This window comes from Manihot esculenta, chromosome 16 (assembly GCF_001659605.2).
Source record: "Manihot esculenta cultivar AM560-2 chromosome 16, M.esculenta_v8, whole genome shotgun sequence".
Taxonomy (NCBI): Eukaryota; Viridiplantae; Streptophyta; class Magnoliopsida; order Malpighiales; family Euphorbiaceae; genus Manihot; species Manihot esculenta.
Genome location: NC_035176.2, coordinates 17,205,262 through 17,277,350, shown reverse-complemented (window position 1 = coordinate 17,277,350; position 72,089 = coordinate 17,205,262). Strand labels below are relative to the sequence as shown.

The window sequence follows — 72,089 nt, the reverse complement described above, 5'->3', positions numbered from 1 at the left end:
TTGTATTAACCCAATTAAATAATTACGTATTTACTTGGGTTAATTAGCAATATATTGTCTTTCTAAGAGATTCAATAGACCTTTTGAATTCCTAAGAGGACAACAATGAAGGTGGTATTCCTCAAAAACAGAAATTAATTGAAAACAGAAATAAGATGAACAAAAATTAAGAACAAAACCTCACAACTTTAAATAAACCTCAATTTGATTAACCTTCAACTGAATAAAAGAGTTTAGCCTCTAAAAATTATAATAAAATTGCAAAAAATAAAAAAAGGAGAAAAAGAATTCGACCAAGGAGGAACCAAAAAAGAGAGAGGAGATTATGAGAAGAGATGATGAATTCTACTTCTAGGGCAGCCTTTATATAGCCTTTTCCCAAGCTAAAAGATAATTATTCACAATTTAAAAGAAAAAATAGAATAAATCTACTACTCCTATGATGACTCTTATCCTAATCCTAATCTGATCATGTTTGCATCTATCTGAAACAATTTTGAACTCTGTATAGCTGGTAAAACAGTAATTCTGAAATCTATATGTCGGGCTTGAGTCACATTTTCAGCTTAGAGTCTGTCCAAAATCAAATTCCAAGTAAAAATCAATTATTTATATCAAAATCATAGCAAAATCATGAAATTTAATATGGAAACAAATGGTGAATTTTGCAACTCATCAAATCACTAAGATCTTCTTGCTTGGAATCCACATTTGCCTCTGGCCATTGTCCCAATTTTACATCTTCAGCATTCTTGAATTTATCATTTGAAGAGATGTCCTTCTCTTTAGATCCTGATGAATTCTTGATGGTTCTCTAAGGAACTCTACCTTGATCTTTAGTCCTTTTACTGTTCTTGATCTTCAATATGGGAACCTGAAGAGTAATAGTCTCATTACGTGAGATTTGCCCTATAATCTCTTCCTCTTTCTTTTCCTGTAGATCTTTGAACACTTGTTCTTTATTGAATTTGACATCTCTACTAATGACACACTTCTTCTCCTCCAGCAACCAGATCCTGTACTTAGATTCCTTGAGGATATCCAATAAATATTTCCTTTCTTGCTCTTGGCAACAGTTTACCCTGATCTGTATGAATGTAAGCCACACAACCAAACCTCCTCAAGTGTGAATAGCAAGCTCAGTCCCTAACCACATTTGTTCTGGAATGTTCAACTCTATTCCAGTAGATGGGAACTTATTAATCAGCTACACACAGGTAGATGCAGTGCTGTATAAGCACAGTTTTGTGCCTCTAGATTCCCTGCTTCCTGCAAAAAGAGTCAAACCTTTGATTACAAAATTCAAGACCATTGTTTGCTCTTAATGTCTTGATCTTCTTTCATGTCTGATTCTCCACTAAGCATTTTCATTCCACAAACTTTTCAAAAGGTTCATCCTTTGATTTCAAAAAAAGAATCCAAACCTTTCTCGAGTAATCATCAATAAAGGAGATGAAATACTGACACTTTGACAGAGAGAAAGGAACATTTTGTGATCCCATAGGTCTTAGTGAATGTAGTCAAGAGTTCCCTTTATTGTATGCTTTCCGATCTCAAAGGATAACTATGCTTTCCGATCTCAAAGGATAACTAGGGAGATTTACCAAAGACACAATTTCACAGAAAATTAGAGATGATAGATTGGTACCTTGAAGCAGACCCTTTTTTACTAGAGTCTCAATTCTCTTATGACTCATGTGTCTAAGCCTACTGTGCCAAAGGCAGGTTTGACCCTAAGTTGCCTATGATGAATTTGCTTCACCAGAAATAGTTTTGCCTTGCAAAACGTATAGATCTTTTATTAGCTCTCCTTTCATGATAACTCTATAGTCTTTAACAATCTTCATTATGTCTTTCTGAGCCTTGTACCAGCAATACTGCAATTCTAGTGCACCAAGAGATATAAAATTTCTTTTGAGTTCAGAAATGTACCTCATTTGAGTTAACATCACAGTTGAGCCATCATGAATCATGATCCGGACTGTTTGAACTCCTTTGATGTTGCAGGTTATGTTGTTTTCCATCTTGCTCTGCCTCCATCCCTTTCTTCAAATGTGGCAAATCATTCTTTTCTCGGGGTCATGTGGAATATGCAGCCTGAATCCAATATCCATTATTCTTTAATCTCTGAATCAGTGATGGACAATACCTCTAAAGTTTCTACAGTCAAAACTTCAGAATCTTGCATATTCCTGTTTGCAATTGCTGCTTCACCCTTTTCATTTTGAGAACCCTTCTAATTGTTTTTTCTCGAGTAGCAGTCCTTCTTAAAATGATATTTCTTGCCACAATACTAGCATTCTACTTTGCTCTTAGACTTCGATCTTGCCCTCAATTTTTTCTTGCCCCTGTTCTTGTTGTCTTTATACTCAAATCTTCCCCTTACTATTAGACCTTCACCCTGATTTCTTGTACCCTTATGAGCATTGAGTTCTGCTTCTTTGGACCTTAATGCAGTCTTCACCTCTTCATTCGTGATATTGGTTCTTGAATACTTCACAACCTCCCTCAATAGTTCACAAGGTCGGGGTAAAGAATTTAATAGATACACTCATTGGAATTCTTCCCCCACCTTAACCTACAGATTCTGCAAATCGAACAACATCTTCTGGAAAACGTCCAAGTTCTCCTCAATGGTCTTGCCCTCATCTATCTTGAAGCTTGAAACTCTTTGCATCAGGTACATTCTGCTAGGTAAAGATTGCTCCAAGTAGAGTTTTTCCAGAAGTCTTCAAATTCGAAAAGCAGTCTTATCATGGATCAATTTTTTGAAAATTTGATCCAAGAGACATAGAACTATCAAGTTTCTGGCCTTTCTACAATCTCTTTCTCTTTGGATTTTGCTTCTTGATTTGAGGTGATGATTGAAGCAGCCCCAGAAGATTTTGAGGTTTTAGGAATTAAAGAAAGAATTATTTTCTAGACTGGAGTTCTGGGTTTCTTTGATTCATTTTCTGCCTCAAAATTCCATGTTTCTAGATCATCATTAAGAGAATCTTGCAGCCCTATGATCTCGAGACTTATCTCGATCTTTTCTTTCCAAAGCATGAAATCTCCTCTCCCATCAAACTTCTTAACATTAAGTTTCTGAATTGTTGACGCCATTTTTTTCTCAACCAGGCTTCAAGAAAATTGACCGGCTACAAACCTCCACGCTCATAAATCATGCTCTGATACCACTTGTTGTTACTGGAGGCTTAAACTCTAATCTCTAGTGAGCGACATAACAAAAAAAAGAAAAGAAAGAAAACTAGAGAAGAAGAAAAATGCAGAGAGTTTTACGAGTTTGGATCGATCTTTGAGGATCATCCTACTTCTCAAAAGAGGGAACCCTTTATTCACTATGAGTTACAGAGAAAGAACAACCACACAAGAGCACAAGCTTGATTACAGATCAACAATGGCAAAGAAAAACAATCACAACGCTTTTTTATCACCTTGCGCACTTTTTCACACCCTAAAAATAGAGGGGCGTCTACTCCTTAAATAACAGACATAATGACCTTTGCCCCTCCATGAAAAGACTGAAAAACCCCTTAGAACTTTTAAATGAAGGTAGAAAAACAAAATGATGTGATTTCTTTTAATGCTTTAAGACATTTCGAGCACTTTAAAGAAACCACACGCCAGACCTTTCGAGCACTTTGAAGAATCTGTACATTATGAGCTTTTGGGCATTCTTGCCCAGTGTGAGTCTTCAGGCTTCCGAGCTACTCTTGCCCTCTAGCTTCCGGGCTTCCAAGCTCTCAAGCCTTAGCAAGTCTTCGAGCCTCTGGGCTTTCCTTCCTGCCTTGCATGCTTCCACATATCCCAACTCTCCTGGACAACTGGCCTGCCTTGATGAGCATCCGGGCTCCACTAGCCCTACAAGCATCTTGGACACTCCAGCCCTTCTTTCATCAGGCCTACCTTACACAGCCTTACTTCCATCAGGCATGTTGGCCTTTGTTTTTAGCAGGTTGGCCCTTCAACAAATCACCCTGTCAATAGGTCGTCACACCTCGTTACCTTGTTTGATCATCTACTAGCCATCTAGTAGTTGTCTTACCTCACTCTCTTTTATCTAGAAGTTTCGAGTTCTTTTGAAGAATTCTAGCAGAAGTCCTTCAAATGTCATATGATTTATTAGTTAATCAAACATTACAAAATAACATCATTTCTTTTTCTCTCAAGATTACCACTATATGTATATATGTAGTGTAAGGAAACCCATAGAGTACTGCAACTCAGAATTACGCAGTGAAAAAAAAAATATATTTCTTCTTTCAGGATCCGAGTGCTTTGCTTAATTCGAAAGGAAGGATAAGAGACTAACCTTTTAGACTAGACAAAAAGAGACTGTTCCGGACTGATGGTACTGCTTCTGAAACGAACACCCTCAATGGTATTCACACGAACGTTTTTGTCTAGAGTGCTAGCTCTCTTAACAAATGGATTAGCTATGTGCTCCCCAATCTGCAACCCAGAAAAACAATCACTAAAAAACCTTGCTCCCACAATTCAAAGAAAGTCTTTTATTCGTTTTTCTCAGTCTTTTCGTTTTTCCATACTTCTTTTTGTAAAAGAGTTGTGTTCATAACAAACTATCACAGTATCGCAGATACTAATATATTTATGTGATAAGTCCTTTTCAAAAGAAAATAAAAAATTATTTATCTGTAACAGTTATAGATAGACTGCAAACCTTTTAAATATTATTATCTTATAATAACAAATAATTAATATTAATAATAATGACATCTTTATTATTATTAATTATACTAATGGGCTCTTATCCCACTAATATGACATAGCACATCAATGACATTCTTTTTGTGTGTGACCCAAACAGACTCACATTAATTGGCAATAAGCCCAGTCCCATAAGACCCATAAATCATAAGCGGTCTCTAGCAAGACATTATGACTACCCAATTAATATGAAGATTGATAGTACGATAAAGCCTAATAAATAGAACATATATTAATCCCTTTATCACACGATATCTAGTTTGAATATAAGTCATGATCAATATCAAACTTATAATATTTAAACTTATGATTTCTCGATCTCTAAGTAGACTAATAAAACCAAATGATATTGATCATATTATTAATTCATTTGAGCATGGCCATGCATTTCTCAGTCTTACTTATCGAGAGTTCTATAACATATCTGTAACGACTCGGGAACCGGACCGCTATCGACGCTAGGGTTCAGATCGACTTAAGGTCGCCGGAACCCGTAGCAAGCCTATTTACATCCTGTTACACCTGATAAAATCCCATACATGATCACAAGATATAATAAAAACATAAACATTCCATGAACCATGGCTCGACCTGTGCATGTATCAAAACTGTAAATATAAAATCCATACTAGAGCCCTCATCAAATACTCTAGTAGGGTAAACATTACATGCCTCAAGCTTGTTTCAAACATAACTCATAATTAAAACTTTTACATAAGGATCATATTAACAGGGATTACAATGATAAAATTAGGGCCAAGCACAATTCTAATCCATTAAGATTTACATGTCCACACTATACTATTACAAAAACTATACCAGTAACTATGCCGACTTTCCCGAGCTGTCTTTGACCCTGCAAACCTGGGGTTAGGGGAAAGGGATAAGCTACAAGAGCCTAGTGAGCAGAACATAAAAACAGTTTAATAAACATATGCTCGCATGAAATGCGTCACAACACAAACAATTCACATTAAGATGGATTTGTCACCAGTAACCCTCTACATATTCCAATAGTGTCCGGCCCTCGATGGAGCTCCTCAGGACTTCCTCTTAAACATAACATAGCATATCCATAATGCTAAGGGCGTAGAATGGGCAGCCCTGGTCTTTCCCTTACATAGTGTCAGGGGAGTAGAATGGGCAGCCCTGGTCTTTCCATATCTATCATAACATATCATACTCGAGGGCTAGTGGGTCATCCAATATCCATCCACATCAATAGTAAAATATGCAATGCGTCATATTCGTGAATTCTAATGCAACACAACCTAATATATATACATGACATTCATGATGCATGAGCATGCTTAAAAGGTTTAATTTCTTAAAATAATGATTCAGTTTAGTTCTACTCACCTCTGACTGACGCTCGCCTAACACAGACGCAAATATCTCACTGTAGGCCTCTATGGTCTCCTAGGTTTGATCCTATACAGATGGACTCAAATGAGGAACCAAACATAACAATTACATGACTCTAAACAACTCTCTAAAAACTCCCTAAAATATACCAAAGCATACATATAAAGCAAGCAGAAGAAGGTTGGACAGAGGACTTTCGGCGGCAAGTTCGGCGGTCGAAAGTCCTTCATAGATCCGAAAGTCAAGGACTTTCGAGGGCAGGTTCGGCGGCCTAAACTCCTTCACAAATCCGAAAGTCCATGCTTTCGGGGGAAGGTTAGGTGGCCAAAAAGCTGCCTCCACAAGCAGGTTCGGCGGCCGAACCTGGGTGCTCCAGCAAGGCAGAACCCAATTCTGCCCTATGCACATAGCCACCAAACACTCTCCTCACATCCAACACCTCAAAAACCTTCATACTCACTCAACATGCATAAAGGACATAAAAACTAGCCTAATCCTCAACAAGCAACAACAAAAATAATACAAGAGCAAACATTCATTAATAACCCAACTCAAATCCTAAAACTTTAGATCTAACTATTTCATACATTATTAACCCTTAACCCCCTTCTTAAAACTTATTTAAAACATAGGAAAAGCAAAGATATAAACTTACCTCTTGGAGATCTAGAGGTCACAGCAACCCCAATCTTGGAGATGAGGTAAAACGGTCTCCGGAGGACTCCAAGATTTAAAAACTCAGATTCAAGCTCAAATTTTCAAAAACAAAAGAAAACTCATGAATTTTCTAAGGAGATTAAAGGAAAAATAGCAAGAACATCAAAGGGAGGGCATGGACCTACCTCTGCCCGAAAATGGAGAGAAATTTCTCTCATTTTTGAGCTGAAGGCCTCTTCTAGATGGCTGGATAAACTATTTTCAGGGGCCGAAAGGGAAGGTCCCATGGCGGCACCACCGTCAGCGGCCGAACCTGGGCTGTGCTCGAAAAAAATTTTTCCTTTAAAATTCTTTTCTTTCTTTTAATACAAAACCAAAAATTTTCAAATTTATTTCATAAAAACCTTATTTTACCCATTCTAAGGAGATTCCAGCTTCGGGAATTTCGGACTCCAATGGGGATTCTGTCGAAAGGTTGGAATTCCAACGCTGGAGTTTAGTCAGGTATTACAATATCTCTCTCAAAGAGAGGGATAAATTCTATCTTGATTATTCAATATCCTCAACATAATTTCTATTATGTTCAATCATAACCTTTATGATTATCCGATTAAAGACAATATTTGGTTATGTCAAAACATAATAGTCCTTATGTTGAAAACTATGACAATCTCAAGTCAAATGATTAAAATATAACTATCTTGATATTCACTTATGACAATAATCTATGTAGTGATCTCAATATGGGTCCATCCAATACTTTGTTCTCTAATAAGTATCTATGATTACTGATTTATATCAACATATACATAATCATCTCATGATTATCAATCAATAATCATACTAGTCATATTTTATTATTATCATCATAATAATAAGTAACCAGGGATGTTAATCATTATTATGTAACATACAAACAAATAATAATGATAATAAAATCTATTTTATTAATAAATAAAATGACATACAAAAATGTCCAAGATAATGGCCTAGGGCAAATACACTAATATTTAGCCCCTTTTGGATGCATGCATAATTCTAGCTTTTTAACCTACTTAATTTTTACAACAATCTATACTTATTATGTACATGCTAAAATATAATTGTACAATAACTTAGAGACTCAAAACAACTAGCTATGATAAGGGCCTCGATGTCTAATGTTGATCTCTGGTAAACTCTACAGTGATTAATTTATCTACAACCTGTGCAAGGTAAAAACCAATATGCTAAGCTTATGTTCAGTGGTTAATTGCAAACAAGTAGTTGTAATTATAGTTAGATATTATTTTTCATGTATTTTAAGTATTAAAATACATTTTATAAAGCTTTTATTTATCTTTAGTGTTAATTTAGTTGAATCTTGAATAAATATAAAGTCCATAAGACTATATTACTGTGCAAAGGAAATTATAATGTGGTTATAATTGTAAGATTTCTATTACATTTAATTATTATCTCTAAATATTCCTAGTTGATGTTCTTATCATGATTGGACAATAATTAGAGCTGTTGAGATTGGTGCATATTATGTTCTTTCCTTTTAGAGGAAGCAACTGATCTCATAGGTTGAGATATGTGAGATATCTATAACTAATATGTAGGTGCTTATTTTATAAATAGTGCATTGAACTGACCCACTTGAGAAATCCATATGGAAAATAACCTGTGTCTATGGATTACTCAAGTGATTATTGTGTAAGTGATCCTTTGACTTGAAATCAATAAATAATCTTATATAGAGACTTCTATATTTTGATTCATCTTACACGTTACTTGGTTTATGAGTAACAAATGGGGATGAATTAGATATATTAGGAAATGTATGAAGGTGTTTATGTAATTGAGATAGGATTTATTACTTTAAGTTAAATTAGGGAATGCCCTATTTGTTCTCTCCTAGCATTGATAATAAAATCCTTACACAAGATGGAATGAAATTACAAATGATATTTGAGATTTTATTCAATCGGTCAATGGCTAAAAGATGAGATCTAATATGATTTAATATTGCAAATACGTTCCATGTATTAAATGCTAAATCAGGACATTTATGATAAAGGAATATTAATTACACTAACTAACCATGTACTGAAAGGTTAAGTCAAACCACTTTTGACATTTTGAATATTTGGGCAGTCTTGACATGTTGCTAGACAATGTTATTAACTTTCAAATTAATTAATGAGTTAATTATATTTGTTGCCAATATATTTGGAATCTAATGGGTTACATACATAAAGAATTGCATGAGAAAATAAAATGAGAAGTTAAATCAAGTAGGACTTGATTGCATATAAATTGACATTTGGATAAAATTGTAATTTGAAAGAATTATGATTTTGATCTAATTAATTAAGTAGAGACTTAATTAAAATTTTATTAAAATTCTGGACTATAGTTGTAATTTATTTATTTAGTTAGTTAAATAAATAAATATTATTATATTAAAACCCTAGGGTTTGAATATAAAAGGATCTCTTATAAGTCCCTAGTAGAGACTTTTAGAGAGCCTCTAGAACTTGTAGGAAATATAGAGAGCTAGCATTCAAAACCTTTTTAAACCTTTAGAACGGTTCTAAGATTTTTTGATCGCCATTATGTGTGGATATCGTTAGAGATATGATACTTGGACGGTTTGTGATTTGCGACAATCCAACCAAGATGAATGATCTCAAGTTTTTGCTACAAAGAAAATAAAAAATATTTATTTTATCTTCAATATTACTGCTCTCTTTGTTTAAATGTAATCCATGTTGGTGAAAAGTTTTATTTTTCTATTTCTTCCGTTGTGTTCAATCCGATTGAAACCCAATAGTGGTATTAGAGCTCCGATCGAAGTAGTGAATACTTGAATCAAGAGTTTCATGATTATCTAATAGAGAATGAGATTCTCTCATAATGGACTCCACTTAGAACACCACAACATAATGGAGTTTCAGAAAGGAGAAATCGTATTTTATTAGATGTGGTACAGTCCATGATGAGTCTTATAGACTTGCCTTTATCTTTTCAGGGTTATTCCTTGCAAACTGTGATATACGTTCTTAATAGAGTTCTATCCAAATCTATTGAGAAGACTCCATATGAGATGTGGACTAACAAAAACTAGTCTTATCACACATAAAAATTTAGGGATGTGACGCTTATGTGAAGCATTTAATATCTGATAAGCTAGTAGTTAAATCAGATAAATGTAAGTTTGTGGGATATCCAAAAGAATCTATTAGATATTATCCCATTAAAAGAAAAGTGTTTGTCTCGAAACATGCTACCTTTTTAGAAAAGAGTTTTTCCTTAAAGAAACCAGTGGGAGTCAAATAGAACTTGAATAAGTTCAATAACTACAAACTGACATACAAATGGAATAAGAACCAGAGATTGTAATATCTACTATAGATACATAAGCTGAAATACCACCGTGAAAATCTGTTAGGACAAGTCATGCTCTAAAAAGGTTAAACCTTCCTGTGGAGACTCATAAACGATGTTTCACTCATACCTGATGAGCCTAACAGCTATGAAGAAGTAATATCTAACATTGATTCAAATTGGCTTGAAGTAATGAAATCTGAAATGGATTCCATGTACATTAACCAAGTATAGACTTTGGTTGATGCATCTAAAGGAATAAAACCTATTGGATGCAAGTGGGTGTTTAAGAGAAAAAATGACATAGAAGGCAATGTGCAAATATACAAAGGCAGGCTAGTTGCTAAAGGTTACAGACAAAGAAAATGTGTTGACTTTGATGAAACCTTTCACCAATAGTTATGCTTAACTCCATAATGATTTTACTTGCAATAGCAGCATACCATGATTATGAAATTTAACAAATGGATGTCAAAATATCATTCCTGAATGAAACTTTTCTTGAGGATGTGTACATATCACAACCTAAAGGTTTTGTGTAATACCCGGCTAGACTCCGGTATCGGAATTCCTACCGTCCGGTGGAATCTCGGATGTCGGAGACCTCTAGAAGGGTAAAACCATGTTTTCATGAAATGTTTTAAGGTTTTTGATGATTTTAAGTAAAGAGGAAATGAGTTTTTGAATGAAAACAACCTTGGAGGAAAACTCAGGTTCAGCCGCCGAAACTCAAAGTTCGGCCGCCGAACATGCATGCATTTCGGATGAGCCTTAGGCCCCCGAAGGCATAAGTGAGGGAAGTCCAGATTCGGCCGCCGAACCTCAAGTTAGGCCGCCGAACATGGCATGCATGCGGAGGCACGTTCGGCTCCCGAATGTGGCCTGGCTAGCCACTATAAAAGAGCCCCTTAGCCGAAATGGGCGAGCTTTCTCCCCATTTTCAGCCAAGGTGAGCCCTTCCATCATTCCTCACCAACTTTGAGTTCTTTCCTTCAAATCTTTCACCATTTTCACTAGTTTTCACTTTATTTTGAAGATTTTTGAGTTTAAAGTAAGTTTTGGAGCTTTGAGGTTCAAGAACTCAAAAATCTCCCACCTTCGAGTTTAGGACGTCTCTCCCTCGATCTTCAAGAGGTAAGAGCCGATCTTAAGCTCATTTCATGTTTAAAGTAAGTTTTATGCAAGATCTATGGGGTAGAATGCATGTTTAGCTCATAGTTAGGTTTTTGAGTTTATGTTGTATTTATGAGCAATGTGTTGTTGTTGTGTGTTGTAGTTGGGGTTTAAGTTAGTTTGAAGCCCCTAGGAGCCAATGTATGTATATTTGCATGATTTGGATGAGTTATATGCATGTTGGAAGTTTTAGAAGCAATTATGCATGGAAGAGCTGAGTTTCTGCCATTCTGGGAGAAACCAGGTTCGGCAGCCGAAGGAACTTTTAACCGCCTAACCCTCTTGTGGAGGCAGCATTCGGCTGCCGAAGCTTGCCCCCGAAAGGAGACTTTCCTCTCTGTCTGGGAGTTTCAGCCGTCGAAAGTGCCGCCAAACATGCATGAGTTTCGTCTCTGTCTGGGAGTTTCGGCCGCTGAAGGTGCCTGACTTTCGGCTCTGGAAGGACTTTCGGCCGCCGAACCTGCCGCCGAAAGTGCCCTGTCCAGCCTTCCTTTGCATGTTCTTGCATGGATGTTTTGAGATGTTTTAGGGGGTTTTTGGGGGATGTTTTTAGAGTTATGTTATAGTATGTTGGTCCCTCATTTGAGTCCACCTGTGTAGGTTCGGACCCGAGGAACCGAGGACCTCAGCAGTGAGTCAGCTACTTCAGTCAGTGTCAGAGCTAGCCAGAGGTGAGTGGAATAACTCTTATGCTTTTAAATAAATAAATCAGTTTTGAGCATGTTCGTGCATCACGGATGCCATGTGATATTTTAGGTTGTTTGCATTAGAAATCACGAATATGTTGCATTGCATAATATGTTGTTGATGTGGATGAATGTTGAATGATCCATTAGCCCTCATATGTTATGACATGATGATATAATATGGAAGTCCAGATGTGGCCTGCACTACGCCCCTGGCATTATGTAAGAGAAAGACCGGACGTGGCCTGCACTACGCCCCCGGCACCATGGATTATGTATGTTATGTTATGTATAAGAGAAAGACCAGGTGTGGCCTGCACTACGCCCCTGGCATGATTGGAATATGTAGAGGGCTAAATGGTGACAAGTTCATCCTTGATATGATTAGTTGTGATGTGATGCATTCCATGATAGCATGTGTTTTAAATGCTTTATGATTCTGCTCACTGGGCTCTAGTAGCTCACCCCTCTCCCAAATTCCCCAGGTTTGCAGGTACGGGTTAGACAGAGAAGTCAAGAAGAGTGATGAAGTCCTATGTATGTAATAGTTAGAATGTGGACATGACAAATTGTATAATGATGTATAGATATGTAATGTATTGATATTAAGGTTAGAAGTGTGCTTGACCATAGTATATTGTAATCCCTTGTTGATACATGATCTTAAGGCTTATGGATGATCATGTTTAACCGACTCAATACATGTTGTGCCACCCTTTTGGGGGCATTGATGAGATCCCATAGAGGGGTCAATGTTTATGATTATGGCTATGTTCAGTGCATGCACCGGTTGAGTCTGGAGTATGATAGAATGTTTAAAGAAAAAGTTTTAATTTTTATGTATGTTGTTGATCATGTATGGGATTAAACAGGTTTACAGGTACATGTCAGGCTTGCTACGGGTCCCGGCGGTCTTAAGCCGATCTGGATCCTAGCGCCGGTAGCGGTCCGATTTTCGGGTCGTTACATTTTGAATCTAAGAAATTTTCTAATAAGGTATGCAAATTGTAAAAGTCCATTTATAGACTTAAGCAAGCTTCATGGAGTTAGAACATCTGTTTTGACGAAATAGTCAAATAGTTTGATTTTATCAAAAATATGGATGAACCTTATGTATACAAAAAAGTTGGCGGGAGTGGAGTTGTATTTCTTATTTTATATATAGATGACATATTAATAATAGGAAATGATATTTCATCCATAAAAATTTGGTTCTCCAAGAATTTCTCCATGAAGGATTTGGGAGAAGCCGTTAATATTCTAGGAATTAAGATTTATAGAAATAGATCCAAAAGGTTGCTAGGATTATTGATATGGATCCAATAGGACAAATTTCCAACAATAGTATGGAGTAACCTTATATCATTCAAATGGGTCTAAAAGGAGTTCAAAATCATATTCATATGATCCAAATACACTTGGAGCATACTTGAATTCATATGGGGTAGATTTGGTGCAACACTTGCAATTATAGGCTTAAGTAGCCTAATCAAGCCTATAGGCCAAAGTTACACAAAGGGAAGCCCAAAGTGAAGATCAAGAAAGGCTTTTATAAAGATTCAGCTTTGTCATGATGGGCTTGCTATATTTTATTATTTAAACACTTGCTTTGTTTTGACATTGTTTGGGCTTGAATTCTGGTCATATTTTATCTTTTTAGTTTTATAGTGTTGGCTCATATTTTAGACTTATGTTTTAATACTTATGAGTTTGATGTATTATTTTAGTATGTGATTAGGTTTGGACCTTGTGTGTGGTTTGGCCAAACTTAAGAAGAGTGTATTAGGGTTTTAATTTTCTCCTTACTATATAAGGATAAGGAACACTTGTAAGAGGAACTTTTGAATCAAAATTTTCAGAATTCTTCTTCATGCTTTTGGCGTGTATTGCTTTGAGTGAGAGTGAGGATTTGCTTTCATCAATTGCATCAAGAATCTTGTTTAACTTATTAACTATTTGTTGTGGCCTTTGTCAGATTCTCATCTAAATCCTTCTATCATTAGTATTTCAGCTTCTCTAAGTGTGGGGTGCCATAGGAAGTGGGTTTATCAAATCTTTGGATTCCGTATCTACTTGTGCATGTGGGTTTGAGGTTTGTGCCACTGAGTTTCGCATCAGTTGGTATCAAAGCACGGTGATAGATAAATTTCTATTTATTTATTTTTATTTGTTTCATAATTTTTCTTTTTCAGTTTATTTTATTATTTTGTTATTTCAGTTTATCTTATAGTTTCTCTTAAAAAAATTCATTTCTAAAAAAAAAAAAGAAAAAAAAAAGAAGAGTAAAGAAAAAAAAGAAAAAAAAAAGAAGAGTAAAGAAAAAAATCGTTTTAGTTATTTGATTTTTTTAAAAAAAAAAAGAAAGAGGAGAGATATCAAAGTTTAGTGCTTCATTCGCGAAATTTCATTTTAAATTCAAATTTGATCCTTTTCTTGTCATTATGGTTAAAGATTCGAGCATGAATCTTTTTCGAGAAAAAAGAGAATAATACGAGTACGAAATTGACACGATTCTTCAACAACAAGTTATGGATTGATGTATTCACACTCTTCAAAAATTTAATATGGAAAGTTCCAAACAATTCAAATTACTATTGCTTAATTCAAGACTTACGAGATGAGAACTATATTTGAAAAGTATGGGAGAATAATAAAAAAGCAACACACTCTTCAGTATATATATATATATACGTGCAACACAATTTCAAATCACGTAATGCATGTTTGGTCGAATTGCGCTTAGGCCAATTTTGTTATTTTAGTATTTTAGTATTTTGTGAGATTTGTTTGAAATTAATTTAGTCTATATTAGAACCCAAATCCATACAACTCATTTAGGAATGAGATTTCTCCAAGACAATTTAGGAAAATTATATTTAATATAATCTAGATTTGACTATTTGAATAGATATCCTTTTTATATTGTAATTACACTTTCCTACACTAGAATTAGGGTTTAGAGGCTATAAAAATACCCTTAAGGTGACAGCCACAATTAGACAAGGAATAAAGATAATATTATGAACAATATTTGATTCTTCTCTATTATTTAGCAACTTATCAAGATTTAACCTTGTGGCATTTTAATATGGATCTCCTCTATGCTTAATTAACTTATTAAGAATTTCTTGTAATATTCTCAAAGCCGGAATCACTTGATTATCTATGTTTCTAATCACATTGGTTGGTTAGGGGTGTAGTAGAGTAGACTTTGCTCCATAATCTTTATTTCTAATCACATTAGTTAGTTAGGGGTGTAGTAGAGTAACCTTTGAAAGATATCTTTGGCTCGTCATTTATCAAGTGTGTGTTTGGAGTTTTTGATAACATGTTGATTTTGGGTTCCACATCAATTATTTCAATCCTCTTACATTGTCAAAATGCTAAAATGGTTTAGCATAAAGGAATTTAAGAAATGATTCCTGACTATGTCACTTGAAAAGACTAAAAAACTTAAAGTTCATGGATATTCGAATGTGAATTTCCAATCAGATTTTGATGAATAGTGGGATAGTAAGTGGAAAAGGTTTTAAACTAGAGACCAGTGTAGATTCTATAACAAAAGCCAAGTACACTTTTGTGTCCTAGGCAGCAATGGAGGTAGTTTTGGATCAAGAAGTTCATTTATGAACTTGGTGTGTTTTCTAGCATTGTCGATCCAGTTACATTAAACTATGATAACAATGGAGTCATTGCATAAGCAAAGGAACTCAGGTCTCATTAAAGATCCAAGTATATACTTGGACGATTCCAATTGATTAGAGAGATCATTGAAAAGAAAGATGTGGAGATAAAGCGAGTTTCACTAATGAGAATCTTAAAAATTCTCTTACTAAGGCATTATTCCAATAGAAGCATAATTATTGTGTTTATACTTATGGAATAAGTCACATGGGTGATTGGCTTTAGTGCAAGTGGGAGATTGTTAGTAATATGCCTTACAGTCAATCTGTTGGTTGTAGTTGGATATCATTTTTCATGTATTTTAAGTATTTAAATACATTTTATAAAGGCTGTTATTTATCTTTAGTATTAATTTAATTGAACCTCGAGTAGAGATCAAGTCCATAAGCCTATATTACTATACAAAGAAAATTATAATGTGGTTATAATTGTGAGATTCTTATTGCATTTAAGTAATGTCTCTAAATGTTTCTGGCCGATGTTCTTATTATGATTAGACAATGATTAGAACTGTTGAAACTGATACATATTATGTTTTTTCCTTTTAGAATAAACAACTGATATTATAAGTTGAGATATGTGAGATATCTAGAAATAATATATATGTGATTATTTTATAAATAAGTACACTGAACTGACCCATCTGAGAAATTCATATGGAAAATAACTTGTGTCTATGGATTACTCAAGTGATGGCTGTGTAAATAATCCTTTAACTTGAAATCAATAAATAATCTTATATAGGGATTTCTTTGTTTTGATTCATCTTATATGTTACTTGGTTCGTGAGTAATAAATTGGGATGAATTGGATATATTAAAAACTATATAAAGGTATTTATGTGAATCATCATCCTAGGTTAAATTAGGAAATGTCCAATTTGTTCCTTGCTAGCATTAATTATGAAATTAACCAATGAGATTTAGAATTTCATTTAATCGGTCATTGATAATAGATAAGATCTAATATAATTTAATGTTACATACACGTTCCATATATTAAATGTTATATCGAGATATTTGTGATAAAAATATATTAATTACACTGATAAACCATGTACTGAAATGTTAAGTTAAACCACTTTTGACATTCTGAATATTTAAGTAATCTTGATATGTTGCTAGACAATATTCTTGACTTTCAAATTAATAGCTAATTAATTATATTTATTACTAATATATTTAGAATCTAATGGGTCACACACATAGAAAATTGCATGAGAAAATAAAATTAGAGGTTAAATAATTTAGGACTTGATTGCATATAAATTGACATTGAAATAATATTGTAATTCGAAAAAATTATGATTTTGATCTAAGTAATTAAGTATATACTTAATTAAAATTGTCTAAAATTTATATGATCTATTTATTAAAATTTTGGATCATAATTATAATTTATTTACTTAATTAGTTAAATAAATAAATAAATATTATTATACTAAAATTCTAGAATTTTAGTATAAAAAAAATCTCTTATGAGACTCTACTAGAGACTTTCAGAGAGCCTTCAAAATTTATATTTTGAAGGAAAGACAGAGTGTTAACATTTAAAATCTTTCCCCTTGTCAAACTCTTAGAATGGTTCTAAGGTTTTTTCTATGTGGACATAGTTAGAAACCGGATACTTGGATGATTTTTGGTTTGCAACAATTCAACTAAAACGAACAATGTCGTGTGTTTGCTGAAAAAAAAATAAAAATGATTTATTTTCTCTTTAATATTATTACTATTATTTTTATTATTTTTTTTCATTTAAACGTGTTTTATATTGATACAATATTTTATTTTTTTTAATTTTTTTTCACGGTATTTAATTCGATTAAAACCCAATTGTAATAACCAACAAGGATATGTGGAGAGGAGATGTAATTAATGTGTGTTGAAGCACATCCCATGTTTGAGTACCATATAATCATTTGATCCATAAAAAAGATTTTGCCATTAGCAACTAACTATATGTGACTGTACCATTAATATTATTTATTCTTTTCTTTATTGATTTTATTTAGACACTTGAATTTTCCTTCTCTTTAAAGCTTAATTTAAAGGGCTTTGCAATCAATTCCCTGTTGCTAATTATGAACAATGGTGGATTAATTTGTAAGTTTGTTTTATGCCCAACTAAATAAGAGAATGCCATTGTTTGTTACATATAATTTAAGTAAAAAATAATAACTTGATTTCTCCTTAATTTTTAGAAACACTTTAATTTGTTTTTATCTTTTCAAACCATGTAATCTATATCTTTTTAAATTATCAATTGTTTGTACTCTCCATGTTAGTGAATTGTAAAATGACTAAGATGCATTTTCTTAATTAGAATAAAAATTTCAAAATATAAATTTTTAGTTTGAGCAATATTCAAATATAAAAATTAAGCCCTATAATTTTAAAATCAGTACAAATGTATTCTAAATATTTGATAAGTGTGTTTATCTATTACTATTGACATATGTAAATAACGAGCAATGGAATATTTACCATATTTTTTATTTTGTTACATAATATATATACAATCAAAACTATAATTTCAATAAAAAATACCATTATTTTTTTTATATTATACATATTTTATATATTACATAGTAATAAAACATTATAGTTAATTTATATTATGTACAATATTTTTTTACATTTATTTTTCTATATTCATAAATAATGTATTGATAATATACAATTTTGTGTACACAATTTTCATAGTTAATAAACATTAAAAGAATAAAAAAAAAATCCCATAAGCTATTTACTAATAAGAAAAATTTTTAAAGTAGTCCCAAAAAATATAATTAATATGTTATTTTAAGGATTAATTCACCAAATAAATAAAAATAAAATATTTATGCTTATAGCTAGGGGCTAATGCAATAAGTAAATAAATATTAAGGACTACCAATATTTGATTTTAAAAAAATTAATTTAATTAAATTAACTAGAAAATTTAAATTAATTTTTTATTTTTTTAATTCATTTTAATTTCATTTATTTCGGTTTGATTTGGTTTTAGTAAATAAAAATTAATAAAATCAAATCGAATCAACTATTGAGTAATAATATATTATTTTTTATAATTTAAAAAGATTATGTCATAATTAAAATTAAAATATTTTAATTGAATTTTAAAATAAAAAAATAAAGTATAAAAATAAAAAGTCTATTAGAAAATTTATCTAATAAAATTAAATTGAATTAAATCAGATCGATTTGATTTAAATCAGTTTATATTCAAAATCAATATAATTTAATTTTTACAAATAATAAAATTTAATTTTTTTATTCGGTTTAATTTTAAATCCAACCGCGACCCAACTCCTAAGATGCTCACTTATAATCTTAAACACATTTTCAAGTCAGTTGAAAGTGGCATTAGTGTGATTTTAGATTTGAATTGATGATTCCTAAACTCAGAGTCCTGAGATCATAGCACAGAATCCCATCTATTTTATTCCATGCTATTTCGGTTTAGTTTAGATTTAGTTTAATGATTAAATTTTTTAAATTATTTAAAAATAATCATTTGAGCTATATTGATTTCAGTTTTGATAAATTAGGTCAATTTTTCAATTTTTTTTATATAAATTTTATCTAATTTTTAAAATAAATTTAGACAGGCTAGCTAACATGACAATTTAGGCGTATGGATCCAAATAACACATGATAAAGAAAAAAAAAAAATCGATAACCACAAATTTCACATATTTGCATTTCAATTCAAATATTTTAATTTTATCAAATCTAGATCTTTTTATCTAAAAATTGATTGTTTTCATATCAGAGATGTGAAGTTTTCAATTAAAATAAAAACATCAAATAAAATTAAGATGAATTGGTTTTACGTTTAATTTTGTTTGTTCAATTGTTAATGTTTTAGAAAATTAATTTTAATTTGATTCAATTAATTTAATTAAAGTAATTGAACCTAATATATATCTTAATACATATCATACCATAATTAAGGTAAGCAATATTTTATTTACATTAAAAAAATCGATCGAATTAAATTAATTTTAAAATTAAAAAAATTTTAATAATTTCAGTTTAATTCAATTTTGATAAAAAAATCGATAAAATCAAACTAATTATTGAATAATAGTATATTATTTTTTATAATATAGGAATATTAGACTTTAACTAAAATTAAAATACTTTAATTTAATTTTAAAATACTAAAAATAAGATAAAAAAATAAAAAATCTATTGAAAAATTCAATTGATAAAATCGAATCGAATTGAATCAGATCGATTCGATTCAATTGATTTCTATTCAAAATCAATTTGATTTTCACATATACTAAAACTTTAATTTTCAAATTATTGAGTTCCATTTGATTTTAAATAGAACTCATGGAGTATTCATCTCCACAAACAACTTCCATTATTTATTTTTTAAAAAAAAATATAATAAATTATTTATTTACTTTTTAAAATACATATTAAATAATTTATTTTAATTTTTTTAAAATTAATAATGATAAAATTTAGAAATTAAATAATGATTTACTTAAAATTTGACTAATAAAACATACTCTAATATATTTAGAAATGGATGCAATAATTAAAGTGTTCAACATAATTAAAATTTATAAACATTTTAACAAATTTTCTAAAATACAACAATTAGTTTGTTAGTAATGACAGTAACAGAGACAATTTTTTAAATCACCCTTTGTTTTTTAAAAAGTCAACGGTATTGGGATGTGCTACATATAATTATTGTAATAATTAGAATCTACGATAATAATATATCTTTCCATTTAAGAATAACTTGATTGATTAAAGTATAAAGAGTAAGAAGTCTTGATACAGGATGAGTATCTCTTTATTTAATTTATTTGAAAAAGTAAAAACTAAATAAATAGACATTTTTTAGAAAAACACATAAATTAGTTTAAAAAAAAACTAAATTAAACAAATTAAAACTTTATTGGAAAATTAAACTGAATTTGTTTAGTGTTGTTTGGTGAGGTTTGAAATTTTATTTATTTATTCGGATTCGTTTTATATTTGATTTTAATTATATTTTTTATTTTTAATTCTATATGAGGTATATATTTATTAATAAATATAATTTATTTAGTTTGATTTAATTTTTTTAATAAAAATTAAACCAAGTTGAATAGAATTTATAGATAAAATTTTTAAAATATAAAATAAAACTGAATTAGTTTACTATAAAATTAACTAAATTTTAAAATTTAAATCTATTTTATTTGAATAGTGAATGGTGACTATTGTAAAAAAAAATGTAGTCGATTCAGATCTTTAATTAGTAGATATGCTATTGTTTAGACAAATTCTATCAAAATGGATTTGGTTAAGTAAATTATATAATCCTCTCTCTCTAAATTCATTATAGAGAGATTTTCTCTAAATTGTAGAGATCCTTTTAGGCCTTGTCTCCCTTTTTTGGACATCCGTGCGACTCTTTTTGCTCCTTCGGGTAGGGAGAGCTTCTCCTTTCCCTACTCAACCGTGAGTTGCTCTCCCCTTTGCTAGTTGGGCTATCTTTTTTTTTTTTTTTTTTATCTTTGAATTGATTTGGTACTAAGATTTTGAGAGAGTTGTTGTAAATCTGTTTGGTCTCCTTCGTCTTCTGGTTTTTTTCTTTGATTTTCAGGTTGTGGGGCAACAGCTTTCCGTTCTCCAACTTATCATGACTCGACAATAGAGTAGTTGTCTCATAGAGGTCCCGAAAAAGGATTCTTACCTCTGCTCTTGTTGTTGCTTTTTAGATCTACTACCTCTCTCTTGGCCTGTGCTTCTTCGGTGGGTAGATATCTCTTTTTTTTTCCAAGTTCTGCATGCGGTGTTGTTTTTTTGCACCAGAAAGGGAAGAAAGATCTTTGATTTATTTTGGCAAAGTCTTTAATATAGACAAAAGAATAAGGCTACCATTATGACCAAGAAAGACAAAACGATAGAAATAGTCAATTTGTGCCATGTGGTCAAAAAAACAAAACGTTACCTTTGAATCTGAAGAATCAAATACCAGCGGGGAGATCTCTGATGATACATAACAATTACCAAAGGAAAGTCATGAGCTGTCATCACGAGATAGGGCCACATGCAAGGATCGGATAAGTAGGAAAAGCGGTCTATCCCAAAAAATGAAGATCTGGATACCCTAATGCTCGGATCATTATCGAGACTCACCCATCCTCCAAAACAGGAGAGTCTCAGCGTTAAAGTTACTATTAATAATCACAATATTCTCATTACATCTACAATCACGGGATCACCAACCTGTTAGTCGGCAACATCTCTTACCAAAGTGACCAGCCACATTATCATCAGATTATTGGAAAAAATCTATATTCATCTTCACTTTCTTATGGTATAAAAGAATAAGGATCACAGAGATAAAGGAACGCTATTATTTAACACTAAAAACTCTAAGCAATTTCTTGCATTCTCTATACTCGTCGATACTGACTTGAGCGTCGGAGTGACTGCCATGGACATTCATCACCACCTCACATTTTCCTCCTTATAGGTTATAGCCAATTACAGCACAGCTTCGCTTTGGCTATATCATTAATCTAATCTCTGAAATATCACTAATTTTAGTCTTATGTAAGTCTCTTCTTCTTTTAGCCTTTTAAATAATGTAAATAATCTCTTAGCGCATAAAATAAATAGAAAAAAAAAGTTACCTTTATTTCAGGCCTTTGTGAGAAATAATAGGAACAAATTTTGCACCACTAAGAATTATAAAATATTTCACATAAATAACACACAACATTTGTAAAAAAAAGTAACACACAACATTTGTAAAAAAAAGTCACCCACATGTAAACTTTTTATTTAGAGAAGATAAAACAATAGCATTAATTTTTTTATTTAACGATTCATAAAAAAAAAAAACTACTCCATGATTTCATAACAGAATTTTAAACTGGCAAATAAAATTTATTTATTTTAAATATTTTTATTTTATAATTCAATAAAAAATTTAATTTCATAAATTTTTTAAAAATATGTATTTAATTAAAAATATAATAAAATAAATAAAAATTTAAGTTAAAAATGAAAATTATAAATAAAGTTATTAAAAATGTTAATATATTATTATTAATAATTTATTTCAACTCATCAGTGCTACAATCATCTTAGACCGCAAGCGGTCAGATTCCTAACCTCTTTCCCTTAGAATTGCCGCAGATACGTAGCTGCTAGAGAAAAGTGAGAGGATTTATTATAGAGAGAAAAAGATAATTAGTGCATACACCATAATTAATATTATTTGATATTTTATTTTTAAATAAAAAATTTAATTTGTTTTATATTTATGCGGTTTATTATAAGATTTTTGGATATTGCGTGATTAAATTAACCATTGACATTTTGACATGTATCATTTTGTACGCATTCCACAAAGAGAAGGCCCACCAAATTTAACCATTATTGCTCATTTTTAAGGCGAACCCCAATAAAATCATTCCTTTAACAATTTTCATATTTTTCCTGTTTTATTATTTTGATTTGTTAATAACTACTCATATAATATTATCAAGGTCTTCTTTAAATTTACAGATCTCGAAGTTAAATATCAATTAAAATTATAAAATAAATAATTTTAAATATAAATATAATTTTATAAGAAAAAAAAATTAAAATATTTAAAAAATTTAAGAGTTGAATCACTATCGTAGGATTTTTTCTTTTACATTAAAATTATGAGATTATTACTAGAATAATATAATATTTAGTGTGAAATTTTAAATTATTTATAAACAGTGCATTAGAAAATATGAATTATATATATTTAAACGGTGATATTCTGATATTCAGAATAATCAGATTTAAAGTGCGTTTGTAAGTTTAGATATAAGTTTAGATATAGAGAAAAATATTTTTTCATTTTATTTATTTTCTTTTGTTTGTTAGTAACGCCTAACGGTTTTTTTGTTACAGTACTATCTATTTCTGTCATTTAGATCCGTATGTACAGACGAGTCAGATTCTCTTTCAATGTCAGGCGACCATTTAATCTTCTCAGTGCGTATGCAGATGGAGCTGTGAAGTAACTGAACCTATTATCCTTTTTCATATCATGTCACCATACTGGACTTATTTTTTATGGGACCTGAGCTCACGGACGATCCGATCTGTCCCATATATTTAAATTAGGATCGAAAATGCTGAACCAACCAAATGAAGCAGATTTTTAAAATCTTAAATTTGTTTCGTTTTTTTTGGTTTAGTCTCCCTCAGTGTAAATGATATTTGACCATCATCAAATGATATTTTTTGAAAAAGAAAATCATAACACGTTAGCAGAAATAGCGTTTTATAATTATGTCATTTGGAATAAACTTTTTTCTTTTTTTAATTGTATTTGTCATTTATTGAAATGACAACTTATTAAAATATTATCATTTCAATTCCACTTTTATAAATAATTTAAATAGCAGTTTTTTTTTCTCATCATTCTAATAATAAAATCAAAATTCTCAGCCATCTGACCTACAAGGATCTTCATGTTAAACATTTTCCTTAGAAGAAATGGCGCGCCAAAGGTGTCATTTCACAAGAGATGTTTATGTCGACCAAAATCTAAAGGCTTCTTATTGTGGGACCCATCTCAGATGTATTTGCTTATATATAATCACCTCCTCCTCCCTTCTTCATGCCTCCACCCCTCACTCTCTTTACCCTATCAATACTCACACTTCTCTCTCCTCCTTTTTCTGCTGCTTCTGCACCTACACTACCACAGTAACTAGCTATTTCTTTGTCGTTTCTTTTGTTTTTCAATTGCCCCAAAGATTTAAGGGCAAAGGGTATAGTTGTTTTGGTTGGGGGGGTGGGGGGGGGGGACACGTGGCAATAGAAAATGAAAGAGAGTGGGAGAAAACAAGGTGCAGCATCACCTTGCGCAGCTTGCAAGCTATTGAGGAGAAGGTGTGCCCAAGATTGTGTATTTGCTCCTTATTTCCCAGCAGATGAGCCCCAGAAGTTTGCTAATGTCCACAAGGTCTTTGGTGCTAGTAATGTGAATAAGATGTTACAGGTTCCTCTCTCTCTCTCTCTCTCTCTCTCTCTCCACTAAAGTCTTCCCTTTTCACTATATATCTTACTTAAAGACATGCGGGTGTTTTATTATTTCTCTTAGCTTTTTTTCACTTTAGAAAATCGTAATTATTAAAATATAGCCTTAATATTATAAATTTTTGAGATTTAATACAATAATTTTATAGTTCTTTCCAAAATGTCTAATGTAATTAAATTATAGTTAATTGATTTATGAATATTTTGAAGTCAATAAATTACTGCAATTGCTTTCAATTATCATGAAAATGATGCAACGAAACTATATATTCTCTATAAATATAACTTTTTTTAATAAGCATATAGCATTTAAAATTTTATTAAATATAAATTACGAAACATATTCTAAAACTTCAAGCACTCACAGGTTTAATATGATAATAAGTATATATAAATAAATCTAAGAGATTTTAAGTTTTACTCTCTCAATTTTCAATCTCTATTTTTTTTTTTAAAAAAAACTTCAATAGGTTATATGTTAAAATTTAACATTAGATAGCTAATTTATGTAAGTGAGAGTTGTATGAGGGTCCACATCTTTTGTCCTAGTTATTTTATTATATTTTGTGCATATAATAAATATATTTCAATTTTTTTTATTGCTGCATTGCATTATTCATCCTTTGCTTCTCCTCAGCTCTCTCTTTGTACATGCAAAATTCTTCAAGAGATTTCCATTGTTTTTTAAATATATGTTAAATATTTTAGAAATATAACTTCATTTCTATCTTTTATTTAAAATAAACAAATATTCAATTTTTATTATTTATTTTTCTTGAATATATCCCGTACGTAATGAAATGAGAGTTAAATCTCAAATGGCTAATGTCATCCAACTACTAAGTTGAAAAAAAAAATCAATATATATAATATATTGTTTTTGTTCTTACTAAATTTTGTGTAATTAAGTTGAATCTCTGTTGGCCGGTTGATCACTTCAATTTCAAAATTTAAATGAATCCTTCTTATAAATTTTACTAAGATTTAATTAATTTAGTGCTTGATCTACATCAAAACACGTGAGAAATTAATTAATTTTTTTTTAAAAAAAAAAAACAAAATCACAAATAATTATTGAATACAATCATAAAACACATCATATTGTTAAGTGAAAATTCAGAATCAGAATCAGAATCAATTCTTAAAAATATATTATATTATATTATTCAAAGAGTTAGTTAGTTATAAAAATCAATCTTTGGTGAATTACAAAATAAAGAGTTAGCCGTAAAGATTGAAAAAAGAAGAAGAAAAAAACCTAAGCATTTTAACAACCATATACTCATCTTTGACATGGATAGTGAAATCAACATTTTTCTAACATTTCTTCATGGGCCTCATCTATAATGTTTTCATCATGTTTATTAACTCTTTGATCAATTTTAAGTAATTTTTTCCAAAACATTTTAATTTAAAATAACAACACCCAAATATATATGTTTGTTTCATTTGCAGTACATTGTAATAAAATGAATTAGACTGATAAATTAAAAATTAGACGCACTCACAGATTTAATCATATGGTAAATGCATCTAAGTAAATATGAAAAATTCCAATTTATACTTTCACAATCCCTAATTTTTAATTAAAAAAAATAAAAAATTAAACCAATATCATTATATTTTAGTGTTTTTTTCTTTAAATAATCCAATTTATCTGATCCATATGTGATTGGGGGAGAGAAAAATTTCAAAAGGACGTTATCTCTTATTCTTTTAGAAAAAAAAATTATGATATGTATGAAGAAAAAGACAGCCACAGGTGTATTCGGTGCAAAAGAAATGGCAGCACACCAAAAGGTATCCTAAAAAGTTAGAAGAAGCTAGAACCATGAAATTGACTTTATTCATATTTTATCATATATATTAATTAATAATGTAATTCATTTAAAACCCTAAAAACTAAAAATTAATTTCTGCAAAATTGGCAGGAACTACCAGAGTATCAGAGAGGAGATGCAGTGAGCAGCATGGTGTATGAAGCGAATGCGAGAGTGCGAGACCCTGTGTACGGCTGCGTCGGTGCTATATCATCTCTACAGCAACAGATTGATGCACTCCAAACCCAGCTGGCGCTGGCTCAGGCGGAGGTGGTGCACCTTCGGGTCCGGCAGACTACCATATCACATCATCAATTTCAATCTGTGCTGAGCCCTACTAGTCCGCCGAGTAACAGCGGCTCTCCGTCGTCTAGACTCGTGGGATCACAGATCAGGCCCATGTTTGACATGGATATGGTGGACCATGCAAGCTTGGGAGAATCAATGTGGTCGTGCTAAATGCTTTTTCCTTTTTCTTTTTTCAAATCCTAATTAATTTCTTGCTTTGGACTATCTAATGATTTGATGTTTTTGCACGGGTTTTGTTTCCACTTGGGTACTTAGAGAGGTATAGCACTGCTAGTAGCGGTGGGGATGATTCACCTACTTTATTTTGGATTAACTATATTGTATATATATATTAATTTGAAGATTATATACAGTAAGTAATTATATAGTTTATTATTGATTTGCTTGTCTGTGGGGCAACCATATATTAGGCTTAATTCTTTGGTGGATTGCACATCATTTTCGCAAGTTTGAGCCATCTGCGGTTGCTTGGAGTGGACAATTAAGCCTCAATTCATGCTTTTACTAATATGCATTCATTGTAGTATTTAGATTTATGAGTTTTTTCATTAATTTTATCTGTTAAATATTATAAAAAATTTTAGTGAATAAATTTTTTATAAGTTTAGAAATTAATTAATAATTTTTTTTTAAATTAGTAAAATATTTAATGGTCAAAATTAATAAAAAAAATTAATTAGTAAATTTTTTAAAATATCAATAACGTTTTAGTTTTTTTTTTTTTTAAATTGATAGAACAACTATACTAATAGGCCATTTTAGATGCAGTGATTAAAGCTTATAAATAAATAATTACCACATAAGTTTTATGATTGTTTATAGTATAGTAGAGGTGATTAGGATATCCATGCATTCATAAAATTCTATTTATATATAGCGTGTATGTTTATTAGTATATTTCCTATAAATAAACTTGAGACCATCACTCTCTAAAGGAGTTTAAAAAAAAAGTTATATAAGGTGTATTTGGAGCAAGAGTTGATTTGAGTAGAGATGCAAAGGCCCATTATCTATATTTTATCCAACACGTGAGATTATTAAAATTTATAAGATAATGAGAAGATTAGTCATTAATTTAGGAATTTTTAATTCTTAAAATTTAATAGAGATTTTCTTAAAATTTGATTGGTCTAATGAATCAACACTTAAAGAGAAATTCAAATAACATGAAAACGCTTTTGAGTTAGATTAAATCAATAACATGCATTTGCATAAACTTTCAATTTATTTGGTGGGATGAAACATGTTAATTGAGAAGTGCAGTTAATTTTGCTATCCTAAGAGAAGACACACGGCAAATTAAATTTAAGTATTGTTAAATTAATTATAATAGTCAATTTATTTATCAAAATTTTTTTCCTTTAACTTGAAAAACGTTCATGAAAATACAAGTCACTATGATAATAATAATAAATAAATTAATTACAATAATAAATTTAGTAATTTATGGTTCAATTTAAACCATACACAATAAAACTGTATGAACTACTTAATCTGATAAGTGTACTTTTTTTTTTTATAGTAAAGCTTTTAATAATAAAAAATAATCACAATATGTCTCAATCTTAAATTTAAACATTATCTTAATTATTGTGATTTGATGATCTGACATCCATAAAAAGATAGAGTTTTAGTATGTGTGAGTAAGCTTAACTTGAATGGTTCACGCCTTTTTCCTTAATTCCTTTTTTCCTTTTATCCTCTAGTGATATATAACCGCCACCCTGTTATAATGCCACCTGTCTCTATCATATAAGGCCGTACGTATAGACGTACTCTCCCTTTCTCTCCATCGTCATGTGGCTATTTAATTCTCCTCCGGCGCTTGTGCTGACAGGGTTATGGTGTAGTTGGGTCCATTTCCCCACTGACCCATCATGTCAAGTGAACTGGATCCCTTTCAATGAGACCGAGCCCCGGCCTGTTCGGATGTGGTTTGAGTTGTGCGCTAATGGATCACTTGCATAGTGGGCTTTAATGGGTTTTAGGCTTGACTTTCCTACGAGGGTTCGACTATGGCCTGAGTGCCGAGGCCCAACGATGATCAAATGCCCCTTTACCTACTCATTAGTTATTCTATGATTAATGAGGGGGTAAATCCCAAAGCCTCAATTATGACCGCGCGGCTCTAGGAAGGGTTTTATCAAAATGTCTTTTCTCTGCCTTTACCCATTTTAAATTCGTATTCTCGATTTTGCTCTCGACTCTTCTTCTTGCTTTACTCTCGATAACCCGTTCTCTTTCGCCTTCGCAATCTTTGCTTCGAGGTACGTCCCTCTCTTCCCATGGCTTCCATTAGGATTTCCGATGTTGTGGATTTGATATTCCCTATCACTCCTTCTTCCCTTTTCAATTTCTTCTCCAAGGAGTATATCAATATCTCCATCTATAGAATTAGGGCTCCTCTTCACAATGAGAGGATTGTCCTCCACAACCCAGCTCTGATGGGCTTGATAGACCCCAGCAGGGTCATAACTTGATTTTCTTTGTTAAGCAACGTGATTTTGAGCTGACTTTTCCTTTCATCCCTTTTTTCATTGAGGTTTTTACTCATTTCTGTGTGACCCTTCGCATGTTATCGCCAAATTCTATCCTTTTCATGTGCTCCTTTGAATCTGTCTGTTTGTGCTGGGGTTTTACCCTTCTGTTACTCTGTTCTCCATCTTCTTCCGCCTTATTTGAGCTAATCATGGTTTTTATTACTTTGCTCCCCGGGGAAGTTTGTCTATCTTTGATGGGTACAAAGATTCAATAAAAGACTGGGCTGAGGCCTTCATGGTAGTCAAGCTAAAGGAGAGCTCAGGGATCAGCAGGGATGTTGATCTCTCTTGGAAGGAGGTCTTTTAGGGTTGCAATGACCTTTCTTGGCTGTCCTTAATGGACCAGATCTGACTTCTTCGACTAACCTCTGCGCGAAAGAAGTATGACGTCGAGAAGTGCATGTTCATGTCTAACCTCCGGGACTGCCAGGAAGCTCATATTGTTAATGATGGTTTTCCTATTTTTTCTCTTTTAGTTGTATTATATTTTTTTTTCAGTTATTCTGAGTTCTAACTTGTGTGGCTTTCTCTTTTTCAGCTTCTACCTTGCCCATGGAGAACCTTAAGTTGCCGAAAAATTTCACCCTATCTAGGGAGAGCATAAAGGCCACACTAGAGGCCTTCAAGGCTGGAAGGTCTATGGCTGACGTGACTCGCGAAGTCTTCCAAGATATTGCCCTCGCTTGTGTGAGTCGGACTCCTGCTTCTGCCTCTGCCCGAGCATTGACACCTGCTGCCGGTGGCTCTCGTTCTGCAGTCTCAAAGGCCTTCTGCTCTTGGTAAGGCACCGGCTTCGGCCAAGTCCTCGGCAGCCCCTAAGCGGACCTCTAAAGAGCCCATCGCCATTAGCGAATCTTCCTAGGCCAGTTCCCAAGGAGGTGTGGAGATTGCTCCTCTAGACATCCAACCCTTCAAATCGTAGTTGCTGTCGTGATTGAAGGGGCCACCGGTAGGCGACTGCAGACCTCTGAGCCTACTTTTGAAGTTAGAGCTGCTAAAAGGGCTTAGGCCATAGATCCTGCTAAGACTGCACCTCCCCCTCCCGCTGCTAAAGGGAAAAGGGTTGTGGAGCTTCTATCTTTTGCCCCTGACAACGAGTCCCTCAACACTGCCGAGGTGACTCCCGAGTTTATGGCGGCTTTTGTGGCTGAGATGCTGCGTGAGAAGATGTTTGGGGGAGGGTCTCCGATGTCTCTGATCCCCACTTCCTTACTCTCGCCAACCATCTAGTCTGCTCTACTAAATAGTAGGCGGCCTTCCATTCGCAATCTCGAGAGGACCTAGGAGATAGCTTGAGAGAAATGCTCCTCATGGTAAGTCATCTGCTTTCCTTAAACGTGTTTCTATTTTTTAGTCTCTTCGTAACTTTGTTTGCTGCCTTTCCTTGATAGGCGTTGGGTGTGTTCATGGAGATCGATGCTCAAGATCAGTCCCTCCAGAGCTCGATGGATCAATGCATCGCCGAAGAGCGTCGTGAGGAGAACATTATGGCTATTGGTGAGGCCCGCGGGAATATCATTGAGCTTCAAAATCAGATCGAGGACCTCACCAAATGGCTAGGAGATATGAGGGACGAGATCGGTAGGGCTTTTGAATGGGCTTCTGTGGTGGAGTCTCAGTGAGACGAAGCCTTGGCGCAGTTGTCTGCTTTGGAGGAGTCCTACCTCCAGCATGATGAGGCTAGGGCTTAGTGCAATGAGGCTTTAGCTCATGCTGCTATCCTCCAACAAGAGCTTAATAAACGTGTCGAGGACCTGAAAGGCATGGCCTTGGCAATGGAGGAGTCTCGCCTTCAGCAACAACAACTCCGCCAAGAGGTCAGTGCTCTGGAGGAGAGATGTTCTGCTTTGTTGAAGGATGCCCGAGCCACAAAGGATAGGGTCTAGCAGGCCTGAGAGGAGCACCTTCAGGAGTATAAAGACTCTTCCGAGCTTAAAGATATAATTCATCGAGGTTGTGAGGCGCGACTGTAGGAGTATAAGGCCTCTATAGAGATGAAGGAAGCTATATATAAGGAGGCCTTCCAAATGTTCGCCTCAGGCTACAACTAGGGCTTAAAGTCGGCTAGGGATGCCCCCTCCACTCCGTTGGCAGACCTACGAGCTCCAAAAGTGGATTCTAATGGTGAGAAGGTGCGCTATAGAGAGGACGATAACCCTTTGCCCAAAGGTGCTCCTCGCTTGCCCCCTGGACCTGAGGGAGAGGATACCGTAGATAAACCCTTAAATGACTTAGTTAGTTCAGGTTCCCCCTCCCCAGCTACTTTTATAACCCAATCGAATAATTAATAAAGTTTATATTTTCTTTGATTTACTCGTGTCTGTTTTCTTTATCACTCTATATTTAAATTGTTTTGTATGTATTGCTTGTGAATCTAGCTGGACCAAATTCTCGTAAATCTTAACTTTAATATGTATTCTGCTCACCTACTTAAACAATTTCGGGATGTGTAGTTCCTGCATTTTTTCTGAGCTAGCGGCCTCTTCGATCTTGGTTTATTTACGTTTGTGCCCCTTTGGGATTTAAGCAATTTTCATCCTATGAGTTCGGCCAAGCCTCTTAGCTTGCTTAATCCCATTTACTTATGTTATTTCTGTACATACGGCCAGCGAGTCCTGCCAACTCATTGGCTTACTCATTTTAACATACTTAGGATATTTTTATGTATTTAGATTGTGAGCCTTACTTAGGTTGAGAGCTCATTTGCACTATACTTAGTCTTTTTTGTATGTTTAGCCTATGAACTCGTTTCGGCTGTGAGCTCGGCTATATTATATTTAGGTTATTTTTTGCGTGTTCAGCCTGTGCGCTTGTTCGGGCTGTGAGCTCGGTTACATTATACTTAGGCTATCTTTCGCATGTTCAGCCTGTGAGCTCATTTAGGCAGGTTTTCTTGTTTTACTCCACATTTGCCCAAGGCCTTTAAGTGGGCTGAGCTCGTTTTTATGGTATTGGGACCTCTTTTTCCTCTAGGTCTAGCCTTTTAATTAATTTCGATTTAGGTCTTTCTGATTTTGTTGAGATTCATATCCTTTAATGAGGTCAGATTTGAGCTCACGATGTGTAGTTCTTCGTTCTGATCCTTTAAGTGATGTCAGGATCGAGTTTTTACCCATTGTTCATGGGCATTCCGAACTCTTTTTTTTTGGATTTGGTTTTTGTTTTTTGCTGCGTCGTACTTGAGCCGAGGTCTTGTTTTAGGTCGGCTGTTTATTGCTCAATTTTCCCTTGAGAGGCTCGTGGCCTTTGTTTAATGTCATTTTTCTTGTGCTGATTTTCTTTTTCCCCAGCCGGTTTTATGGTGCCGACGGTCATGTTTCAAGATCGGTCACCCACCTCACTGGGGTCTTCTTTCCTTCAGCCGGTTTTTTAGTATCAGCGGTCATATTTCGAGTCCGATCACCCACCTCATTGAGGTCTTCTTCCCCTCAGCCGATTTTTTGGTGCTGGTGGTCATATTCCGAGACCGGTCACCCACCTCACTGGGGTATTCTTCCCCTCAGCCGGTTTTTTGGTGCCGGTGGTCATATTCCGAGACCGGTCACCCACCTCACTGGGGTCTTCTTCTCCTCAGCCAGTTTTTTGGTGTCGGTGGTCATATTCTGAGACCGATCACCCACCTCACTAGGGTCTTCTCCCTCTCAGCCGATTTTGGAGTGCCGGTGGTCATTTTTCGAGACCGTTCACCTACCTCACTAAGGGTTTCTCCATTTCAGCTGGTTTTTAGTACCGGTGGTCATTTTCCGAGACCGGTCATTGACTGTGCGGTTGTCAAGGCTGGTCAAAAATAGCCTTTTTGATTATCCACAATTTTACAATTGTAGATAGTGGTAAAAGGATCATATCCACTAGGAATTGATACTTACCTATTCTTCTATCAATGACCAAGTAAATAAACTGAAAATAAAAGTAAAATGGGGGTTTTGAAGTTTAATGAACTAAAATAGAATTAAAAGTAATAACGTAAAGCAAATAATAAAGTAAATGAAATTCAATAATTAGGAGAGTCTAGTTGAAGTATTGGATCCATTTCAGTTGTTGGGTTTGATCATTGACACTTAGGTTCTTTTATTTGGCTCAATAAATTAGTTATAGGGGTGGAAGACGCTCCTCACCTCCATATCCCTCCTTAAGCATAGATTAATTAGGAAATGTTCACTAATTAATCACTAATTAACAAGTTGCCAAGGAACGTTCTTGGGGCTTTTGATTCATACAACTGTTAATTGCATTAAGAAATAGAAACCCAATTCTAGCTAACCAAACGTATGGTGATCTTGAACTAGATTATGCAATCTCTTTACTTTTTATACCAAGAGTTACTTGTGTTTGAATAATTTAAGCAATTACGGACTTAAACTACCCAAACTAACAAATTATCACTTTGCAATCAAGAATCAATGGGCCCTATTGATCTAAACAACAAGGTAACAATAGAATTAAGCATGAAATTGCATAAATATTGATAAATAAAAGATGAACATGATAGGTTCAGATCTCCCAATCCATTAACAAACTGAAATTTCACCTAATTTTCAACTAGAAAATAAGGTTTCAACCACTCATGGCTGAAACTATCATCAAAAATAAAGAAAGAAAGCAAGAAGAAGCAAATCGGCCGACTAGGCGGTTGCTGGTGCTGCGGCGAACTGCTGAGGGTGATGATCTCTGAAAATCAGTCATCTCTTGGCTGCTGGAAGGCTGTCTATTTATAGCTGAATGGGGAGCCCTAGATTAGCCCTTGATTAGATAGAATTCTTTTCCAATTTGGACTTTAATTCTCTTTGCAATTGTGTTTTTTTTGTGTTTTGGACTCCTTGTTGGGGCGGAATACTATTGCTGAGGTGCCTGGTATGCTGCTTATGTGTCTTGAAGTGTTTGAGATAGGATAAACTTCTGAAAATTTGAAATTATGGGTTTCCCGCGTTTCTGCACAATTCTGCTGCAAAATCTGTTTGGACGACTGTTTAGGCAAACAGCCAGCCAAATAGTTAGTTCTGTGCTATCTGCTTTTCTGTCTCTGCTCTGTGAGAATTGTTTGGGCAACTGTTTGGGAAAACAGCTGGCCAAACAACAAGTCTGCACTACTCTTTATCCTTCTCAGTTTCTACTGTAAACTTGGTTTGGGCAATTGTTTGGGCAAATTGATCTTGGTAAACCAAAACTTGACTTCTTGGCTTTTTCTTCCATTCACTTGGGCAGCTTCCTTGGCCATTCCTTGAGGGTAGTTTGGCCAAACAACTTCGGCCAAACCATCTTTTGGGTATTTTTAGGCCAAAGAAGCTGCTCAAGTAAATGGAAGAAAAAGCCAAGAAATCAAGCTTTGGTGTGCTAAGATCAATTTACCCAAACAACTGCCCAAACCAAGTTTACAGCAGAAACTGAGAAGGATAAAGAGTAGTGTAGACTTGTTGTTTGGCCAGCTGTTTGCCCAAACAGTTGTCCAAAAAATTCTCGCAGAGCAGAGACAGAAAAGCAGACAGCACATAACTAACTGTTTGGCCGGCTGTTTGCCCAAACAGTCGCCTAAATAGATTTTTGCAGCATAAAACGACAAAAAAGCGGGAAACTGATAGAGCATAAATTAGTCCATTTTATCTTGATATTATTGATGATTATTTACATGATTTCTGCTTAATTTAGTGCTTTTGATATTATTTTGCAGAAAATGGTGTAAAAGGACATTTTGGAGAAAATCCCCCTAAAACTGTCTTAATTGGAGCAAAAGAGTGCAAGCCTGCCAAGTTGAATTCAAGTGAAGCTAAATAAGGAAAGTGGCAAAGAAGGAAAGAACATTCAGCCAAAGCAATTTGAAATTCAAATTTCAAATCTCCAAGTAGCCTTTTCCTTATTCAAGAAGCCAAGTCTTAAGTTGCCATAAATGAAGAGCCAAATAAGGAAAGTATTTTGAATTTCAAATCTTCAAGATTCATATTCAAATTTTGAATTTCAAAATCCAGCTTATCAAGGAAGCCAAATCCAAAGATCACATGCTTGCCACCTCATGCCTTGCACATTCAAAATCCAAATTGCAAAGGAGGCTCTGCCTTCCTTATTAGTGCATAGGGCTGTGCAATCGGTCGGTTCGGTAAAACCGAAAACCGAACTATTAAAATTTTAAAAACCGAAAAAATCGATTTTGAAAATATAATCGAACCGAATCGAACCGATAAAAATCAGTTCGGTTCGGTTCAAACCGAAATCTGCAATTTTTTTTTAATTTTTCATTTCTAATTTCAACAAAATAATTTAATAAATATTCTACATAAATCTATCTGAATACATAATGATAATACTTAAAAAATTCATATACATACATATAAAATTTAAAAGTACGTATAAAATCAAAATTACACATAATAAATTCGCCACAACATTTAAATCCACAATATCCATAATAGTAAATTCACAACAAAATATCATTTTACAAAAAACTTTTAACAATATATTAAATCCATAACCGCCTTCAACAGCATATCTGAATCTGATCCCACAAAACGTTGAGTTGAAACATATTTAAAAGACTGAAATCTGCAAAAAAAAAAATTTAAAAATCACATTGATTCCTTATCATCAAATAAATTTAAATTCTCAATAGTTAATCTTACATCTATGAAGTAGGAGTAGAGCACGATCCACCTAAACCATAGGTGATTCCAACAGACGGTAATTCTACAAATAATAATAAGCTAACAAAATAAATATATACATATATATATAAAAATATTGAAATTAACACAAATATGAAAATGTATATAACATACCTTCTTCAAGTTTTTCAAGTTCCTCTAAATCTTTCTCAACATTTACTTGAACATTTGATGGACGAATCCAATCTTGCGCACATATCAGACCCTCAACAATTTTAGGAGTCAGAGAACTCCTAAAGGAATCTAGCACTCTTCCACCAGTACTGAAAGCACTCTCTGAGGCAACTGCAGAAACTAGAATTGTTAATATATCTCTAGCCATTTTTCCTAAAATAGGAAACCTTTCAGAATTTATTTTCCACTATTTCATGACATCAAAGTCCTCCTTTTCCTCTTGAATTGCCTCACTTAGATACACTTCTAACTCTGTTTTTGAATCAAACCCACCAGATTCCTCCAACTTCTGCTTCTTGTAGTGATGCTTCAAATACGAATTTAGGCTTAGGGTTTATTGAACCGGTAGTAGTGCAACTTCCACTTAATTGTTGTGAACTATTATCATTGAATTGCTCAACATCAGGTTGATACTTTTTTTGTATTCATTAAACAACTCAAACAAACAACTCTTGACCTTATTGAATAGCTCTACACCTTTCTCCTTACCATACATTTGGGAGAAAGAATACTCCATAAACTCAAATTTATCACGAGGGTGGTCAAGAACAACAGCAAAATAGATAATTTTATTCATTTTGTGCACATCTCCCCAATACTTGTCAAATTTAACCCTCATTCTTTCCCCCATAGATTTCATATGAAGATCATTGCTATTAATCCATTGGTTTAAAATAAAGGCTAAGTCACTAACCTCACTGAAAAATAGGTTTGATGTGACATACCTAGAGCCCGAGATACGCAAAGTGAGCTCATAAAAATGAGCCAATATATCTGCCATCTTCCTAACTTGTGTCCAATCATAATAGTCAGGTATGCCATTCTCTCCCATATCAATCTTAAACATGGGATCTTGTGACTCGTACCTCTCAAATGCCCTTTCATATTTTTGAGTTGTATTCAACATCAGATACGTTGAATTCCATCTAGTTGGCACATCTAAACATAATGAAGATTTTCTTTCAATTTTTTCATGAAGCACACACTCCTTAAATCTCTTCAACCTAGCTGGAGAACTCCTGATATATCTTACTGCATCTCGTACTTTCATCACTGAATCATTCACATCTTTTAAGCCATCCTGGACAACTAAATTGATGATATGTGCCATACATCTCATATGCAAGTAAGTAGAGTTAGCAACACTAACGCCCCAATTAGCAAGCTTCTTTTTCAAATAAGATATGGCCACATCATTAGAACTAGCATTATCAACTGTAATAGTGAACACTTTATCTAACCCCCACTCTAGCAAGCAAGTCTCAATTGCTCTACCTAGTGCTTCACCTTTATGACTTGAAATGGGACAAAAACTAATGATTCTCTTATGCAACTTCCAATCATTGTCAATAAAGTGAGCAGTTATGCACATGTAATTAATGCATTGCAATGATGTCCATGTATCTGTAGTAAGACTCACTCTTTGATAATTTTTCTTAAAAAAAGACCTCAATTTTGATCTCTCCCCAATAAACAAATCATAACAATCACGTGAAATTGTCTAATGAGAGGGAATCCTAAACCTTGGACAAATTGCTCTCATGAAGCTTCTAAAACCTTCCCCTTCTACAAATCTAAAAGGCAATTCATCAATGATTATCATATGGACAAGGGCCTTCCTAATTGCATTTTCATCATATTTCCAAGTAGTAAGAGTGCCTAAATCATTCACATCATTGTCACTTGCATTTTTTTGCAATGATAATTGTGCTTGTCTAGTCTCAATGGAATGTGGGTGCTTTTTGCATGAATTAAGATGATTCCTAAGTGCAGTGGTCCCGTTTTTCTTTGGATCACAACAAAATTCCTTTTTGTAATAGTTACATTTGCCTTTTAATTCACCTTCACTATTGACGAATTTTGTGAAGTGATCCCAAACTACAGACCTTGGCTTTACTGGTTTTCTCTTTGCTTTTGATGATGTGGTTATTTCTGTTGAAGCAACAGTACTAGTTTGATTCGAATCACTAGTACTATTTTGAAGCATCTGATCATTTTGTGACTCCATGATTCACCTAAAAAGTAACAACAATATTCAATTGGACATGAGCTTAATTAATAACAATATAAAAAAAAGGAATTGGAAATAATATTAATTTGATAATTTGATAACTAGCCGGTCTAAATGTGGAAATAAACCTAAAAAGTAACAATAATATTCAATTGGACATAAGCTTAATTAATAACAATATAAAAAAAGGAATTGGAAATAATATTAATTTGATAATTTGATAACTAGTCAGTCTAAATGTGGAAATAATAGCTTTCCATTTAAGCTTGGTCCTGCTGAGAAGTTTCTGAAAGCAGTGCTTGATATTCCCTTTGCATTTAAGAGGGTTGATGCAATGCTTTATATTGCTAATTTTGATTCAGAAGTTGAGTTCTAATCTGAAGCTTGTTGGGTACCACTTCCAACTAAGCATACCCACCATATGATTCTGTTGAATCATGGTTGAATCACATTTCTTGCTAACATTAATATGAAGTTTGTCATCTATAATGGATAGTGATTGAAAGGGATCTGGCTAAATGCATAAAAAGCAAACAAGTCAAAATTTTTAACTTTAAGAGGGCATTAGATTAGAACTCAGTAAATTAAGTTTGTCATCTATAGTTACCACAATGCTGCCTCATTTCCTTACTCTTTTTTTGCAGTTGATCCATATGCCAAATTCTATCATTAGAGAAGTTTGGTGCTACCCATCTAATCCATAATATTGATCTCTATGCAAAATATGATGCTTATGGATATATTCAACTGAGTTTCATTTGTTTTAGTTATAACTGGCTTCCTCTAAACTGCTTAGTTCTCTTTTACACTAATTGCTACTTCATTTTCAAGTGTGGATTTTTTCATTTTCTTATTATCAAAATTACATCCAAAGCTGCAAGTAGATTAAGCATGATCTTCCTGCACATTTTCTTATTATCAATATTATGGTATTATAGTTATCAAATTATGGTACTGATATTTGGCTAGCTTTCCACGTTTAGACGGGCTAGAATTGGAAATAATAGCTTTCCACATTTTCTTATTATCAATATTATGGTACTAATATTAATCTGCCATATATTGATAATCATATGTAAAGCAACCAAAATGAAGAACCCAAACAACTTATAACACAAAGCTGCACATAAACACAACATAAAAGGTGCATCCATGATCCATTAAAATACCTTCTCAATCTCACAGAGGTTTAAGCATTATTGGTTGTCAGAAAATAAAAATAAAAATGAAAATCACATGCATCATAAAAGAGTTCAATCACCAACCACTAAAGTTGCTAAACCCCTACAGAAAAAGCTTAAAATTTATACATTGAACCTAATTTTACAACACCACACAAGAATTAAAAAAAAAAACAGAAACTTTACATTTAAAATGAGGAGGACAGACATACCTCAAATTAATAAGCCAACCGAAGAGATCACTAAAAGAGGACAGTCGGCAGTCAGCGGTGAAACTCAACAAATCAATAGGGAGAGAGGGAAAGAGATAGATAGGGAGCGATTCGTGACTTTGTTCAGCAGATCGACGGGAAAGAGGACACTGAAAGAGGACAAACAGTCGATGGTCGGCGCCAACACTCAGCAAATCGACGGGAAGGAGGTTTATGGTCGACGGTCGATGATCGACGAGAAAGAGATTGACGATCGACGTGAAAGAGAAAGAGATTAATGGGATTTGATGATTGATTTGTTAGGGATTCGACTATGAGAGTGTGGAGACTGGAGAGGCCAGGGGGAGAAATTGGGAGAATAGGGGTTCTGGGGGGAGAGAATCGGGAGATTGGAGCTTGAACGCCTGGGGCAGAAAGGGATGGAGGGGGTTGGGGTGCTGGGTTGGGTAGGAGAGGCCCGGGTGAGGGCTCGGGCATGGGCTTGGGCCTAGCCACGAAATCAATTTGATCAGTTTGATCGGTTATTTAACATGTTTAAACCTAACCGAACTGAAAATCGAATAATTTTAAATATATTAACCGAACCAAACCGATCATTCTGACTAACCGAACCGATAAATCGAAATTAATCGGTTCGGTTCGATTTTTCGGTTTAAACCGAAATCTGCTCTCCCCTATTAGTGCATGGGCGGCAAGGAGAGTGTGAAGACAAGTCTTGGACACCTTGGGCAGCATCTTAAAGAAACTTGGGCAGCAAGTAAAGACCAAAGGCCCCACTCCTTGTACTTGAACACATACCCCACTTTTTTCCCTTCTCACATGTGCATGGATGGCACATCTTGGACCAAGGGCATTTTGGGCAACCTCTTGAAGTCTTTTGGGCAGCCTCTTGACATCTTGGGCAGCCTCTTCACTAATTAGGAAGCAAGTATCATCTAGGGCAACACTTTTCAAGTATAAAAAGACACATAAGGGGCCTCCCTGATACGGATCCAATAGGACAAATTTCTAACCATGGTGTGGAACAAACTTATATCATTCCAATGGATCCAAGAGTAGTTCAAAATCATATTCATATAATCCATATATATTTGGGGCGTGCTTTAACTCATATGGGACAGATTTGGTGCAACACTTGCAATCATAGGCTGAGGGAGCCTAATCAAACCTATGGGCTAAAACTACATAAAGGAAAGCCTAAAGTGAAGATCAAGTAAGGCTTTTGTGAAGATTCAACTTTGTTATGATGGGTTTGCTAATTTTATTATTTAAACACTTGTTTTATTTTAGTTTTGTTTGGGCTTGTATTCTGGCCATATTTTATCTTTTAAGTTTTAGAGTGTTGGGCCATGTTGTGGGCTTATATTTTAATACTTATGTGTTATTTTAGTGTGTGATTGGGCTTGGGCCTTAGGTGTTTAAGTCAGACCCAAGAAGAGTGTTTAGGGTTTTATTTGTTTTTCTCCTTACTATATAAGGATAAGAAACGATTGTAAGAGGCAGCTTTTAATCAAAATTTCAGAATTCTTCTCATGCCTTTGGCGTGTATTGCTTTGAGTGAGAGTGAGGATTTGCTTTCATCAATTGCACCAGGAATCTTGGCTAACTTATCAACTATTCGTTGTGGCGTTTGTCGGATTCTCATCTAAATCCTTCGATCATTGGTGTTTCAGCTTCTCTAAGTTTGGGGTGCCATAGGAGGTGGGTTTATCAGATCTTTGGATTCCGTATCTACTTGTGCGTGTGGGTTTGAGGCTTGTGCCATAGGGTTCCGCGTCAGTTGGTATCAGAGCCAAAGTGAGGTAAATTCTGATTTATCTTAGGATCTAGGGTTTTTGAGTTTTCCTTTTCTTCCTTGTTCTATCCGGTGAAAGCTTGTGTATCCATGGCTGCACCTTCTTGATTATTAATCTAAAAAAAAAAAAATTGAAATCCAAAAAAAAAAAAAATCGCCTTTGCCTTATGTATCTTGATCTGGCCGAAATTGTGATATACTTCTTTTTTCGTCCATATTGCCTTACCTATTTCAATTGATTGCAGTAAATTATAGGAATTAATTTTGAATTTTGAATTTTGAATTGGGTTGAATCCAGATTATGAGATAAAAGAAATTCTGCCTATTGCCTAAAGTGCACATTTAAGGCAATTGCATCTACATTGATTTGATGTCAATCCCTTCTTTTAACACCAGAATTTTCGTCCATGTCTCTGATCTGAGAGAAATTTACATTTTTTTTTTCTGATTCTATTTGCAGTGTTTTGATACTTTCCTTTTTGGGTAGATTTAATTAGATCCATATTTAATTTGCTTTGAAGTGAATTAATTTCAAACTTTTGTCCAGGTTCGTTTTTATTTGAATTCAAAGTTTCTTTTTTGATTTAAACTTGCTTTTGCTTCCTTGACATTGCTGGAGTATTGTTTGCTTGGGTCTATACTCTAGGTGATATTTTCAAGTAGCACAAAACCTAGTTCATGTGTTACTTTCCAAATTGTCAGTGTCTTCTTTCTAGTTTTTGCGCGCTTCGTTCTTTCTTTAGGTTTTCTTTCTTTTTGTTTCATTAAACGCACCTTGTGGTTAGTTGGTTGACCTTAGTTTCTGAAGTGCAATTGAAGAATCAGCAAAAGAGTGGTAAGTGTGCAAACACTTGAGTTCTTTCTTTTCTAACACAATATTTGCTAGTTCTCTTTGTTCTTTGTTGATTCAAGGTAGGATGAGTAAAGATCAGAATATCTCACCAGCGTCCACTTCTACAAGAATACCTCAAAGAACTCATAATTGCAATAATGACTGTGATGATTCGGATGTGTTTGTTAATAATGTGTTGCTTGCTGCACATTGTGAGATGCTTGTTGCTAGGCGTGCTCTGAATATGCAGGTTAAGGAAGAAAGCCTGGAACAACGGGAAAACATATTTCACACTAGGTGTTTGGTTAATGGAAAAGTGTGTACTGTCATTATTGATGGAGGTAGTTGTGCAAATGTGGCTAGTGTGTATATGGTGGAGAAATTGGGCTTGGCTTCTATTAAACACCCTAAGCCATACAGATTGCAATGGTTGAACGATTGTGGTGAGGTCAGAGTTACACGCCAGGTGGTTATACCATTTTCTATTGGTAGGTATAAGGATGAGATCTTGTGCGATGTGGTACCTATGCAGGCAAGCCATATATTGTTGGGTAGGCCGTGGCAATATGATAGAAAGGTGCAACATGATGGGCTCAATAACAAGTACTCCTTCACTCATGAAGGACAGAAGCTTATACTCGCTCCTTTATCACCTCAAGAGGTATATGCCGATCACATAAAAATGCTGGAGAGGGAGAGGGAGGCTTCGGCCTTGGCTACAAAGGTGAGTGAGAGCTTGAGTTCTGTGGAAAACATGAGAGAAAAGAGTGAGTTTGAGGGTAACGAGGCTGGAAAAGAATCAAGACTAGTTCAAGGAGGGAAGATGGAGAAAGAAAAGGAGAAAGAAGAGGCTAAAGTTCCAATGTCAACTTCCATAGAGATTCAAATTGAAGAGGAAGTTGTAATGCATGCATCTAATGTAGTTGTTCTTGAAAATTCCATTAATGAGCTTATAGAAGAGGTTGTGAATGATAGTGGACATGGGGAGCACATGATTGATGAGGTGGAGGAGGTGAATAAGACTGTTTTGGAAGTTGTAGAGGAGAATGGGTCACATCCACATGATCTTTCTATGACTAATATTTTTATGTCTAGTTCATTTGTTCTTGATGTGCAGGTTGTTGATGAAAACATCCATGATGAAAGTTTTATACTATTTCCACCTATTCAAAAGGAGGTCTTTGAAGATACATGGGTGCCTAAAGCTTTCCTTGTTGACATAAATATCAGCAAGATTCGAGGTCGAATCTTTTCTAAAGAAAGAGGGAATGATACGGATCCAATAGGACAAATTTCTAACCATGGTGTGGAACAAACTTATATCATTCCAATGGATCCAAGAGTAGTTCAAAATCATATTCATATAATCCATATATATTTGGGGCGTGCTTTAACTCATATGGGACAGATTTGGTGCAACACTTGCAATCATAGGCTGAGGGAGCCTAATCAAACCTATGGGCTAAAACTACATAAAGGAAAGCCTAAAGTGAAGATCAAGTAAGGCTTTTGTGAAGATTCAACTTTGTTATGATGGGTTTGCTAATTTTATTATTTAAACACTTGTTTTATTTTAGTTTTGTTTGGGCTTGTATTCTGGCCATATTTTATCTTTTAAGTTTTAGAGTGTTGGGCCATGTTGTGGGCTTATATTTTAATACTTATGTGTTATTTTAGTGTGTGATTGGGCTTGGGCCTTAGGTGTTTAAGTCAGACCCAAGAAGAGTGTTTAGGGTTTTATTTGTTTTTCTCCTTACTATATAAGGATAAGAAACGATTGTAAGAGGCAGCTTTTAATCAAAATTTCAGAATTCTTCTCATGCCTTTGGCGTGTATTGCTTTGAGTGAGAGTGAGGATTTGCTTTCATCAATTGCACCAGGAATCTTGGCTAACTTATCAACTATTCGTTGTGGCGTTTGTCGGATTCTCATCTAAATCCTTCGATCATTGGTGTTTCAGCTTCTCTAAGTTTGGGGTGCCATAGGAGGTGGGTTTATCAGATCTTTGGATTCCGTATCTACTTGTGCGTGTGGGTTTGAGGCTTGTGCCATAGGGTTCCGCGTCACTCCCCATGCCTTTTCAAGCCCCCCTTGGAGGCACCTACGGGATTCACATCTCTTCTTCTACCTTTCTTCTTTTCTTTTTATTTTTGATTTTTATTTCAGCCATGAGAGGCTGAAATCTTTTATTCTAGTTGAAGATTAGGTGATGTTTTAGTTATTTTATGGATTGGGAGACTTGATCAAACATTGTTTATCTTTTATTATTCAATATTCATACAATCTCATGCCTAATTCCATTATTGCTTTGTTGTTTTGATCAATATGGCCAATTGATTCTTGATTGCAAGGTAATAATATGTTAGTTTGAGTGATTTAAGTCCGTAATTGCTTGGATTATTCAAAAATAAGAACACTTGGTGTAAAAACCAAGGAAATTGTATGATCTAGCAACATCTCATGCGTTTGAGTACTTAGGATTGGATCTCTCTCTCTCTTCATGCAATTAATAATTGTTTTGATGCCTAAGGCCCAAGGACGTTCCTTGGCAGTTTGTTAATTAGTAATTAATTAGAAGACATTCCCTAATTGGTTTAATCATAAGGAGAGACATAGTAGTGAGAAGCGTCTTCCATCTCCATAACTAATCTATTGAATCAATCAAAAGAAATTAAGTATCAATGATCAATCCCAACAACTGAAGTGGATCCAATTCTTCAACTAGAGCTTTCTTATTATTTATTTCTCTTTTATTTTATTATTCGCTTATTTTAATTGCTCTCAGTAGTTTGTTAATCAAATCAATCTCAAACCCCCCATTTTACTTTTACTGCAATTTATTTTTATTCCGCTTTCAGTTTATCTCGTTTTCAGTTTTATCTCATTTCAGTTTATTTCGCTTTCAGTTTATTTTGCTTTCCGTTTATTTTGCTTTCAGTTTATCTCGCTTTCAGTTTATCTCGTTTCAGTTTACTTTGTTTTCAGTTTATTTTTGTTTCAGTTTATTCTCTTGGTCTTGATAAGGAAAATAGGTAAGTTTTTAATTCCCTGTGGATTCGATCCTTTCACCACTATCTACGGTTGTAAATTGTTGATAACCAGAAAGGTTATTTTTGATCGGTTTCAACAACCGAGAGTCAAAAATTGGCACCATTGCTGGGGAGTTGATTTAACTTATTTATTTTTCTTTCAGGACCAGATCAGCTACCCAAAGAACACCTAATCGCAGATCTGAACAAAAAAAAAAGTGAAGACCACTTTTGCGCAGGAGCACCTTCTACAACACATTTGGCCGCCGAACTTCATCAACCTTCGGCCGCCGAACCTCATCCTCATTCGGCCGCCGAACATCTCGCCAAAGGCACAGTCACCATCGCAGATCTGAATCATGGATGAGGTAAGTACACATGCCACTTCTTCTTAGCTTTCTGAACTGACATCTTTTATGAAAGATTTTGCCATAGGACTAGTTCAACAGGTTCAAGCATTTCAGCCACCAAGGCCATATGGGAACTATGCATATATAGGACACCCAACTGATCAATGTCCTATGCTTTATGGGAATAGTCAGCCTAGACATACATTTGGAGGATTCAATGACCAACCAGTACATGCATATGGATGATTCTACGAATAACCAAGACATGACCCCTACTATAATACATATAATCCAGGTTGGGGAGACTATCCAGACTTCAGTTATGCAGAGGCTAACAACTACTAGGATTATCAAGGATATCAAGCCCAATCAGAACCTCCAAGTTCCAACCAACACCTTGAAAAGATGATGGAGACATTGGCAAGTTCTATACAAAACCTCCAACAGCGGGTGGAATAATTTGCCACCTCAATAAATGCAAACATGTTGAGAAAAAGAGGAAGAGTTTCAAGATGATGAGACAGATGATGAAAGTTCATAAGTGCAAGAACAAAGTGCTGAAAAAAAACAACCAGAAAATTATTTGCCTAAATAAACTGATCAAACAGAACTTGCTGAAAGTTTAGATATCATTGATTGTATGAGACAAGAAAATTTTTATGCAGATCAAGATGATATGCTAAACAATGATTTTTGCAGGGAAGAGAACCAGAAAGAGCCAGAATTGAAAGAAACTGACTGTTGCACCCAACAGGTGGACTGCAACCATGCGCAAAACAAGGAAGAGCCAATCGCACCTATTCAGATCAATCTTGCGTAGTCAGAAGGAACTCCAGCCGAACCACCTCAGCTTGGATCGTAGGACAGTCTTGCAACACTTCCCATCGCACCACTTCAGCTTGGTGCGCAAATCAACCTTGCACAGACAGAAAGCATTTCAGGCACGCCTCTTCAGCTTGAACCGCAGGACAGTCACCCCTTTCAGTCAGATCTTGCGCAGAAGGAGCAAACTGAAACCAATTCAGCCATAGATCCAACGCAAATAGCCCACGCTCACAAGGAACAAATGGTATTCCAAGCACCTAAACTAAAGGACCATGCGGATCAATGCCTTCCCAAACCTCCGGATAAGGTAGAGTTTGTTTTGCCTGAATTCAGTACTAAATTGCAGCTAGCCATGGAGAAACATGAATTGGAGTTCAAAGTGCTTCCCAATCATCTCAAAAATGCAAACATAAGAGCTAGAGGCACACATCATCTGAAAGAGAAGAAGCTAATCATGTTACTTTATGAGTACATGAAAGAAATAGGATGTGCTATGACCAAATCAAAAGGAGTGCTACTGATAGAGCATATTTTAGTCCATATTTTCATGATCTTATTGATGTTTATTTGCACCTATTCTACCTAATTTTGTGGTTTTAATCATGTTTTGCAAATATTAGGTGTGAAGAAACAATTTGAAGAAAATGCTCTTAAAAGTGCCAAAGAATGCCCAAAAACAGCCACTTTCGGAAGCACCTTCGGAAGCACTTTCGGAAGCCAAAACTCAACCACTTTCGGGGGCACCTTCGGAAGCACTTTCGGAAGCCGAAAGTCACCCACTTTCGGGGGCACTTTCGGCGGCCTAAAGTCCAGTCCAGAGGCGAAAGTCACCCACCTTCGGGGGCACCTTCGGCCGCCGAACCTTGGCTCCAGAGACGAAAGTCCTGCCCCCGAAACTTAACTTAGGCGGCCGAACTTGCCCCCGAACATGCTCTTCCCTATTTAATGAGCCAAATCTTGAAGATCACATGTTTCCTACATAGTGCTATGCTCATTCAAAATTCAAATCAAGGCTCCACCTTCCTCTTTAGTGCATAAATCTTCTTGGACACACCTTGGATGTCAATTAAAAGACCAAAAAGGGCTTGCAACTCCATACATGCACAAAGAAAACTCAAGGGCACTATGGGGCAATCACTCAAAGATGCATGGACACTAAAAAGGAAAAAGGCAGCCTCTCAAGATCTATTTAAAGGCCTCAAGAAGACCAAGAATAAAACATCTTCCATCAAGGGATTGATCAAGGCTCTCCAAAGGCTCCTCCACCTTAGTTCTTCATCTTTTCTTCTTCTTTTCTTTTATTTTCTGTTTTGGTTCAGCCATGAGTGGCTGAAACCCTATTTCTAGTTGAAGTTTGGTTGAAACTAAGGTTGTTTAAAAGGTTGTGAGATCTGAACATAAAGTGTTTGCTTTTGATTTATTCAATATTCATGCAATTATGCTTAATTATAAAGATTGCTTTGTTGTTTTGATCAAATTGGCCACTTGATTCTTGATTGCAAAGTTAATTGATTGTTGATTAGGATATTTGTTAGTCCGTAATAGCTGGAAATATTCTGATCTAAGAACACTTGGTGTAAAAACCAAGAAATTGCATGATCTAGCAACATCTCATGCGTTTGAGTAGTTAGGGTTTGGATCTTTCTTGTTCTTCATGCAATTGGCAATTGTTTTGATGCCTATGGCCCAAGGACGTTCCTTGGCAATTTGTTGATTAGTAATTGGTTAGAGGACGTTCCCTAATCAATTTGTTCATAAGGAAAGACATGGTGGTGAGAAGCGTCTTCCACCCCCATAACCAACCTATTGAGTTAATCAAGATAACCATGTTTCAATGATCAACCCAAACAACCAAAGTGGATCCATATCTTCAACTAGACCTTTCTCTTATTGATTTCCTCTTTTATTTTATTACTTGCTGTTTTAATTACTTTCATTAGTTGTTAATCAAATCATCTCAAAACCCCCCTTTTTACTTTCCTTGCACTTTACTTTTGTTCTATTTGCAATCACTTGCTTTCACTTGTGCTTTCAATTGGTTTGATTGGTCTTGATTAAGATAAATAAATAGGTAATCAATTCTCTGTGGATACGATCCTTCACCACTGTCTACAGTTGTATTTGTAGGTAACCAAGAAGGTTATTTTTGACCGGCTTCGACAACCGCTCCTGTCAAAAATTGGCGCCGTTGCCGGGGAATTGATTTTACTTGTTTGTTTATTTTTCTTTCATGACCAGGTCTGAACATAGGGACACTCTGCCCTTTGATCCAGAAATTGAACGCACCATCAGAAGGCTAGGAAAGCAAGCCTCAACCGCAGAACCTTCTGCCCAACATTCGGCCGCCGAAACTCATCAACCTTCGGCCGCCGAACTTCCTTCACTCCAGCAACCAGATTGTGCACCAATGGCAGAACCTCAAGCACCAGCTGCTGCCCATGATGGACATGCTGTCCAAGGCCAAATAATCCAAGAAAATCCAGCAAATAGGCCACAAGCACAAAGGGAAAGAACCATGAGGGAGTTAGCAACTCCTATAGGTGATTATGCTCCACTTTGCATCACCTATCCACCTCTTACAGTTCCCTTTGAACTGAAATCAGGTTTGATTCATCATCTCCCTAAATTTAGAGGTTTGCAAAATGAAAATCCCCATAAGCACTTAAAAGAATTTAAAATTATTTGCTCATCCATGAGACCTCAAGGGATCTCTGAAGATCATGTTAAACTAAGAGCCTTCCCTTTTTCATTAGATGACCATGCTAAGGATTGGTTATTTTATTTGCCACCTGGATCTATAACTTCTTGGGATGATATGGTCCAAGCCTTTTTGGACAAATACTTCCCACCATCTAAATCAATTGGCATAATAAGAGAAATAACTAGCATAAGGCAAAGAAAAAATGAGGACTTATATGATTATTGGGAAAGGTTTGAAAGACTATGCACAGGTTGTCCACAACATGATATGTCAGACAAAGCCCTCATTCAGTTCTTCTATGGAGGATTGATTCCATCAGAAAGGAAACTCATAAATGTAGCCTGTGGAGGATCTATCCTAGACAAGACACCCAGAGAGATGAAGGAACTGATATCCAATCTCGCAGCTTCGTCTAAGCAATATGATGAAGAGGAGCAAACGCAAAGAGGAATCTATGAGGTAAGTACATCCTCTGTTGAATCTCAAATTTCTAAACTAACTTCTCTTGTGGAAAAGATCGCCCTAGGCCAAGTCCAACAGACTCAAGCACCCCAGCCTCCTGTGCCATGTGGGATCTGCTTATATGTAGGACACCCCACTGATCAGTGTCCCACCCTCCAAGAAGACAATCAGCAAGTCAATGCAATTGGGAGATACAACAACCAACCTAGATATGATCCATACTCCAATACATACAATCCAGGTTGGAGAGATCACCCCAATTTCAGCTATGCAAAGCCCAACAATGATCAAAATTACCAAAGGCTACCAAAGAAATCAAGCCCAACCAGCACCTTCAAATCCAAATCAGAACCTTGAGAAGATCATGCAAACAATGATGGAAACAATGGTGAACACCATGCAAGGCGTGCGACAAGACATAAGCCAAATGGCCACCTCTATAGGCCAACTGCAAACCCAAGGTAAGCTCCCTTCTCAAACTGAAACTAATCCAAGACAAAATGTTAGTGCTATTACTTTGAGAAGTGGCAAAGAGCTTCAAGATAATAATCATGAGCAAGAGGTAGAACCAAGGCCACCTGAAGCCTCCCCATCTCAGTCAGAACCACCTCCTGCACACAAGACCGATCCAAAGACAAGCTTTCACATCCCACCTCCTTTTCCAAAAAGATTTGAAAGAACACAAAAAGAAAAGGAAGAAAAGGAGATTCTTGAGACTTTCAGAAAAGTGGAGATCAACATACCACTGCTAGACGCTGTCAAGCAAATTCCTAGGTATGCCAAATTTCTGAAGGAGCTTTGCACCAATAGAAGGAAGCTTGCTGAAAGAGAAAAAGTAAGTGTAGGTGAGGTAGTTACTGCTGTTATTAAAAGAGAACTCCCTACCAAATGCAAGGACAAAGGTATGTTTGCTATCTCTTGCAAAATTGGGAATGTTGGTATCAAGAAAGCCATGTGTGATCTTGGTGCATCTATTAATGTCATGCCTCTCTCCATCTATAAATCTCTCAATGCATGTGCACTCAAAGAAACAAGAGTTGTGATACAATTGGCTGATAGATCTGTGGTATATCCCATAGGTGTTCTTGAAGATGTCTTAGTCCAAGTAGGTGAACTTGTCTTTCCCTGCTGATTTTTATGTGATTGATACTAAGGAAGATAGTTGCAATACTAGTTCTGACATTCTTCTTGGACGTCCCTTCTTGAGTACTGCTAGAACTAAAATTGATGTGCATGATGGTACTCTTACCATGGAATTTGAAGGGGAAGTCATTAAAGTACAATGTCTATGATGCCATGAAATATCCACATGATATGTCCCCTGTTTATGGTCTTGATATTATTGATTGTTTGAGCCAAGATGTGTTTAATGAAAATCAAGATTTTGTTTTAGATGATGATCTTTGCAGGATTGAAACCCAGAAACTAAAAGAAACAATTTGCAGCATTCAGCAAGTGGAGGTAGCACAGACTGGAAACATTCGGCCGCCGAATATAGCCCACTTTCGGCCGCCGAACCCTACTGCCCCTCAAACACAGCCTTCTGCCGCACCACTTCAGAAAAATAATCCGCAGACGGAAGACGAACTTCGGCCGCCGAACATCTTTCGGCCGCCGAACCCCATTGACTTGCGGAAGCGGAATCCATCGCCAAAGCTCACTCCGCAAACTGAAGAGATTCGGCCGCCGAACCCAGAACCTCTTCGGCCACCGAACATCGCCCAGTAGCCACCATCACAAGCAAGCCCCTCCGAACCCCCATTGCAACACCTTCCTGAATCTGAAGAATCCAAGGAAGACCTCTTTGAACAAATCTTTCTTGCTCAGTCTGATGAGCCATGGTACGTCGATATGGTAAACTACTTGGCCACAGGTAACTTACCTTCTGACATGCCTAAGCACACTAAAGATAAAATAAAAAAGGATGCCAAATACTATGTTTGGGATGAGCCTATTTGTGGAAACATTGTGCTGACCAAATGATAAGGAGATGCATTCCTGACCAAGAAATAGCCTCTGTACTTACTTTTTGTCATTCATATAGTTGTGGAGGACACTTTGGTCCAAGGAAAACTGCTCATAAGATACTTGAAAGTGGCCTATTTTGGCCCACCATGTTTCGAGATGCCTTTCTATTTTGCAGGACATGTGCTAGGTGTCAACAGACTGGAAATCTGAGCAAAAGAAATCAAATGCCACAGAATCCCATCATGGTCTGTGAGGTATTTGATGTTTGGGGTATAGACTTCATGGGACCATTCCCACCATCCTTTGGATACACTTATATCATCCTTGCAGTGGATTATGTATCCAAATGGGTGGAGGCTAGAGCAACCAAGACTGATGATGCCAAGGCAGTGGTAGACTTTGTAAAGACCAACATCTTTGCCAGACATGGAGTACCAAAAGCAATCATCAGTGATAGAGGGACCCATTTTTGCAATAGAGTAGTGGAAGGCCTTCTCAGAAAACACAATGTTATCCATAGAACATCCACAGCCTACCACCCTCAGACGAATGGACAAGCTGAAGTGTCAAACAGAGAAATCAAAGCCATCCTTGAAAAGACAGTTTCTCCCAACCGAAAGGATTGGAGCTCAAGATTAGAGGATGCCTTATGGGCCTACAGAACAGCCTACAAGACTCCCATAGGTATGTCTCCTTATAGACTTGTCTATGGGAAAGCTTGTCACCTCCCAGTTGAGCTTGAGCACAAGGCATATTGGGCTGTAAAGAATTGCAACATGGACCTTAAAGAAGCCGGACACCATCGCAAGTTACAACTGCAAGAGCTTGAGGAAATAAGACGAGATGCATATGAGAACTCTTGGAACTACAAAACAAAGACCAAAGCCTCCCATGACAATCATCTTTCAAGAAAACAATTTGAGGTTGGTGATAAAGTCTTACTCTTTGACTCTCGTCTGAAACTGTTCCCAGGAAAGCTACGGTCTAGGTGGATTGGGCCATTCATTGTAGAACATGCATACCCACATGGAGCTGTAGACATCCGAAGCATAGAAACTGGAAAAATCTTCAAGGTGAATGGACATCGTCTGAAACCATACTTTGAAGGGTTCGCAGTACAAAGTGGTGGAAGAAATTCCACTACAACATCCTTCTGCCTAGAGGATCATGTCATGCACACCACACCCCAGGGGAGTATTCAGATTCCTTTGTTCTCCTTTTTCTTTCTTTTACATTGAGGACAATGCATAATTTAAGTGTGGGGGTGCATATAGCTTCTTTTTCTTCTCTTCTTCTTCATTCTTCCTTCTTCTTTCTCATGCTTTCAGACGCAAAAAAAAAAAAAAAATTTTTCTTTTTTTCCTTTCAGTTTTAAGTTCCTTTTAGTTAATTAGCCACAGTTAAATTTTAATTTATTTATGCTTTCAATAAAACACACACAACCACAACCTTCTTCATCTTTTTGTTTTGCTCTACTCAAACTTATGAACATGTTGGATGAGTTTTTCTTTCCATGACCCCATTGATGTGATAACTCTTTAAACTTATGTTGAATCAATTGCAGTGAGTTGTATTCATGTTTGAGAATTGCCTTTTGAATTGAATCTTTGAGTTTGCCATGGTGAAAAATATATTGATGACCCTCAATTGATTGAGAATAAATTAAAGTTGTGTGAATGAACTTAATGTGACTTGCTTTAGCAATTGGTGTTGATTTGCCCAAATCATTGAGAGAAAGAAAATTCAGCAAAGGCAAAGGACCTCAAAAGCACAAATTGAAAATTGTTCTAATGGTCAAAAGACTATGAACAAGGCTAGTAGCCACTTGGATAGGGGACCAACTGAAAAATCTAAAAGTGTTACAATCAAAAATAGGTTGGTGACCTTTCCAAGCAAGATCTAAAGTGCAAAAGCCTGAATAAAGTACTTCAAGGTAAGGGCAAGTCAATCCAAAAGCTAGAAAAAGTCTTAACAAACTAATGTGCATGTCTCTCTTGAGGAAAACAAATCCTAGCCATGGTAAGCAAAGGGAAACAAGGAAAAGAGGTAAGTAATCTTCATGCATATATTCTTCACTACAATGCTTCAAAATAGGGGTCTAGAGTATGAGCTTAAGTGGAAACAAGGATCTAGAGCAAAGAAAGCTTATTTGACTATGTTCATTTGCTTGAGGACAATCAAAAGCTTAAGTGTGGGGGTATTTGATAGAACATATTTTAGTCCATATTTTCATGATCTTATTGATGTTTATTTACACCTATTCTACCTAATTTTGTGGTTTTAATCATGTTTTGCAAATATTAGGTGTGAAGAAACAATTTGAAGAAAATGCTCTTAAAAGTGCCAAAGAATGCCCAAAAACAGCCACTTTCGGAAGCACCTTCGGAAGCACTTTCGGAAGCCAAAACTCAACCACTTTCGGGGGCACCTTCGGAAGCACTTTCGGAAGCCGAAAGTCACCCACTTTCGGGGGCACTTTCGGCGGCCTAAAGTCCAATCCAGAGGCGAAAGTCACCCACCTTTGGGGGCACCTTCGGCCGCCGAACCTTGGCTCCAGAGACGAAAGTCTTGCCCCCGAAACTTAAGTTAGGCGGCCGAACTTGCCCCCGAACATGCTCTTCCCTATTTAATGAGCCAAATCTTGAAGATCACATGTTTTCTACATAGTGCTATGCTCATTCAAAATTCAAATCAAGGCTCCACCTTCCTCTTTAGTGCATAAATCTTCTTGGACACACCTTGGATGTCAATTAAAAGACCAAAAAGGGCTTGCAACTCCACACATGCACAAAGAAAACTCAAGGGCACTATGGGGCATGTAATACCCGGCTCGAGTCCGGCATCGGACTTCTACTTTCCGATGGAGTTTCTGATGTCGGAGGTCTCTAGCAGGGTTTGATTTCTGTTTTTCTCACATGTTTTGATATGTTCATTAAGTTTTAAGCATAAGGAAATGAGTTTTTTGAGTAAAATGAACCAAGTCAGAAAAGCCAGGTTCGGCCGCCGAAGTTGAGGTTCGGCCGCCGAACATGCATGGCTTTCGGTTTCACGTGTGGCCACCGAAGGTGGTCTGGCCAGCCACCTATAAATGGCCCTCAGTCGGTTGAAGCGGTAGAACATCGTTTCTTTCACTTGCTGAGGTGAAACTCTGCCCTTTGTGCGTATTTCTTCATGTTTTCATTAAATCATGCAAAGATTTGATTAGTTTTTATGATCTTTTGAAGGTTTTAAGCTAAACACTCAAAGTTGTGAAGTTTGGAGAGTTTGACGGAGAGTTGCTCCAAAACTCCACGTGCGGATCATTCATCTACTTGTTTTCACAAGGTAAGTGAAGATCTTGAGCTTGTTTTTATGTTTTCTGAAGGTTTTATGGGGTTTATAGAAAGAGATGCATGGATAGGGTTATGTGTGAGGTTTTGATGATTTTGTGCATAGAGCTTGTTTCTGTGTTGTTTGAGTTGTGTTTTTGGGGTTTTTAAGGTAGTTTTTGACCCCTGTGAGCATATACATAAGTGTGTGCAAGTGGAGGAATTGTGGTGTGAAGTTGGAGAGGAGTTTGGTGCATTTGGCGAGAGGCAGGGCAAGTTTCTGCCCTGCTGCTGAACTCAGGTTCGGCAGCCGAAGGTACATTCGGCCGCCGAACCCCTGAGGAGGTGTGAGGAGGTGGCTTCGGCTGCCCAAGCTTGCCCTCGAGCTTTTGGACTTTCGGCTCTGGAGGGAAGTTCGGCCGCTGAAGGTGCCGCCGAAGGTTAGAGACTTTCGTCTCTGGAGTGCCTTTTGGCCTCCGAAATGTGCCCCCGAAAGGGTTTGGCAGCCGAAAGTGGAAGTTCAGCCGCCGAAGGTGCTTGAGTTTCGTCGCTGGAGAGGAATTTCGGCCGCCGAACCTGCCGCCGAAAGTGTTCTGTCCAGCTTTCCTTTGTATGCTTAGACATGGATGTTAGAGTGAGTTTAAGGGGATTTTTGGGGAGTTGAATAGATGTATGCATAAGCGAGTTTGGTCCCTCATATGAGTCTATCTGTATAGGTACAGACCAGAGGAACCAGAGAGAGCAGCAGTGAGTACTGCTCCAGAGTTTACAGAGCCTGCAGAGTCAGTCAGTCCAGATAGCCAGAGGTGAGTGGAATTAAACTTAACTCTTTTACTTGCACAATTGAATGGTTTAGCAGAAAAGGAGAGTTTCCACACGATAGTGGACGCAGCCAGGAAAATGGAAGCTAGTGCCAATATTCAGCAACAGTCAAAGGCACAGGCTTCGGGTTCTAAAGCTCCCACTCCAGGTAATAAGAGATGGGATAGAGCAAAAGGAACAAAGAGTAAGTTCTGGAGTAAAGTCAAGTCAGGTCTGGGAATAGGTAGTGGCTCAAGCTCTGGCACAGCTCCAGTATGCAGACGATGCGGAAAACCACATGGAGGAGTTTGTCGGTTGGGATCTACAGCTTGTTTTCGATGTGGACAGGAAGGGCATATTGCTCGGGATTGTCCGCAGATGACTTTTGCACCATCCCAGCAGATGAGTTCAGGCAGTGTGGTACAGCCAGTTGTTCGGCCAGCAGCTTCAGTCATGCCTCAGAGTAGTGGCAGAGGTAGAGGGAGAGGGGCAGCCTCTACTTCAGCAGCAGGTTCCCGAGGTGGAAATCCAGTAGCCCCAGCACGGATTTTCACTGTGACACAGGAGGAGGCTAACACGTCGAACACAGTGGTGTCAGGTAAGCTCATCATTGGGTGTTCAGATGTGTATGCTTTGATGGACCCCGGTGCTTCTCATTCCTTTATTGCTTTGAGAGCCATAGAGAGATTGGGTTTGATCAGTTCTAAGTTAGAGTATCCTCTCTGGGTCAGTGGACCTAAGTGTGACCCATCAGTGGCAGTGTCAGTCTGTCATTTCAGTCCAGTGTTTATAGAGGGTAGATACCTTCCAGCTGACCTTGTGGTTCTAGATTTGACGGATTTTGATGTCATTCTAGGGATGGATTGGTTATCTACATATAGTGCTACTTTGGACTGTAGAGAGAAGCTAGTGAGTCTCAGAGACCAGGATGGGTCAGAGTGTGTCTTTAGCGGAGACAGGAGAGGTACACCCAGAGGTATGATGCTTAGGAGGGGTTGTCAGGGGTTTCTAGCTCATGTGAGAGAGCTAGACAGTCAGGTGAGGGAACCAGCTACAGTACCAGTAGTCCGAGAGTTTCTCGATGTTTTTTCCAGACGAACTTCCAGGACTACCACCCGGTAGGGAGATAGAGTTTGAAATTGAATTGCTGCCTGATACCAGACCTATCTCTATTCCTCCCTACAGGATGGCGCTAGCAGAGTTAAAAGAGTTCAAAGAACAGGTGCAGGACTTGGTAGATAAGGGTTTCATCCGCCCCAGTACCTCACCTTGGGGTGCTCCAGTGCTTTTTGTCAGAAAGAAGGATGGATCCCTCAGACTTTGTATCGACTACAGACAGTTGAACAAGGTCACTACCAAGAATAGGTATCCTTTACCTCGGATTGATGATCTATTTGACCAGCTAGCTGGAGTAGGTTGTTTTTCTAAAATAGATCTGAGATCTGGGTATCACCAGTTGAGAGTTCGAGAGGCAGATGTGCCTAAGACAGCTTTCAGGACCAGATATGGGCATTATGAGTTCTTAGTGATGCCGTTCGGGTTGACTAACGCCCCTGCAGCATTTATGGATCTCATGAACAGGGTATTCAGTGAGTTTCTGGATCACTTTGTCTTTGTTTTCATCGATGATATCTTAGTGTATTCCCGAGATGCAGAGGAGCATGCCCAGCATCTGAGGATCGTTCTGCAGACACTGAGAGAGCATGGGTTATATGCCAAGTTCTCGAAGTGTGAGTTTTGGTTGACGAGCATTGCCTTCTTGGGACATGTGGTGTCAGCAGAGGGTATTGAGGTAGATCCCAAGAAGATAGAGGCTGTAGCTAACTGGCCCAGACCCACGACAGTGACTGAGATTAAAAGCTTCCTGGGACTGGCAGGTTACTACAGGAGGTTCGTTCATAACTTCTCAAAGATAGCGGCTCCTATGACCAAACTGACTCAGAAGAACCAGAAGTTTGTCTGGTTAGATCAGTGTGAAGAGAGCTTTGAGGAACTCAAGCGGAGATTGACCACAGCACCAGTGTTAGCTTTGCCTGTCAGTAATGAGGATTTCACAGTGCTCTGTGATGCATCTCGAGTGGGATTGGGTTGTGTATTGATGCAGAGTGATAGGGTGATAGCTTATGCTCTAGACAGTTGAAGAAGCACGAGTTGAATTACCCTACCCATGACCTAGAGATGGCAGCAGTTATCTTTGCACTTAAGATGTGGCGGCATTACCTCTATGGGGTTAAATGCGAGATCTTCACTGATCACAAGAGTTTACAATACATCTTGAGTCAGAGAGAGCTGAATTTGAGGCAGCGGAGATGGGTGGAATTGCTCAGTGATTATGATTGTAAAATCCAGTATCATCCGGGTAAGGCGAATGTGGTCGCAGACGCCCTAAGCCGGAAATCACTAGGCAGTTTATCCCATATAGCAGCAGAGCGGAGACCAGTTGTGATGGAGCTTTATAAGCTCTTAGACGAGGGATTACAGCTAGAGTTGTCTGGTACCGATGCGTTGATAGCACAGATGAGAGTGACACCTGTGTTTCTGGAGCAGATAGCTCAGAGACAGCATGAGGACCCTGAGTTGATGAAAATTGCCAGGACTGTTCAGTCAGGCAACAATGTAGAGTTCAAATTTGACAGTAAAGGGATCCTTCGCTATGGGAGTCGACTTTGTGTACCAGATAAGGGCATTGTGAAGGAAGACATTATGAAGGAAGCTCATAATGCGAGGTATAGTGTTCACCCAGGAGCCACCAAGATGTATCAGGATCTGAAAAGAGTTTATTGGTGGCCAGCCATGAAGAAGGAAGTGGCGCAGTTCGTGACAGCCTGTGAGGTTTGCCAGAGGGTGAAACTAGAGCATCAGAAACCAGCAGGAATGCTTAACCCATTACCGATTCCAGAGTGGAAATGGGAGAACATAGCTATGGATTTTGTAGTGGGTTTACCAGTAACGTCCAACAGGATAGACTCTATATGGGTGATTGTGGACAGACTCACGAAATCTGCTCATTTTCTTCCAGTTCGGAGTAACTATTCTGTGGATAAGTTGGCACAGGTCTATCTGGATGAGATAGTGAGATTACATGGAGTTCCAGTGTCTATAGTGTCAGACAGAGGACCTCAGTTTACTTCCAGATTTTGGCGAAGTCTGCAGAGTGCAATGGGCACGAGATTAGAGTTTAGCACTGCTTTCCACCCACAGACTGATGGACAGTCAGAAAGGACCATCCAGACTATAGAGGATATGCTTCGACTGTGTGTGTTAGACTTTGGCGGTTCTTGGAGGCAGCATCTACCTTTGGTGGAGTTTGCCTACAATAACAGCCATCATGCTAGCATCGGGATGGCTCCTTATGAAGCATTGTATGAGAGGAAGTGCAGATCCCCTGTTTGCTGGGAAGAGATAGGAGAGAAGGCTCTTGCAGGGCCAGAGTTAGTAGAGATTACTAGTCGAGTGGTGCCCGTGATCAGAGATAGAATCAGAACAGCGCAGAGCAGACAGAAAAGTTATGCAGACGTTCGCAGAAAGCAGTTAGAGTTCCAGGAGGGTAATTAGGTATTGCTGAAAGTGTCTCCAATGAAAGGAGTGGTTCGTTTCGGGAAGAAGGGTAAATTAGCTCCACGATACATTGGACCCTTTGAGGTGTTGCAGAGGATCGGAAATGTGTCGTATAAACTGGATTTACCTGCTTCTATGGAGAGAATTCACCCGGTCTTTCATGTTTCTATGCTACGGCAGTTTGTGTCAGATCCGAATCAGGTTCTGAGTGAGCCTGAGGTGGAGATTCATACAGATCTCACCTATATAGAGCAGCCAGTGCGGATTCTGGACACACAGATCAGACAGCTAAGGAACAAGGAGATTCCGATGGTGAAAGTCCTGTGGAACCACCATAATCTAGAAGAGTGCACCTGGGAGACGCGGGAGTCTATGCTCCAGCAGTATCCATATTTGTTTTGAGGTGAGTTTTCTCCTTTTTATGTGTTTCATTGTTTGTTTTAGGACCATTCGAGGACGAATGTTCTTAAGGGGGGGAGAATGTAATACCCGGCTCGAGTCCGGCATCGGACTTCTACTTTCCGATGGAGTTTCTGATGTCGGAGGTCTCTAGCAGGGTTTGATTTATGTTTTTCTCACATGTTTTGATATGTTCATTAAGTTTTAAGCATAAGGAAATGAGTTTTTGAGTAAAATGAACCAAGGCAGAAAAGCCAGGTTCGGCCGCCGAAGTTGAGGTTCGGCCGCCGAACATGCATGGCTTTCGGTTTCACGTGTGGCCACCGAAGGTGGTCTGGCCAGCCACCTATAAATGGCCCTCAGTCGGTTGAAGCGGTAGAACATCGTTTCTTTCACTTGCTGAGGTGAAACTCTGCCCTTTGTGCGTATTTCTTCATGTTTTTATTAAATCATGCAAAGATTTGATTAGTTTTTATGATCTTTTGAAGGTTTTAAGCTAAACACTCAAAGTTGTGAAGTTTGGAGAGTTTGACGGAGAGTTGCTCCAAAACTCCACGTGCGGATCATTCATCTACTTGTTTTCACAAGGTAAGTGAAGATCCTGAGCTTGTTTTTATGTTTTCTGAAGGTTTTATGGGGTTTATAGAAAGAGATGCATGGATAGGGTTATGTGTGAGGTTTTGATGATTTTGTGCATAGAGCTAGTTTCTGTGTTGTTTGAGTTATGTTTTTGGGGTTTTAAGGTAGTTTTTGACCCCTGTGAGCATATACATAAGTGTGTGCAAGTGGAGGAAGTGTGGTGTGAAGTTGGAGAGGAGTTTGGTGCATTTGGCGAGAGGCAGGGCAAGTTTCTGCCCTGCTGCTGAACTCAGGTTCGGCAGCCGAAGGTACATTCGGCCGCCGAACCCCTGAGGAGGTGTGAGGAGGTGGCTTCGGCTGCCCAAGCTTGCCCCCGAGCTTTTGGACTTTCGGCTCTGGAGGGAAGTTCGGCCGCCGAAGGTGCCGCCGAAGGTTAGAGACTTTCGTCTCTGGAGTGCCTTTTGGCCTCCGAAACGTGCCCCCGAAAGGGTTCGGCAGCCGAAAGTGGAAGTTCAGCCGCCGAAGGTGCTTGAGTTTCGTCGCTGGAGAGGACTTTCGGCCGCCGAACCTGCCGCCGAAAGTGTTCTGTCCAGCTTTCCTTTGTATGCTTAGACATGGATGTTAGAGTGAGTTTAAGGGGATTTTTGGGGAGTTGAATAGATGTATGCATAAGCGAGTTTGGTCCCTCATATGAGTCTATCTATATAGGTACAGACCAGAGGAATCAGAGAGAGCAGCAGTGAGTACTGCTCCAGAGTTTACAGAGCCTGCAGAGTCAGTCAGTCCAGATAGCCAGAGGCAGTGGAATTAAACTTAACTCTTTTACTTGCACAATTGAATGGTTTAGCATATCTCATGCATCATAATTCTGCCATAGGTTGATTGCATTAGTATCCACGAATATGTTGCATTGCATCGTTATTTGGTGATGTGAGTAAATGCTGAATGATCCAATAGTCGCAGACAGGAAGTCCAGGAGCCTTTGACTACGCCCTGGCAGGTATAGAGAAGTCCAGGAGCCTTTGACTACGCCCTGGCAGGTATAGCAAAGTCCAGGAGCCTTTGACTACGCCCTGGCAATGGTAAGTACAGAGGTGTTATATACACATATACATATATGACAGGAAGACCAGGTGCTCGATTCTACGCCCTGGCACAGAGTTACTGGGACTATGTGGTGACAGGTTTACTCTTGATGTGGCTTGTCTGTGCTATGGTGCATTCCATGAGATCATATTTTCCTGAGATGTTTTACTATTCTACTCACTGGGCTATAGAGCTCATCCCACTCCCTTAACCCCAGTTTTGCAGGTTCAGTGTACCGTGTACAGGGCAAGTCAGCAGATCACAGAAAGAGTAAAGAGAAATGTAATAATGTAGAGTGGACATGTAATGTTAAAGAGATGTAATAGTTATGTTTTCAGTTACAGATGTGCTTGACTTAGTAGTTTGTGTTGTCAATCTATTGTTATGTACATAATCTGTATATGTATATGTTTTACTGAGTATGTGAAAACCAGGCTTAACAAATATGAGTAACCCATCTAGAGCAAGCTCTAGTCAGGGCTACAGAGTACAGAGTACAGAGTACAGAGATAGTGCATGCACAGGTTAAGCCTTGGTACAGAGAAAAGAGTTTTTTTGTTATTTTCACAGAAAATGTATGATCATGTATAAGTTTTACAGGTACACAGAGAGTATAGCAGGCTTGCTACGGGTTCTGGCGGCCTTAAGCCGACCTGAATCCTAGCGCCGGTGACGGTCCATTTTGGGGTCGTTACAGGGCAATCACTCAAAGATGCATGGTCACTAATAAGGAAAAAGCAGCCTCTCAAGATCTATTTAAAGGCCTCAAGAAGACCAAGAATAAAACATCTTCCATCAAGGGATTGATCAAGGCTCTTCAAAGGCTCCTCCACCTTAGTTCTTCATCTTTTCTTCTTCTTTTCTTTTATTTTCTGTTTTGGTTCAGCCATGAGTGGCTGAAACCCTATTTCTAGTTGAAGTTTGGTTGAAACTAAGGTTGTTTAAAAGGTTGTGAGATCTGAACATAAAGTGTTTGCTTTTGATTTATTCAATATTCTTGCAATTGTGCTTAATTATAAAGATTGCTTTGTTGTTTTGATCAAATTGGCCACTTGATTCTTGATTGCAAAGTTAATTGATTATTGATTAGGATATTTGTTAGTCCGTAATTGCTGGAAATATTCTGATCTAAGAACACTTGGTGTAAAAACCAAGAAATTGCATGATCTAGCAACATCTCATGCGTTTGAGTAGTTAGGGTTTGGATCTTTCTTGTTCTTCATGCAATTGGCAATTGTTTTGATGCCTATGGCCCAAGGACGTTCCTTGGCAATTTGTTGATTAGTAATTGGTTAGAGGATGTTCCCTAATCAGTTTATTCATAAGGAAAGACATGGTGGTGAGAAGCGTCTTCCACCCCCATAACCAACCTATTGAGTTAATCAAGATAACCATGTTTCAATGATCAACCCAAACAACCAAAGTGGATCCATATCTTCAACTAGACCTTTCTCTTATTGATTTTCTCTTTTATTTTTATTACTTGCTGTTTTAATTACTTTCATTAGTTGTTAATCAAATCATCTCAAAACCCCCCTTTTTACTTTCCTTGCACTTTACTTTTGTTCTATTTGCAATCACTTGCTTTCACTTGTGCTTTCAATTGGTTTGATTGGTCTTGATTAAGATAAATAAATAGGTAATCAATTCTCTGTGGATACGATCCTTCACCACTGTCTACAATTGTATTTGTAGGTAACCATGAAGGTTATTTTTGACCGGCTTCGACAACCGCTCCTGTCAGCTACAATTTTCGCTCAATGCAGTTGGGATGCTTTTCCCTTCCCTAATTACTTGAGCCTTGATCAAGAGGATCGCACCATGCACACCACACCCAGGGGAGTACTCAGATTCTTTTGCATTTTAATATTTCCAATACATTGAGGACAATGCATGATTTAGGTGTGGGGGTGCATATCTCTGAATTTTTACTTTTAAGTTTATTTTTGCTTTAATCTTTAGTTTGCTTGCATTAGGCAAAATTTTTTCATTTTTGTTATTTTTGTTTTCAATAACACACACATGTAGCCACAGTTTTTCTTTCAGTTTTGAGATGCTCTACTCAAACTTATAGACTGTGTTGGATGAGCTTTCTTTCCATGACCCCATTGATGTGATGACTCTTTAAACTTAAGTTGAATCAATTGCAGTGAGTTGTATTCATTTTTGGGAATTGCCTTTTGAATTGAATCTTTGAGCTTGCCATGGTGAAAAATATATTGATGACACTCATTAGAGAGAATGAATTGAAAATTGTGTGAATGAACTTAACATGACTTGATTTAGCAATTGGTGTTGATTTGTCCAATGCATTGATTAAAGAAATTCAGCAAAGGCTTAGACTTCATAAGCACAATTGAAAACTGTTCCAATGGTTGAAAGACTATGAACAGAGCTAGTAGCCACTTGAATAGGTGACCAACTGAGTAACTGGAAGTGGGTATCACCAATATGTATTTTCATGTAAAAAGGTTGGTGACTTATTCAAGCAAGATTAAATGTGCAAAAAGCTGAATAAAGTATTTCAAATAAAGGGCAAATCACTCGAAAAGCTAGAAAAAGTCTTAATTGAACAGGACTATGTGCATGTACAATGTCTCTCTTGAGGAAAATAAATCCTAGCCATGGTAAGTAAAGGGAAACAAGGAAAGAAGGTGAGTAACCTTGATGCATATATTCTTCACTGCAATGATTCAAAATAGGGGGTCTAGAGTAAGAGTTTAAGTGGACATAAAGGATCTAGAGCAAAGAGAGCTTGTTTGACTATGTTTATTTGCTTGAGGACAAGCAAAAGGCTAGGTGTGGGGGTATTTGATAGAGCATAAATTAGTCCATTTTATCTTGATATTATTGATGATTATTTACATGATTTTCTGCTTAATTTAGTGCTTTTGATATTATTTTACAGAAAATGGTGTAAAAGGACATTTTGGAGAAAATCCCCCTAAAACTGCCTTAATTGGAGCAAAAGAGTGCAAGCCTGCCAAGTTGAATTCAAGTGAAGCTAAATAAGGAAAGTTCTAAATAAGGAAAGTTGCAAAGAAGGAAAGAACATTTAGCCAAAGCAATTTGAAATTCAAATTTCAAATCTCCAAGTAGCCTTTTCCTTATTCAAGACACCTTAGTAGCACACCAGACACCTCAGCAACAGAATTCTGCCCCACCAAGGAGTCCAAAACATAAAAAAACTCAATTGCAAGGGAAATAAAGTCCAAATTGGAGAAGAATTCCATCTAATCAAAGGATGACCTAGGGCTCCCTATTCAGATATAAACAACACAACCTTCCAATAGCCAAAGGGACTAATTTTCGTGAGATCACCACACTCAGCAGATCGCAGCACCTCCAGCAGCCGGCCAGCCGGCCTAATTACTCTTTCTTGCTTTCCTTCTTTGTTTTTGATGTTAGTTTCAGTCATGAGTGGCTGAAACCTTATTTTCTAGTTGAAGATAAGGTGAAATTTCAGTTTGTTTATGGATTGGGAGATCTGAACCTATCATGTTCACCTTTTATTTATCAATATTTATGCAATTTCATACTTAATTCTATTGTTACTTTGTTGTTTAGATCAATAGGGACCATTGATTCTTGATTGCAAAGTGATAATTTGTTAGTTTGGATAGTTTGAGTCTGTAATTGCTTGAATTATTCAAACACAAGTAACTTTTGGTGTAAAAACTAAGGAAATTACATAATCTAGCTCAAGATCACCATACGTTTGGCTAGCTAGAATTAGGTCTCTCTATTTCTTAATGTAATTAATAGTTGTATGAATCTAAAGCTCCAAGGACGTTCCTTGGCAACTTGTTGATTAGTGATTAACTAGAGAATGTTTCCTAGTTAATCTATGCTTAAGGAGGGATATGGTGGTGAGAAGCGTCTTACACCCCCATAACTAATTTATTGAGTCAAGTAAAAGAATATAAGTGTCAATTATCAATCCCAACAACTGCAATGGATCCAATGCTTTAACTAGACTCTTCTTATTATTGAATTTCATTTACTTTATTATTTGCTTACTTTATTGCTTTTAATTCTAGTTTAGTTAATCAAACTTCAAAAGCCCCCTTTTATTTTTTTTTTATTTTCAGTTTATTTACTTGGTCATTGATAGAAGAATAGGTAAGTATCAATTCCTTGTGGATACGATTCTTTTACCACTATCTACAGTTGTAAAATTGTAGATAATAAAAAAGGTTATTTTTGACCGGCTTCGACAACCGCACAGTTAGATCGTATCTCTAATGTCCATTAAATCCTTCATTGGCATTGACTTGCTATTCTTGATGAATTTGTTGAGCTTGACCTACAACCAAACTACGAACATCAGAAGTTAAATCAGAAATATGTGAGGCTAAGGAAGATGTACTTAACTCATTAATTCTCCTTGGCAGTTCTCTTTGATCTCCATATTGTTTTGAGGCTGCTGCCATAGTGGAGATTATGTCTCTTATGGCCTGAGGTGTCTTGTTCTCAATTAATCCTCCACATGCTACATCAATTAATCTCCTTTCTGAAGGTAACAAGCCTCCATAGAAATGTTCAACAAGGGATTTATCAAAGATGTCATGTTGAGGGCAGTTTGTGCACAATCGATTGAATCTTTCCCAATATTCATATAGCTCTTCATAATCTTGTTGCTTGATGCAACTGATCTCTCTTCTAATGCCAATAACTTTTGAGGTTGGGAAGTATTCGCTCAAAAAAGCTCTCACCATCCAAGCCCATGGAGTGATGGATCCAGTTGGTACATAGAACAACCAATCTTTGGCAAAATCATAAAGAGAAAAGGGAAAAGCTCTTAATTTAACATGCGTTTCGGAAATACCTTGAGGCCTCATTGTTGAGCACACAATGTGAAATTCTTTTAGTTGCTTGTATGGATTTTCATTTTCCAAACCTCTGAATTTTGTGAGTAGGTGAATTAATCCAGTTTTAAGCTCAAAAGGGGCTGTCAAAGGTGAGTAAGTGATGCACCATGGTGCTTGATCACCCACGGGTGCTGCTATTTCGCAAAGAGTCCTTTCTTGTGCCATTGGAGCTCTCATCTCAATATTTTTAGCTTCAGATTCAACAAGGACAGCAGCTGGTTCAAGAGCAGCAGCTGCTGCATTTTCTGCCTCTTCAAGTACTGCTGTGACTGCCTTTATTGCAGCTGATTTAGCTACTATTTTGGAGTCTGGTTTTGGAATTTTTATGGCAAAAATTTTTGATTTTTGAGCTGGTTCTGGTGCAACAGGTTGTGTATCAGTTGTGAATGAATCTGTCACCTCTGCAGCAGATTGTGTAGTGAATTTAGCATCCGGTTCAGCAGGTTTTGCAGCTGGTTCTTGTGACAGATTCAATAGGTACAACAGGTGCAGCAACAAATTTTGCAAGTGCAATAGGTATAATAGGTGTAACAGCAGGTACTGCAGTGTTTTGTGAAGCAGATACAGTGGCAGGTGTAGCATATTCAATAGCTGGTTCAGTTTCAAGTGCAGTGGCTATTTCAGCAATTGGTTCAGCAATTGATTCAGCAAGTACAACAGTGATTTGTGCAGCAAATTCAGCAGTTGGTTCAGTTTCAATTTCAGTAGGTGATACAGTAGGTGCAGCAACAGATTCTGCTTTGGACACAGTAGCTGGTTCAGCAACGTTTGCAAGGGCTAGTTCTGCAGTTACAACAATGAATTCTATTTTTGGTGCAGCTGGTTATGTTTCTAGGACAACAGCTGTTTTAAGCAGGTTTGACAGCAGATTCAACTTCGGATTCACTAGCAGGTGGTACAGATTGTTCTGCTTCTTGGACAACAGTCTTGACAGTAGGTGCAGAAGGTGATTCTTCAGTAGCAGTGGTCTGAATGTGTCGTGCAGCAGTGTTTATGGCTACTTCCAGGTTAGTTGCTGCTGTTGATGAAGACTGTTTTGAGGCTTGGTTCCTCGGATTTGCTCTTCATAGTCGCCTTGATGTGCGTTCAATTTTTGAATCGTAGAGTAGATTTTCTTTACGTCCAGCCTTGGTCATGAAAGAAAAATATATTAGTTAAATCAACTCCCCTGCAACGACACTAATTTTTGACTATGCAGTTGTCGAGGCAGGTCAAAAATAACCTTTTTGATTATCCATAATTTTACAACTGTCGATAGTGGTAAAAGGATCGTACCCACAAGAAATTGATACTTACCTATTATTCTATCAATGACCAAGTAAATAAACTGAAAATAAAAGTAAAATGGGGGTTTTGAAGTTTGATGAACTAAAATAGAATTAAAAAGAAATAACATAAAGCAAATAATAAAGTAAATGAAATTCAATAATGAGAAGAGTCTAGTTCAAGCATTGGATCCATTTCAGTTGTTGGGTTTGATCATTGACACTTAGGTTCTTTTATTTGGCTCAATAAATTAGTTATGGGGGTGGAAGATGCTCCTCACCTCCATATCCCTCCTTAAGCATAGATTAATTAGGAACCGTTCGCTAATTAATCACTAATTAACAAGTTGCCAAGGAACGTCCTTGGGCCTTTTGATTCATATAACTGTTAATTGCATTAAGAAATAGAGAGACCTAATTCTAGCTAACCAAACGTATGGTGATCTTGAGCTAGATTATGCAATCTCCTTAGTTTTTATACCAAGAGTTACTTGTATTTGAATAATTTAAGTATTTACGGACTTAAACTATCCAAACTAATAAATTATCACTTTGCAATCAAGAATTAATGGGCTCTATTGATCTAAATAGCAAGGTAACAATAGAATCAAGCATGAAATTGCATAAATATTGATAAATAAAAGATGAACATGATAGGTTCAGATCTCCCAATCCATTAACAAACTGAAATTTCACCTAATCTTCAACTAGAAAATAAGGTTTCCACTAATGGGTGAAACTATCATAAAAAATAAAGAAAGAAAGCAAGAAGAAGCAAATCGGCCGACTATGCAGCTGCTGGTGGTGCGGCGAACTGCTGAGGGTGATGATCTCTGAAAATCAGTCATCTCTTGGCTGCTGGAAGGCTGTCTATTTATAGCTGAATTGGGAGCCCTAGATTAGCCCTTGATTAGATGGAATTCTTTTTCAATTTGGACTTTAATTCTTTTTACAATTGTGTTTCTTTATGTTTTGGACTCCTTAGTGGGGTGGAATACTATTGCTGAGGTGCCTGGTATGCTGCTTATGTGTCTTGAAGTGTTTGAGATAGAATAGACTTTTGAAAATTTGAAATTTTGGATTTCCCGCATTTTTGCACAATTCTGCTGTAAAATCTGTTTGGGCAACTGTTTGGGCAAACAGCCGGCCAAACAATCAATCTGTGCTGTCTGCTTTTCTGCTTCTGCTCTGCGGGATTTGGTTTGGGCAACTATTTGGGCTAACAGCTGGCCTAACAACAAGTCTGCATTACTCTATCTTTCTCAGTTTCTGTTGTAAAATTGGTTTGGCAGTTGTTTGGGCAAACTAATCTTGGCACACCAAAACTTGACTTCTTGGCTTTTTCTTCCATTCACTTGAGCAACTTCCTTGGCTATTCCTTGAGAGTAGTTTGGCCAAACAACTTCAGCGAAACCATCTTTTGGGCATTTTTAGGCCATTTTTCACTAATTTACCATTTTACACCATTTTCTACAAAACAAGATTAAAACTACAAAATTAGATAGAAAATGTGTAATTTAACATCAATAATAACATGAAACATGGGCCTAATTTTGGTTTGATCAGTCACCTACCTCACTGAGAGCTTCTTCCTCTCAGCTGGTTTTGTGGTGCCAATGGTCATTTTTCGAGACCAATCAACTACCTCAATAAGGGCTTCTGTACCTGCTTCAGGGATACTAGATAGGAAAAGAAGAGTAGCATTCTTCATTTATATTTCAAAGTACAGGGGTTTACATTGTATGCTTTTCAGGGGAAATACCTCCTTAAGTGTTGGATATTCCATGCGTGAGACTCTGGATTCCCTTATAGATCTTCAATTCAGTACACCCCAACTTTAGTTATCCTAAGAGTCCTTCCCAGGTTGGTGCCAGTTTATCCACAGCTACTCTCTTTCCCGTTGCTTCTAATCTTCTCAAAGCTAAGTCCCCAACCTTCAAACTTCTCTTGCGGACCTTCTAATTATAGTATCGAACTGCCTTTTGTTGGTATGCAACTATCCTTATCTGATTTCTTCCAGAGCATCCTAGTTTCTCCTTAACTTTTCCCCGTTAGTATCCTCCATTGAACTATACTCGGTGGGAGGGGATCTGCAGCTTTATGGGGACTATTGCTTCGGTTCTGAATGCTAATATGAACAGTGTCTCTCCTATCGGTATACAAGGTATAGTCCGAAATGCCCACAAGATGCTATTTAGCTTCGCTGCCCAGTTATTTTTAGCTCCATCCAGCCATTTTTTCAATCCTTATAGGATAGCTCTATTCGTCACCTCCGTCTGGCCATTTGTTTGGGGGGTGGGCTACCGAAGAAAACTTGTGTCATATGCCCATATTTCTTTTGAGATCCTTGAAAGATCTGCAATCAAATTGTTTGCTGTTGTTCGATATAAGCATTTTTGGTATCCTAAATCGGCATATGATGTTGCTCCAGATGAAGTCTATCATCTTGTGAGCTATGATTGTGGGCACAGCTTCTGCCTCAGGCCACTTGGAGAAGTATTCTACAGCTACTATCACGAACCTCTTCTACCCCACAGTCTTTGGGAAAGGACCCAAGATATTGATTCCCCACTGTGAGAATGGCCAAGGGCTAGATATGCTGTAGTGTGGTGTGGCTGGGTTGTTAATGGCATTGGCAAACCTCTGGTAGATGTCACATCTTCTAACGAACTCTTCCGCTTCTTTTTTTACTGTGGGCCAATAGTACCCTTGCTTGAAAATCTTTTTTGCCAATGTGGTTGCTCCTTCATGAACCCCACAAACTCCCTGGTGTACTTCTTGAACTACCCTAGTGGCCTCCTTCGGACCCACACATCTCAGCCATGGGCTAGACTTCCCCCTTCGGTACAATGTTCCCCTCACTACTTGCTAGTTGGCGACTTTGGCTGCAATTTTCTTGAGGTCGGTTGCCCCTACTTCTAATGCTATCTGCATCCCATTTATGAGGGCTTCATACTCGGCCATATTATTGGATATTGGGAACTCTAGGCATAGAGCATAGCACATCCTGAATCCCTCTGGTCCTTTTAAAAGTATTCCTGCCCCATTGCCCGCAGCGCTGGATGCTCTGTCTACATTTAGGTTCCATCTGAACTGACGTGGTTGCTGGTCCCCGTCCTTCTCTTTGGCTGAGCTTAGTAACCCCTCAGTCTGTTCATGTTGATCCGAGTTGAACGAGCACTTAGCTATGAAGTCAGCTAAGGCTTGAGCTTTGATGGCAGTCCGAGGTCGGTAAATGAGGCAATATGGGCTAATTTCCATGAACCAGGCTAGCATCCACCCTGAGGTCTCAAGTCTGTGCAAGATTCTCTTTAAAGGTTGGTAAGTCATTACTATCCCCTGGTGGCATTTTAGGTATACTCTGAACTTCCTTACTGTAAAAGCCTAGAAACCGGTACCCCTCTGTAACGGCCCAAACTGCTCGGCGCTAGGATCCAGATCGGCTTAAGGCCGCCTGAACCCGTAGCAAGCCTATCCTGAACTCCAATCATCCCATACATGATCCGACTCGACTACTAGCCTTTCAAACTTTTTCTGTAAAACTACTAGACTTAACCTTAAAATCAATCAGATATACCAATCTGACATAGCCCCCAAGGCTTACACCAGTAACTCTGTCCGTAGAGTCACGGGGCTCAAACCCGATCTTCCCTCACGGTCTGGTCTCGGGTCAAGGGAATCAAACCCTATCTTCCCTCACAGTTAAATTTCACTGGAGTTTTCGCAACACAACATGTATTAAGCCTGGTTTGACTCATTTCTCATCAAGAAACTGAAAATAGGATACATGCATACACACAAGGGATAAACAATCACTAGGCAAAGCACATTCTAAACCATATCATACTGACGTACTCGCTATTACATGCCTTTACATATATATCTCTTTAATTTACATTATATCCACACTATTCTATTACACATGCAGTCCTTTCATCAACACTCTGCCATAGCTGACTTTCCCTGCTACTCTGAACTTGCAAAACTGGGATTAAGGGAAAGGGATGAGCTTCTAAAGCCCAGTGAGTAGAAACACTGAAAAACAGTTCATTAATACACACTTACATGAATGTGGCACAACACAAACATTTCACATCTCGGATTTAGACATGACCTCAAAACTCCCTCTGTCGGCACCCGATTCCCGTAGGAACTCACACAGGATTTTCACTGCCATGACAGATCGTGGGCTATTGATGTCGCCTTGGTCCAATCCCCATTATCAGTAAATAATGCAATGCACCATATTCGTGATTCTAATGCAATCACTCTAATACATTACATGGCAGTTATGATGCATGAACTATGCTAAAGCATTCCATTTTCTCAGTATAAAAGATTAAGTTTCGTTCTACTGACCTCTGCCCTCTAGCAGAAAACTGAACTGACTCGGTAACACCTACCACTGGTGACCTCCTCGATCTCTCGGGTCCAATCCTACACAAATGGACTCGAATGAGGTGTCAAACAAACTCTACACAACTCATAATCAACCTTCCCAAAACCCCTCTAAAAGCTCATAAAACAATCACATAAAGCATGCAAAAGAAAAGCTAGACAGAACACATTCGGCGGCAGGTTCGGCGGACGAATGTCCTGTCCAGAGCCGAAACTCGCATACTTTCGGCGGCCGAATCTCCACTTT

At 36.7% G+C, this 72,089-nt stretch overlaps 2 protein-coding genes across 2 annotated transcripts; one reads left to right on the top strand and one right to left on the bottom strand.

Annotated features, from left to right (window-relative positions):
* The first annotated feature begins 24,283 nt into the window (after positions 1-24,283).
* LOC110603480 (LOB domain-containing protein 4) lies at positions 24,284-27,236 on the top strand. The gene is made up of 2 exons (XM_021741217.2): positions 24,284-24,680; positions 26,650-27,236. Exons 1-2 carry the CDS (start codon positions 24,504-24,506, stop codon positions 26,995-26,997), a joined length of 525 nt encoding a protein of 174 aa, XP_021596909.1. The 5' UTR covers positions 24,284-24,503; the 3' UTR covers positions 26,998-27,236.
* Positions 27,237-36,398: 9,162 nt separating this feature from the next.
* LOC110603240 (zinc finger BED domain-containing protein RICESLEEPER 2-like) lies at positions 36,399-37,583 on the bottom strand. The gene is made up of 2 exons (XM_021740942.1): positions 36,669-37,583; positions 36,399-36,518 (listed from the first exon to the last, which is right to left on the bottom strand). Exons 1-2 carry the CDS (start codon positions 37,581-37,583, stop codon positions 36,399-36,401), a joined length of 1,035 nt encoding a protein of 344 aa, XP_021596634.1.
* Positions 37,584-72,089: the final 34,506 nt, after the last annotated feature.

What these genes read in the sequence shown, in the direction of transcription:
- LOC110603240 (XM_021740942.1), bottom strand. Translation starts at nt 37,583, where the DNA reads ATGTGCATAACTGCTCACTTTATTGACAATGATTGGAAGTTGCATAAG. An exon ending in GTGTAGAGCTATTCAATAAG is followed by an intron (nt 36,519 to 36,668) that starts GTCAAGAGTTGT and finishes TCGTATTTGAAG; the next exon opens with CATCACTACAAGAAGCAGAA.
- LOC110603480 (XM_021741217.2), top strand. Translation starts at nt 24,504, where the DNA reads ATGAAAGAGAGTGGGAGAAAACAAGGTGCAGCATCACCTTGCGCAGCT. An exon ending in ATGTGAATAAGATGTTACAG is followed by an intron (nt 24,681 to 26,649) that starts GTTCCTCTCTCT and finishes CAAAATTGGCAG; the next exon opens with GAACTACCAGAGTATCAGAG.